General features: G+C 37.2%; 9 protein-coding genes, 1 non-coding gene and 1 pseudogene across 11 annotated transcripts in view; 3 read left to right on the top strand and 8 right to left on the bottom strand.

The window, feature by feature from the left end:
- Positions 1–465: 465 nt before the first annotated feature.
- On the bottom strand, positions 466–1,419 carry LOC148755937 (olfactory receptor 5L1-like). Its single transcript, XM_088789897.1, has one exon. The coding sequence runs from the start codon at positions 1,417–1,419 to the stop codon at positions 466–468; it is 954 nt and encodes a 317-aa protein (XP_088646023.1).
- Positions 1,420–7,337: 5,918 nt separating this feature from the next.
- Positions 7,338–8,273, bottom strand: LOC148755936 (olfactory receptor 5L1-like). Its single transcript, XM_088789988.1, has one exon. The coding sequence runs from the start codon at positions 8,271–8,273 to the stop codon at positions 7,338–7,340; it is 936 nt and encodes a 311-aa protein (XP_088646114.1).
- Positions 8,274–18,436: 10,163 nt separating this feature from the next.
- LOC148755935 (olfactory receptor 5D3) lies at positions 18,437–22,197 on the bottom strand. The gene is made up of 2 exons (XM_088789987.1): positions 22,169–22,197; positions 18,437–19,379 (listed from the first exon to the last, which is right to left on the bottom strand). The coding sequence occupies exons 1-2, from the start codon at positions 22,195–22,197 to the stop codon at positions 18,437–18,439; spliced, it is 972 nt and encodes a 323-aa protein (XP_088646113.1).
- A 3,775-nt stretch (positions 22,198–25,972) lies between these two features.
- On the bottom strand, positions 25,973–26,908 carry LOC148755934 (olfactory receptor 4P4-like; annotated as a pseudogene).
- A 10,771-nt stretch (positions 26,909–37,679) lies between these two features.
- On the top strand, positions 37,680–38,642 carry LOC148755933 (olfactory receptor 4S2). Its single transcript, XM_088789896.1, has one exon. It carries the CDS (start codon positions 37,695–37,697, stop codon positions 38,640–38,642), a length of 948 nt encoding a protein of 315 aa, XP_088646022.1. The 5' UTR covers positions 37,680–37,694.
- Positions 38,643–42,639: 3,997 nt separating this feature from the next.
- Positions 42,640–42,769, bottom strand: LOC148755932 (small nucleolar RNA SNORA18). Its single transcript, XR_016018800.1, has one exon. It is a non-coding gene; the product is annotated as a small nucleolar RNA SNORA18 (small nucleolar RNA).
- A 2,343-nt stretch (positions 42,770–45,112) lies between these two features.
- On the bottom strand, positions 45,113–46,042 carry LOC148755931 (olfactory receptor 4C16-like). Its single transcript, XM_088789986.1, has one exon. It carries the CDS (start codon positions 46,040–46,042, stop codon positions 45,113–45,115), a length of 930 nt encoding a protein of 309 aa, XP_088646112.1.
- A 9,238-nt stretch (positions 46,043–55,280) lies between these two features.
- On the bottom strand, positions 55,281–56,255 carry LOC148755930 (olfactory receptor 4C15-like). The gene has a single exon (XM_088789985.1). It carries the CDS (start codon positions 56,253–56,255, stop codon positions 55,281–55,283), a length of 975 nt encoding a protein of 324 aa, XP_088646111.1.
- Positions 56,256–62,693: 6,438 nt separating this feature from the next.
- Positions 62,694–63,599, bottom strand: LOC148755929 (olfactory receptor 4C3D-like). Its single transcript, XM_088789895.1, has one exon. The coding sequence runs from the start codon at positions 63,597–63,599 to the stop codon at positions 62,694–62,696; it is 906 nt and encodes a 301-aa protein (XP_088646021.1).
- A 2,041-nt stretch (positions 63,600–65,640) lies between these two features.
- LOC148755928 (olfactory receptor 4C5-like) lies at positions 65,641–66,625 on the top strand. Its single transcript, XM_088789984.1, is given in 2 exon segments — positions 65,641–65,910; positions 65,913–66,625. Coding segments are annotated over 2 exon segments (936 nt in total). The 5' UTR covers positions 65,641–65,687.
- Positions 66,626–71,306: 4,681 nt separating this feature from the next.
- LOC148755927 (olfactory receptor 4C45-like) overlaps positions 71,307–72,089 on the top strand; it is a 1,343-nt gene continuing 560 nt past the window's right edge. Inside the window, exons 1-2 of one of the 2 annotated variants that reach the window (XM_088789982.1) lie at positions 71,307–71,320; positions 71,734–72,089. The exon at positions 71,734–72,089 is cut by the window's right edge and continues 560 nt beyond it. In XM_088789982.1, coding sequence (XP_088646108.1) covers positions 71,307–71,320; positions 71,734–72,089 — 370 coding nt within the window. Of the gene's footprint in view, positions 71,321–71,728 lie in introns of those variants that run through there. The other variant, XM_088789983.1, reaches the window with a different exon arrangement.

Raw genomic sequence — 72,089 nt, 5'->3', positions numbered from 1 at the left:
AAAGGTAATACCCCAAAATACACAAACGTATAGAAAATTCACTCTAAACTTTCATGAGAAAACAGACTATGAGACAAATGTATACTCATTCCATGTAAAAAAAAAAAATGAAGGCACTTTAACAAGAATGGTTGCATTCATTAAGGATAATGAAAAGACATGTTTCTTTATGTGCACTTTATTAGAAATATATTTATGCTATCTCAAACCAAACAATAGAGTCTAACAAAGCATTCCAAAAACGCATTCCAAGCAATTAGAGATTGGAGAACAACAGCAAAGGGAGAAAATGCATATGAAGCAGCCCATACAAAGGAAATCGATTAATAATACAGGCACATGGAAAACAAAAGGAGCATGCAGAGTTCCTCCTGCATGTAAAATCCTTCCCTATTTTACTTTCTTTCACATCCCCTCTTTAAAGTACAACAAACCCCTTTAAAGTCCACTGATGAAACCCTGACTCTAGCTAAAAAAAGAGCTTCTCAAAAAGTAATTGGAGCCCACCACATTACTGAGAGCTTCTTTCACGTCCTTGTTCCTCAGGCTGTAGATCAGGGGGTTCAACATGGGAATCACTATAGTGTAGAACACCGAGGCCACTTTGTCAGTATCCACACTGTTGCCAGAACCAGGCCGGCAATAAGTGGAAAGGACTGTTCCCTGGAGGACAACGACGGCTGTGAGGTGGGAGGCACAGGTGGAAAAGGCTTTGTGCCTTCCCTCTGCAGAGCGCATCCTCAGGATGGTGATGACAATAAACAAGTAGGAGGTGAGGATGATCACGCTGGTGATGGCCTCATTGAACGTGGCCACAATGTACAGCAGGAGTTCATTCATAGTGACATCAGAGCAAGCAAGAGATAAGAGCGGGGGCAGATCACAAAAGAAGTGGTTAATCACATTGGATCTATAGGATGGGATTTCAAGAGCTAAACACAAGTGAGTCAGAAAACACACAGTCCCACACAGGTAGCAGCCAGACACCAGCACCACATGGAGTTTCTGGGACATGGAGACCATGTAGAGCAGTGGGTTACAGATGGCCACAAAGCGGTCATAGGCCATCACAGCCAGCAGGAATATGTCAGTGATTGCAAATGTGCAAAACAAGTAGAATTGCACCATGCATCCATGGAAGGAGATGGTTCTTTCCTTGTTTAAGATATTGCACAGCATCTTTGGCACGATAGTCGTGGAGTAGCAAAAATCCACAAAGGACAGGTGGCTGAGGAAAAAGTACATGGGAGTGTGAAGTCTAGAGCTGACCCGAATCAGTGCAATCATGCCCAGGTTGACCAGAAACGTGACTCCATAGATGAGAAGGAAGAGGAGGGAGAGAAAGACTCTCAGCTCAGGGACATCTGACAACCCAAGAAGAATGAATTCTGTCACAATGGTACAGTTCTCCTGCCCCATTTCCACCACATGTCAGGTTTGGAAAACCAAATAAGTTTTGTGTTTCTTCTGAAATGGGAATAACAGAGAAGACAGACATTTATATTAAGAAAATATAACACTGATGTCAAGCACAGTGTATTTGGTATATAATTGTCAAATAATTCTAAATGTTCCGTGTCTCAGTGGATCCCACTGAGCAAATTTAAAGTATCAACAAAAAACTACATGATTCCCAACTATTATCCTCCACAATAATTGAGTTGATCAATTAAATTAGGTGTTTTGATGGACTTTAAAATAGAAGCAGTGATGTATTTTTAAAGCCACATGCGATCAACTCCTGCTCCCTGAAAAATTTAGTAGGTTCTGTTGAAGTAGGATTATAGCTACCGTGACCTTATATACCACACATTATTATTATTTTTTATGTCAGTCTATCAGTAGTCTAAATTTGCAAAGGTATGAAGTCCCGTACAAGTCCCTTGTTAGGGAGTGTGACAATTTCTTTGAGATGAGTGGATCATGAGTACTTTCTAAATTTGGATTATGCCCAATAAAAAAGAGATTAGAATATGTACTGAAATCCATCATCATTTTTACATGTCAAATTTTAAAAAATCATTTAATTAATCATAATGATAGTGATCAATGTCCATAGAGACACAGAAAGATATAACAACTCTTGTATAAATTTTTCTGGAAAAAAATTAGGTAACATATATCGAAAGCCTTAACCCTGACAACAATAAAACTGTCTTATATTTTTTATGGGAGATTTTTATTCTTAGTAAGCTGTCATAAGAAATGTATAATTACACTGACAAATTGTGAAATACAATATCCAAAGTTACATTGCAGCATTGTTTATTATATTCACAATGGATAAATTGATTTTTGAAAACAGAGCAATTCTTAAACTACGGCACAACATATTTAGGCAGAAAGCTATATTTAAAATGATGAGGAGATGGTAATTAAAAAAAATACCTACTACACTTGCTGTATATACATAGATTTAAATAAAATGTACATTTGAGATATGAATACATAAGGTACAAATATCGTACTCGTATGTTATACTTTGATTTGGCTACAACCCTACAAAGAATATCCTTTACCCACATTGAAAAAGAGGTAAGTGAAAACTTTCCAGCTTCTCTCAAATACTTGCTTGGGGGAATTGGTTACATTGAATATTCCATATAATGGAATCGACCATTCAGCATGTCCTTAAACAAAAGGTATATGAAAGGTGAGAGACTTTAACTCTGCCCTCCTCCTGGAAAGCAGGAAGAATATACCCATGACGTCATACACATATATGTGATGAAAACTAAATGAAGAGACTCTGGACTGGAGCATAACCTGGCATTTTCTCCAGATCGTGAATTATTTTTTGAAGAAGTGAAATCCGTCCTGAAGTCATGGTGTTCTTATTACCTGACAAAAAAACACCTGATTTATTTGCCCACTTAAAATTAAACCAGGAATGTATACTTGGAAAATTGTCTTCCTAATGATACAGGCTGAAAATAAGAAATTAGCTTATGGTAAGCCCAAAACCAAGAGCAAGGGGAATGGCAGAGGAGGGTAAAGGGGCTCTAACATAGAGTGACGGGAGGAGAACTGACTCTGGGTGGTGAATATACAACGCAATATATAGATGACAGATTATAGAAATGTATGCTTGAAACCTGTATAATTTTGCTAACCAATGTCACCCCAAGAAATTCAATTAAAATTTTTTTAAAGTCTCCAGACATTGTCAAATGTTCCGGTTGGGGTGGGGTGGGGTGGGGGTGCATAGTGAACAGCTGTTGAGAACTATTCCTTATTTCCTTGATTCTCATATTTCTTCTGTAGATTTTCATATTTCTTCTGTTTGACTTAAAACTAATGTACAAATTAAATACCATGTTTCCTTATATCCCAATGATGTTATTACATGGGTTCAACAATATTTATTATTTTGAGTCAGGGAAATGTGGTATGTAAAATTTTCTTCCTTATAATTTCCTCCCAGATATTTTTTGTTTTTGCCCATGTGAGCCAGAAGATTTCCCCCCCATGGTCTGAAATCTTATTCTGAGCTGTTTCTATTTAGCAGGTTTCTCCAGAAGGTTCATTTTTCTTCCTTTCCATTCAAATTTATTTAAATACCTGCTTATTCTCCTTTGCGCAACTCTTTCAAAAATTCACAAAAGCAGAGAGATATATACTGAAAACTGTCAGCGTCCTTTTTTCTCCCACTCCCAGGAAACAGTTGCGGGGACACTGCTATGGAGGAGCTCAGTAGCCAGGCCCTCTATTCAAAATTCTGTAGAAAGTGCACACTTCCTGTTCCAGATAATTAATGTTCTCAGTGGCTCAGAATTTCCCCCAAATCATTTTTCCCATGAAAAATGGAATCTAGGGCACTTTCTAAATACCTTTCATACAAAGAATATCCCTATTTTCTCAGATCTGCTAGTAGAAAAGACAGACCTGCTAGTAGAAAAGGCAGCCCCCTTCTGCCTCTGGAGAACGCGTTTGAGGGACATGCTGAGACTCGTATATCTCCTTCCACTCCCTGTGGGACGAGCATTTCCTTTTACCCACCCGAGTAAAAGGAAATAGCTTCCTTTTACCTGAGGCCTCAAAACAAGCAATTAAAATTAATTATTGTATTCTGGAGTAATTCTGGTTCATTGGGAACCCTGCAGAAAAACAACAGCAGCTTTAGAAACTAAATTATATGAAAGTTATTTAAATGACTTCTTCTCTATGCGTCATCATTGCCATTCTCCAAAAATTTTTGTATAGCAAAAGTTATCTTTATTTACTCAACAAATACCTCTTTGTTAGCACATTGTTTTATTTAATTAAAATTATTATTGTAAGTTGATTGAGGTTAATTAACAAAAAATGTATATATTTAAGGTGTACAACACTAAGTTCTGATATACATATACATTGTGAAATAATCACCACAATCAAGCTAATTGACATATCCATTATTTCACATAGTTAACCTTTTTCCTTTTTTTAAGGGTGAGAAAACTTAAGTTTTATCCTCTTAGCAAAATTCAAGCATGCAATATAATGTTTTTAACTATAGTGACATGGTTGTACATTTTATCTTAAAAATTTATGCATCTTCCTTAACTGAACTTTGTACCCAAAGAAGACCAGCATTTCTCCATTTTCCCCTCCTCCAGGCCCTGGAAAGCACGTCTACTTCCTGCTTCCATGAGTCTGTCTGACTGTTTTGATTACACATTCAATGACATCATGCAGTACTGGTCTTCCATCAACAAATATTTCTTAAGTTTCTACCATGTCCTGGTCCCTGTGAGGCATAACCGCTCTCTGATAACACTAATCACACTAAGGAAGTGGGAAGACCTGCCTCAGGTCCCTCAGCTATTTCACTGTGATCCTGCCAATGGTATTAGGCAGAGAGCACCCCATCATATACACTGTCCCCCAACATCAAGGGTAATGGCTGCTCCCTTCAGTTAATAATCCTTGAATTCAATCATCTATGGAAGTACACTTTGGTTGTTTCCATGTCTTGGCCACCACAAATAAAGCTGCAATGAACATCAGAGCACATATATCTTTATGGATAAATGTTTTCAGATTTTTTGGGGAGACAGCCAGGAGAGGGATTGCTGGGTCATGCGGTAATTCTATTCTTAGTTTTTTGGGGAACCTCCACACTGCCTTCAATAGCTGCTGCACAAATCTGCATTTCCCACCAACAGTGCATGAGGGTTCCTTTTTCTCCACAACCTCGCCAATACTTGTTTTTATTTGTCTTGTTGATGATAGACATTTTAACTGGTGTGAAATGATATCTTACTGTGGTTATTTGCATTTCTCAAATGATTACTGATGTTCAGCATCTTTTCATATGTCTATTGGCCATCTGTATATATACACAATGGAATACTATTCTACCACAAGAAAAGATGAAATAGTGCCATTTGTGACAACATGGATGGATCCTGAGATTATTATGCTCAGCGAAATAAGTCAGACAGAAAAAGCAGAGAACCATATGATTTCACTGACATGTGGGATATAAAACTGAAAGAAACAAAAAACAAGACAAAGAAGCAAAAACTGATAGACATAGACTATGGTTTAGTGGTTATAAGAGGGCAAAGGGGGAGGGTGTTGGTAGAAGAGGATAATGGGGGTCAATTATATGGTGATGGAAGGAGAACTGACTCTGGGTGGTGAACACACAATGTGATATATAGATGATGTATTACAGAATTGGACACTTGAAACCTATATAACTTTACTAACCATTGTTACCCCAATCAACTTTAATTAAAAAATAATAATAATCCTTAAGTTAACACCCAGTATCCTCTTTGCACTCTGAGAGTCTTCCACACCTAACATTCCAGGTATTAAATTCCACTGAGGATTTCTTTCCTAAGTGGCCCTGACTGATACAACACTCAAGACCCCGTGGGGCAATTTTGAGCCAATCACAGATGTTGAAGGTCAACACAGTGCTCTAAGTTCATTTATTAAGCCCAACATGTATACCATTTATTTACCAGTATTTGTACATACAATCATCTAATAAAAAGAAAAAGAAACTAACTTATAATATGCCTGTGACAGTGAAAGAGAAAAGGGTAAATGACCCCAGGCCTCAAAGACTTCATTTCACACACACTAGCTGAGTAACTTCCTCGTCCCAGTGAGTAAACATATGTTGTCAAAAATTAGTATGAGTATAATGTTGAGAGGTTGTCAGTATTACTCAGTGTTTAAAACTGAGGAAACTGAGGAATGAAGAAGTTTAAAGTACTTCTTGAATAAAAAAATCAGGGTCAAGTCACCACTCACGGTTTTCATAAACTGAAGCTTAGTGCTAATATTGTTATAGTAATAAGGAGAGAAGCTCCATTGAAGAATGAATGTAACACGGAAACTGGCATAAACATGATGAAAGTACAAACAAATTATCAGTGGTGCATATTAATCTAACTTCAGTGAGGGAATGTGGTTCAGGCACATAGAGAAAGGGAGAAAAAAATGTCATTTCATCAAGAGTAAAAACACAACAAAGAAATTAAACAGAGGCTAGAAATCCACTAATAAGTCACAGAAAGAATATGATAGACACAAATTATAATATAACCATGATAACAAGAAGTAATAGATAAAGTGAGAAAAAAGGACTACGTCAGAAATGCTGCCTCTCTTACCACTGGCTATGAAATGTATGCATACACTTAATATACACATAACACGCAAGCACCCAGAGACAGAGACAGAGCGACACAAGGGACAGAGCTAATTAAGTGCCACAAAGTGGCCTATGCTCTTTGCATGTGACACGTAATTTAATTTTCATGAGATTTCTGTGAAAGAATTACTATTAATGTCTACATTTTTCAGATCAGACAGTATCTGAAGTTCTAAAAACCCTGGACACTGCAATGATGACAAAAAATAATAAAGGAAGCAAGAAACAAACAAGATGAAGAATAAATGTATACATACATACATTTGAAAGATGTGAATCTCTTTTTGTGTATAAACTGGCACAGACGTGTTCTTCACTGTAAAGTAACAGGAATTCAACTTTGAAATGAATCATAGTTTCCACAATGGATAAGAAAGTGTGATTCTCGTGAGCTCTTCATTAAGCTTAGGAAGGTTTTACCTTAAAAAAATGTGTATGTCTTAACAGTCCATTACCCACACCCATGTAAAACATTTCAGATGAATAAAGGCGAAGAGCTGGGCTTCAAATTTGAAATACAATCAAACTTACCCTTCTCAATTGCAAAGGCACAAAGATAAGTGAATCAAAACGACTCAGTCATAAAACTCTACCACCTGGCTTTTCCCTCCACTCCAAGCCTGCAGCCTGCCCTCCACCAGCCTCCACATTGGGACTATGAGTTCTGCAAACAAAATATTCTCTAGGAAAATATTTTGGAGCCCAACACTTTTCTGAGAGCTTCTTTCACGTCCTTGTTCCTCAGGCTGTAGATCAGGGGGTTCAACATGGGAATCACCACGGTGTAGAACACTGAGGCCATTTGGTCAGTATCCACACTGTTGCCAGAACCAGGTCGGCAATAAGTGAAAAGGATTGTCCCATGGAAGACAACGATCGCTGTGAGGTGGGAGGCACAGGTGGAAAAGGCTTTGTGCCTTCCCTCTGCAGAGCGCATTCTCAGGATGGTGATGACAATAAAAAAGTAGGAGGTGAGAATGATCACAGTGGTAATGACCTCGCCGAACGTGGCCACAATGTACAGCAGCAGTTCATTCATAGTGACATCAGAGCAGGCAAGAGATAAGAGCGGGGGCAGATCACAAAAGAAATGGTTTATCTCATGGGCTCTATAGGATGGGATTTCAAGAGCTAAACACAAGTGAGTGAGAGAACACACAGTCCCACACAGGTAGCAGCCAGACACCAGCACCATACAGAGTTTCTGGGACATGGAGACCATGTAGAGCAGTGGGTTACAGATGGCCACAAAGCGGTCATAGGCCATCACAGCCAGTAAGAAGACCTCAGTTACCACACATGTACAAAACAAGTAGAATTGCACCATGCATCCCAGAAAGGAGATGTTTTTTTCCTTGTTTAAGATATTGTACAGCATCTTTGGCACGATAGTCGTGGAGCAGCAAAAATCCACAAAGGACAGGTGGCTGAGGAAAAAGTACATGGGAGTGTGAAGTCTAGAGCTGACCTGAATCAGTGCAATCATGCCCAGGTTGGCCAGAAACGTGACTCCATAGATGAGAAGGAAGAGCAGGAAGAGAAAGACTCTCAGCTCAAGGGCATTTTTTAATCCAAGAAGAACAAACTCTGTCACGGTGCTACAGTTCTCCTTGTCCATGTCCCTATTTAATTGCAGTTGGAGGAGAATATTAACACTGACGCTCCATTATATTATCCCCAATTCAGTTTTGACTGTCTCCTAAAAAAGACATGAGAATAAGTAGAAGAGTTATTTTTTTCAGAAAATAGGACATTGCACTTTTGAAGTTTGGGAAAAGTCCAAACATTGAAGCATAAAAATACATAGAGCTCCCGTTTAATTCAGATCACACAAAAGCATTCACATGTATAATATCCTATGTGATTCCCTAAGCTAACACAATTTTGAGCCTTGAAGGAATTTTTAGAAAGACATCAAATATTATTTAATTAGCCATATTGTTTTATGAAATTCAAATCCCATTTTTCTTGCTGACTTTTTAGTCAGTACTGGAAATAATGGGATCCCAGGAAATAGAGCTTTAAAATATATAGTTCCCTTTATTGTTTTCCACTGAAATAATGAGAAGTATGTTTATTTAAGATTGCTAATCCTCAAGTATTTGTTTTTTATCAACTTTTTAGATGGACAAATTCACTTTTATGCATTTTTCTATAAAATTAGTATCATGATTTTGTTAATTAGCTATTTAGTGTCAGTCATTATTCAGTGAATTAGTACTCTTGGTTTCAAATTTCCTGTAACAAGGACTGTGAATCTTATCATGACCTATTTGACAAATGACTTCACTGCTTTAAATCTATTTGAAAAACTAATAAAATATGAAATTTTAACAAAAATGAATATGAAATTTTAACAAAAATGTTTGCTGCCACATTGCAGCATTACTTTTAAGAGCAAAACTTAGAAATAAAGTATCAAACAAGAAGGAAATGGTCCAAGTTATCGTACATGTACAATATGGAAAACTACACAGCTATTAAAATGATCTCTTTGAAGAACTTTTAATAACCTGAAAAATGACTATGATAAAATGGCAAGTGAAAAAATAGTCAGCCAGATTGCACAGATACGATATTATATATGTATATGTAAGTTGAATTGTATGTTTAATCCCTATATCACACATGAAACATAAATATTCTATCTGACCACTTATTTTAAAAAAAAAAGCAATGCAGAAACTTTCCTGAATTCTCACAGAACATCAGTATTATGGGAAGAGGGGTGTTATTTTTTAGTAAGGGAGGGAAACATTCAAGGCCTTTGACATAGAGAAAATGCCAACAGAGGGTGAGGGCACCCTCACTTATTCTCTCCCTCGTGACCTTTGGCAGATTTATCATGACTGTACCAAGTGGTTATTCCTGACAGAAAGATATTATGGACTGAAACCCAACACAGCCAAGTATTCTCCTCGTTCTTCAAATGATTTCAAAGAGGCGAAGGATACGGGCATTAAGAAATCCCAGCTTCAAAACGATTACTCCAATAATATGGTTTTCTGTCTTCAACACCCAGTAAAAGTGAGTTATTTGTCTTTCTGGGAGTTCAAAGTAGTTCATAATTTTGAAGAGTCTTTTTCTGTTTTCAAGTCTAAAGATTTAACTCAGGCTGCTGATTACTTACAGAGCAGTCGTTCATAACCAGGAGTGATTTTGATTCCCATGGGACATGTGGCAATGTCTGGAGACATTTTGTTGTCACAATAGAGAGGGGTGTACTGACATCTAGTAGATAGTGACTAGGGGTGCTGCTAAACACACTGCAATGCACATGACAGCTGCCCCTCCCCATACCTCCCATGCAAATACCCAAATGTTATCTGGCCCAAAATGTCAACAGTACCAAGGTTGACAAAGCTGCTCCAGAGAGACACTTCAAAGTGTTTTGCACAAGGCCAAAATAATTCCTCTCCTTTCTCCTTCAGAGGTGGTTCATAAGTTCATGTCTCTCCATGAGCTGTCCCAAGGGCACCTTACTGCCACTCTCAGTATCAGAGTGACCATCGGGAGAATCTCCTGCAATCTTTACCAGGGTCTGTGGATGGAGATAGTGAGAGAGAGTGGGAAGAGGGAAGGAGGGAGAAATCAAGCATTCTCCCCAATTTGTTTACACTCTTCCCTTTCACACTGAAAACTGTCATGATATTTTCGGTTCCACAGATTAAATTGTTCCCATGTCCCACTGAGATTGTCTCTCTATACACAAAGAGAAAACAGTTTCCTAAAGGAGTGCTCAAAACATGATATTTCTTAAAACACTCTTTTTAGAAATGGCTAAATACATATTTTTGAAAATATGTCTAATATTACTGCTCACTTTACAATTCTTCCTTGTCTTACATGTGGCTATATAAATTACCCAAGGAGGAGAGAGAGAGAGAGAGAGAGAGAGAGAGAGAGAGAGAGAGAGAGAGAGAGAGAGAGAGAGAGAGAATCCATATCCCAGAACACTTCATTCATGTTCATTCCCCCCAAAAAACCAGAGTGGAGTCCAACCAACCAACCGGTGGAACAGACATTGCCTCCCCTGCTTCTGAGGATGAGATGATGGAAAACGTTATGGGCTTTATGTGTTTTACATGTGTGTATCTCTGGGGCCCATGTTTCTTAAGCCTCCCAAAGCAATCATTGATCTCTGTGGGACAAGATATCAAGAAAACAGTACCATCTTGGGACTCCAACAGTTAATGACTTCTGTGAGTCATAAACAGGAGGAAACTATCCCAACTTGGTACATATTATTATAATCCAACGATAACTTCGGAGCTCATGATGAATTACAGAGCATTTTATGCTGCACCCAAGCATTGCTCTGTGAGCCAGAGATCACAGTGACATTATGGCATCTATGAACGGGTCTTACAGACTTAGCATGTCTTACATTCAAATGCTCCTTCCTGAAGGGCACAGGGTGTGCAAGCGCACCAGAGTTCTGCCAAATACCAGAAGGGGTGGGGGTAATCAATATTCTTCCTGAGAATAAAAACTGCTCACGTTTACTGACCACTTCCTATGTGCTAGGTAGTGTCTGAACACAATGATTTAGACATTTCATCTTTATAAAAATACTCACGAGGTCAGTGGGTATGCACCTTTACAAATTAATTGACTGAGGCTTAGAGGAGAGTAACTTGCCCAAGTCACATGGAATAATTGATACAATGAGGCCATGTGCTGCTTTTTGGTCTGTGCCACCCATCTGTGTGAGGAAGAGCAGAGCTATGGAACGGAGCCGGGATGGCATACTTCCTACTCAATTCCAGAGGCCTCAGGAATCTCTCAGGTCTGCTCCTTCTCTGACTATATAACTTCTCCCTAAACCGATAGTGTTCAAACCACTATCCGTGGTGTGTGCCTTGGGATATACCAAACATTTAAAAAAAATCCGTGCTTATAATTAGTTACAGGTAATCAATTTCTAAATTCTCAACAAACTATGAAAGTTTTCCTGAAATTGATTCACCTGATAATTTCCCAAGTTTGAGCAGTGTTTTTGGGTTGCAACGAGAAATCAAAAATATGTTAAATTTTCTAAACTCATCCACTGTTGGTGGGAATGTAAATTGGTACAGCCACTATGGAAAACAGTATGGAGGTGCCTCAAAGAATTATGAATAGAATTACCATATGACTCAGAAATTCCTCTGCTGGGTATCTACTCCAAAAAATCTGAAAACATTGATCCATAAAGATACACAAGGTCTGAAAATTATGTTTGCAATTTTGTTGCAAATATGTTGCTAACCATTTTTGATATCAGAGGGAGTATTCATTACAAATTTGTACCAATTGGACAAGAAGTTAACCAAGTTTATTATTTGGAAGTTCTGAAAAGGCTGCATGAAAAAGTTAGACAACCTGAACTTTTTGCCAACAATTCAAGACTCTTGCATCACAACAATGCACCAGCTCCCACAGCACTGTCTGTGAGGGAGTTTTTAGCCAGTAAACAAATAACAGTATTGGAACACCCTCCCTACTCACCTGATCTGGCCCCAGTGATTTCTGTCTTTACCCAAAGATAAAAGAAATATTGAAAGATAGACATTTTGATGACATTCAGGACATCAAGTGTAGGTAAAATGACAACAGTGCCGATGGCCATCCCAGAAAAAGTTTCAGAATTGCTTTCAAGGGTAGGTTAGGCGCTTACATCTGTGCATAGCTTCCCAAGGGAGTGCTTCGAAGGTGACCATAGTGATATTCAGCAATGAAGTATGTAGCACTTTTTCTAGGAAGAGTCCATGAACTTACTTGTCAGACATCGTATGTACTCCAATGTTCACTGCAACATTATTTATGGTGGAAGACATCGAAACAACCAAAGTGTCCCTCAATAGATGATTGGATAAAGAAGATGTGCATATATACAAAAATGGAATACTACTCTGCCATAAGAAAAGATAAAACATTGCCATTTGTGACAACATGAATGGATCTTGAGATTATTATGCTAAGTGAAATAAGGCAGGCACAAAAAGTTGAGAACCATATAACTTCACTCATGGGAGGGTTAAAACTGAGGGCAACAAAAGAACAAGACAAACAAATAAATAAACAAAAACTCATAGACACAGGTTTAGTGGTTACCAGAGGGTAAGGGCTGAGGGGAGATGGTAGAATAGGGTAAAGGGGGTCAAATATATGGAGATGGAAGGACAATTGAATCTATGTGGTAAACACATAATGCAATACACAGATTATATACTATGGAATTGTACACTTGAAACCTATATAGTTTTATTGGCCATTGTCATCACAATAAATTTTAATAGAAAAGAAAAAAGTTCTAAACTTTTTTACTTGCATTGTTTTAATGACGGTCTCTAAGTAGAAGAATAACAGATATACTTAATTGTTATATAAGACTTGGGAAAGTCTTTGTGGTATGGTAACCTTCTCAGAAATTAAGCAAGTGATGGTTCTAATGATTCCATAACAAACAGCTCCAAAACATATTAGTTCAAAACAGCAAGTACTTATTTCATGGGTCACTATTGCATGAGTCAGGTGCTTTTGCTGCTCTGTTCCTGTCATGGCTGATTTTGGCCTGGTTTGCTTATGTGAAGGATATCAGCTTGGCAGGTTGGATGATCTAAGATGGCTTCAAGTTCAAGTACGGCGGTTGGCTAGATGCCAGCTCATGTGCTGGGGGTGTGGACTATGTTTCTTATTATCCAATATGCTAGTCTGTGCTTGTTCACATGGCAGCTTTTCTAAGAGATTTTGTAAATTCCAAGAGATTGTAGAAAAGCCACAAGGCCTCTCAGAGGCATGAAACTGACACAATGTCACTTCAGCTACCTTCTGTTAGTCCAAGCTAGTCACAAAAGCTGCCTACATTCCAGGAGGGGAAAAACTGATTCCACCATTTGACCAGAGGAGGCGCAAAAGGGGCATGGATCCTGGGAGGACTGGAGAATTTGGACCATGATGTAATCCACCACACTGGGTAACAAAGCCTTTACAAAGATGTAATTTCCAAAATTTTGGCCTTCCACAAAATTGGAAGCAATCTAATTTTTTTTAATGCATTTTAAAAAAAACAACAACAAAAAACTGATGAAAGATCAATGTGAGAAACTGGTACATAACCTGAACGGAGGTCAAAGAGTTGAGGGACGTTACTATTACAGCACAAGCTGATAAAGTTTTTATTCCCATTTACCTTTAATGTGACCTGATATTCTCAGTATTCTCAACTGAAACCTATATGGTTCTGATCCACCACAATAAATTGAGGTGAACAATTAAATTAGGTGTTTAAAATAGATCCAGTGATGTATTTTAAAGCCACATGAGATCAACTCCTGTTCCCTGAAAAGTGTAGTAAGTTCTGCTCAAGTACAATAAGACCTATTGTGATCCTATATGGCATATTTTTTTTAAGTTAGTCTATCAGTAGCCTAAATTCGCAACATACGAGGTCCTATACTATCCCCTTGTTGGGGAGTATGTCAAACTTCCTTGAGATGAGTGGCTCATGAGTGCTCTCTAAATTTGGAATTATGCCAAACGAAGAAAGCAATTTAAATATATAGTGAAATCCATCATTATTTTTACATGTCAAATTAACACAGTAATACCGATCAATGTCAATAGTACCTCAGTAAGATATAGCTCTTGTATAAATTTTTCTGGAAAGCAATTAGGAAACATATCAAAGGCTTAACCATGACAATAGCAAAAGTCTGATATCATGTATGAGAGATTTCATTCTTAGTAAGCTGTCTCAAGAAATGTTTAATTACATTGACAAATTGTGAATACTATATCCAACACTACCTTGAAGCATTTTTCAATGTGGGTAAAAGATTTATCTTTGTAGTCACACCTCAACATATACATTTTATTTAAATCTACATATATACACCAAGTGTACTAGGCATTTTTTTTAAATAACCATCTCCACATCATTTTCAATAATGTAACTTTCTGCCTTAGATATTATGTACCGTAGTTTAACATATTTTCTCAAATCTGGAAATCAACCTTCTAGTAGAAAAGGCAGCCCCCTTCTGCCTCTGGAGAATGGACTTGAGAGAGACACTGAGATTCTTATATCTACTTGATTCCTGTGCCGCAAGGGCCCAAGAGGAAATAGCTTCCTTCTTTGTAAAGCCTCAAAACAAGCAATTAAAATTAATTATTGTTTCTTGGTGTGATTCTAGTTTCTTAAAAACCCTGTAGAAAATAAGAGCAGCGTTGGAAACATTTTATATGCAAGTTAATCAAAAGTTTAAATGACTTCTCCCATGCACAATGATTTTCCCATAGTCTCCAAAAATTTTTGTATAACAAGTCATAGCAAAGTTATCTTTATTTATTCAATAGATATACCTCTTTTACAGCATATTGTTTTATTCTTTTCAAATTATTTCTTGTAGATTTATTTTGGTTTAATAATCAAACAAAAACTGTATTTATTTAAGTTGTACAACTTGATGCTCTGGTATACGTATACATTGTACATTCCAGGGAATCCCTCCATTGTTTGAGAAGCTGGAATAGTGCAGAGAAAATATAGCACTACAGTGTGAGAGAGAAAAAAAGGCTGCAGTTGGAGAGAAAAATAAAATATTCTACCAACACCTACTGGAAAACAAAAGAAAAACATTTTTCTATCAACCTGTTGCAGAACCCACTCCTATAGATGTCTAGGAAGAAAAATAATAAATCATTAATTGCCATGAATAACCAAGGTAACAAGACAGCTCAGGAAGAAAATGAAAAGTCTCCAGAAAATGAACTTAAAGACATGGAAATATGTGACTTAAATGACAGAGAATTCAAGATTGCAGTTCTTAAAAAAACTCAACAAGATGCAAAAAAAACACAGACGGTCAGTGTAATGAACTCAGAAACACAATCAAAGAACAAAATGAACAACTTACCAAACAGATCAAAATTTAAAAAAATGAACCAAATAGAATTTCTGGAGATTAAGAACTCAATAAAAGAAATGAGTGAAATAGCCAGTTTAGGTAGTAGAGTTGACCAGATGGAGGAAAGAATCAGTGACATCAAAGATAGAAATCTGGAAATGACATGGATGGAAAAAGAAAGAGACTTGAGACTTAAAAGAAACAAAAGAACTATACAAGAACTTTCTGACTCCAATAGAAAAAGCAATATAAGAATAATGGGTATACCAGAAGGAGAAGAAAGAGAGAAGGGATCAGAGAGTTTATTCAAACAAATAGACGACAAGAATTTCCCAAACTTGTGGAAAGAACTGGATTATCGAAGCCAAGAGGCAAATAGAACACCTAATTACCACAACACAATAGGCCTTCTCCAAGGCACATTGTATTGAATCTGTCAAAAATCAACGACAAAGAAAGAATCCTCAAGGCAGCCAGGGAAAGAAGACGGTAACTTATAAAGGAAAGCCCATTAGATTATCATCAGATTTTTCAGCAGAAACTCTACAAACCACGAGGCAGTGGAATCAAATATTCAAACTACTGAAAGAGAAATTATGAGACAAGAAAAATATATCCAGCAAAGATATCCTTTACATATGAAGGAGAAATAAAGACTTTTCCAGACATACAGAAGCTGAGGGAATGTTCTAACACACAACCTGCACTACAAGAAATACTGAAGGAGGCTATTCGACCAGCATAACTAGAGATAATTTGTGACAACCAAAACATAAAAGGGGGAAGAGCTAAGGCCTGAACTAGAATATGGGAATGGAGAAAGTAAGTATGCTGAAAAAAAATGGAATACTCTAAATATGAAACTTTCTTTTACATAAACTTAATGGTCACCACTCAACAAAAAATCCGGAACTGAAATATATAACACAATAAAAGAAGAAGCAGAGGGAAAAATCATAGAATACCACCACACAGAAATAACAGACAACAACAAAAAGCAAAGAAACAATGGAGACACAGTCTTACCAGAAAACCAAAGATAAAATGATAGGAAATCCTCACATATCAATAATCACCCTAAATGTAAATGGACTGAACTCACCAATAAAAAAAGTCACAGAATAGCAGATTGGATCAAAGAACTACACCCAACTATATGTTGCATCCAAGAGACGCATCTCAGCTACAAGGACAAACACAGATTCAAAGTGAAAGGGTAGAAATTGACACTCCAAGCAAATGTATCCAGAGAAAATCAGGTGTATGCATACTGTATCAGATGATATCAGATGGAACAGACTTCAGGATAAAACAGGTAACAAGAGAAAAAGATGGATATTTCATAATGATAAAGGGCACTATACAACAAGAAGACGTAACAGTCATCAATATTTATGCCCCCAATCAGGGAACACTGAAATATACCAAGCATCTACTAACAGAACTAAAGGGAGAAATTGACCAAAATGCAATTATAGTAGGGTACCTAAATACATCATTGACAGCTACGGATAGATGATCCACACAGAAAATAAATAAAGACATAGCAGCCCTAAATGACACATTAGATGAAATGGACATAATTGGCATTTATAGAGCACTTCACCCTAGAACATCAGACTATACATTCGCTTCTAGTGTACATGGAACATTCTGAAGGATAGATCATATATTGGGACATAAAACTAGCATCAGCAAATTTAAGAAGATTGAAATCAAGCCAAGCACATTCTCTGATCACAAGGCTTAGAAATTAGACATGAACTGCAAAAAGAAAGCTGGAAAAACCACAAATATGTGGAGATTAAACAACATACTTTTACAGAATGACCGGGTCAAAGAAGAAATAAGAGGAGATATCAAAAGATACATAGAAACAAATGTGAATGAAAATACATCTTATCAAAATTTTTGGGATGCAGCCAAAGCAGTTTATGAGGGAAATTTATATCATTACAGGCCTATCTCAAGAAACAAGAAAAATCCCAGATAAATAACATCATGTTACACCTTAAAGAACTAGAAAAAGAAGAACAAATGAAATCCAAGGCCAGCAGAAGAAAGAAAATAATAAAAAACAGAGTGGAACTAAATGCAATAGAGAACAAAAAGACAATAGAAAAAATTAATGTAACAAAAAATAATTGGTTCAGTATTAGAAAGTTCAAAAAAATGTTGCTGTCATTAAAATACTAGAGTTAAAATAAAGAAAAGGTAGCTTGATGAAATTTAACATACACCATAAAACAAAACATAAAAGAAAATACAAATAAAGAAGATAACTTTGCTAATTTGGGGAAAAGGGAATCTACAAAAACCTATAGCAAACAACATTTTAAATATAAAATGTCTGATGCTTTCCTTGTGAAATCAGGAAGTCAAGAATGCCCACCTTTCGTGTTTGCTCAACATTACACTGGAGTTCCTAGCTAGTTAACCAAAGCAAGCAGAACAATTAAAAAAAATAATATTGGAAACAACTAAATATTAAAATGTTTATTCAAAGATTACATAATATGCATGTTGAATATCTAAATTAATTTATAAATTAATTATAAAATTACTACATTGAAGCTGTAATGCTTCAGATCATCTCAAAAACCCACAATCCACATGACGTAAATTGAACTGAAAGTTGAACTGGACAATCACTTGGCCGTGTATTCTAACACAGAAACCTTTACATACCAATTTCTGAATCAAAAACTTAGTTTAAGTAGTCTGAGCTTTCATCCTTAACATTATTTGTAATTTTAAACTTATCTTACTAAACATTAGTGGGAACAGATATTGGACTATACATTTCAAGGTTACCATAGAGTCACGTCCCGATTTACTATTGACTAACTCTTACGAGACTCTCAAAGAGAAATAACATTTCTACTTAGTTTTACATTTTATCACAGAGCAATTTAGTATTGATTAACTTCCTGACCATCTCCTTCACATCTTTGTTCCTGAGGCTGTAGATCAGTGGGTTCAGCATGGGAATCACCACTGTGTAAAACACAGACGCCACCTTGACCATGAGCCATGAACTTTTGGAGTTCGGAACACAGTAGAGAAAAAGGATGGTCCCATGGAAGATGGTAATGGCGGTCAGGTGGGAGGCACAGGTGGAGAAGGCTTTGTGGCGCCCCCCAGTGGAAGGCATCTTCATGACAGTGATAAAAATAAAAACATAGGAGGTAAGAATGATCATCAGGCTGCTTATTTCATTGAATGTGGCAGAGACTAAAATGATCTTCTGGCTCATGTAGGGGTCAGAGCAGGACACAGCAACAACAGCAGCATGCTCACAGACAAAGTTATTTATGACATTCTTTCCTCTGAAGGATAATTTCAGGAGAAAGTAGGTAAGGGTCAGAGAACAGGCTATTCCCCAAGAATACGATGCACCCACCAACAGGGAAGACAGCTTCGGAGACACGACAACAGTGTAGAGCAGAGGGTTACACACCGCCACAAACCGGTCATACGCCATCACTGCCAACAGGAATGTTTCCGTCACCACAAATATGCAGGCCAAGAAGAACTGCATGATGCATCCCGTGAAGGAGATGGTTCTGTCTTCCACCACCAAGTTTTCTAACAGTTTGGGTGTAACTACTGTAGAGTAACAGAAATCAACGAAGGACAAGTGGCTGAGGAAAAAGTACATGGGGGTGTGGAGTCTGGGGTTGATTTTGATAACCGTGATCATACCCAGGTTCCCCAGCACAGTGACCGTGTAGACGGTCAGGAATACCAGGAATAGGGGCACCTGGACCTCGGGGTACTCTGAGAAGCCCAAGAGCATGAAAGTGACTTCACCACTCTGATTGTCACGGATCCTATGGACAAAAATTGGAAAGCTCATTCAGAGAAATGAGAAGCAAAGCTGTATAAGGCAGGTTAAAATGAGCAGATGTTGAGAGACTTGGTGATTATTCATAGTGTTATGGAAAATACTTTTGATTGCTACATTATTTCAAAAGCTAGACTTTACTAATGTCACAATTAGAGAGTGAACATGAAATTTGTGCAGATGGAATAATGAAAGGCAGTTGAGAGAGGAAGAACAAAAATCAAGTGGGCCCTGTTATATTTTCAGTGATCAGAATCACTGCCCTCAGAGGCAACGGGCTTCACGAGAAGGGCCAGTCTAGCTTTTTTACTTAAATCGGAGTTTATTTAAACTGCTTGTCTCAGAGGAAATACTGTCATAAATTTCTATAATTTCTTCCCTGCCTAACCAGTTTAACTGAGAGAACTTAGAACTTAAAAGAAAATTATATAACCCAGAAAAATGATTAAGATTTTTGCTGGTGTTTTTATTTTTATTTTTTTTATTTTACTGTTGTTGTGATAGCTATTTCTGAATTTCCTTTTCCAGAGAACTTCTTACACCTGGTCACACATTTCTCTCCCAATATTATAGATATTTCCAGCAGAAGAATAACGTATTTGATCAGCTACTCTTACCTAATTAAACATCTGTTACCCTTTTTTTGTGTGTATTTTAATATCAGGTATTTAGAGAGATTTTTGGTAGATATAAACTTGATTGTAATATGTCCAGACTATTTTTATTGTGCTGGAGAATTTTTTACCGTTTCCCATCTGATGGTCAGCTTAGTCTCCCTCAGACACTTTAAATATCGGACACAGCTCCTGAGGTATTACAGAGAGGTTTTTATTTGGTTAGAGATTTTCTTGCATTGTATTGGTTTCAACAGACATGAAGATAATCTTCCCAGTGCCCTATTTGCTTCCAATAATTTTACCATTTACCACCACTTGACTCATTCCTTGTGGTCATAGTCACACTCTTAACTGTGCCTTTATTGAGAATTATAAGCCCTCAATAATACCAAATTTATTCACATCTGTAATATACCGTGTTTCCCCAAAAATAAGGACTAGCTGGACTGTCAGCTCTCATGCATCGTTTGGAGAAGAAATTAATATAAGACCCGGCATTATACATGTGATATTATGTTAATTACATTATATTAAAGACCCAGTCTTATATTAAAATAAGACCAGGTCTTACATTAATTTTTGCTGCAAAAGATGCATTAGAAATGATGATCTGGTGAGGTCTTATTTTTGGGGAAACACGGTAATGCGTATTTTACTTTTTCTTTTTTTTTTTTAAGTCATTTACCGTTTTATCATTGTCTGTTCCACAGTAAAATAATTCACAAAACCCAAGATGCCACACTAAGACAGAATTGGTACTCCATAACATTTACTGAATAAATGAATATGTGATAATGTGAATGAGTAAACTCTGGACATATAATATACACGCATTTGGGTAAAAGCTTAAAATAATACTCAAGAAGTTAGACGTCCTATGGTTAAATCAGGGTCATTCTGTAAACTCACAATGCACTGAGATAAAACTTGAGTCCTTCAAAACAAGTAGCCATAGTAAAAACCCATGGGACCTATGCTTCCTGAACTAGCATAAAATAACGACACTTAGGGAGGAAAATGGATTCTTTGGATTCTTTTTTTAAATGTCCTTTGTTCCTCCATAATGCCTCGACTGCTTTTTTGTGCCATTATAATCAATTATTCTCAAAGCCACTTCCTGACTGCTTACTGAAACCTAAAATGGCACTAGGCATAAAGGGAAAGCCATTCCACGTAGAATTCTGTTAAATTCCATGTCTTATTAGGAGCTGAAATGAAACACCGTGTCTAGTTTTCACTCAGTTGCTATGATTCTGTGATCACTTAAAGTTTCCTGCATAATGATATCGTTCACATCTCCTCGCACCTCTTCTTCAATGATTCCTTTGATTTCATACTTGTGGTTTGATCTTCCACCACATTTATTATTATGTCCTGAAGGTACTGTATTTTTCAACTTCACAAAGAACTCAATGAATGCAAATTTTGTAACTGAGCACACTTTTTCGCTCTTTTTTCAGAATCTATGTTCATTCCCTATGGTTGTTGGAACAAAGTCTGAGCAGCCCAGGATTGAAAGGGAAATCATTGCCACCAAAGGTAAATATAATTTCTGATATATATTCATCTCATTCTCACCCACATATCTCTTCCACGTGTGTAGCTTTTCACTCTACTTCCAGCCCTCTATATTTACACCACCAGACTTGGGGCCAAAGTTCACAGTCCCCATTCAGGCCCAGGAAATGTCAACCATGTTCAGGTGACTAAGATCACAAGGTGCCCTGTACACTCCTTCCCTCCTTTCCAGGGACATCTTTCTCATTGCATAGCCACGATGTGCTCAGCACCGTAAGGGGCTTTTCAGAAACTATAAAATTATAAAATATGGGCCTCATCCTCAAAACGTTTTTCCTTCTGAGAATTACCCTGAGGAATAATATACATAATTACAAATGATATATTACAACATATAATTCTTGTTTGTTCTTAAAATTAAAGTTTGTGTATATAAAGAGAAGGATAAGAATATTGTGATTAACAAACACTGAAACTTTCCTCGTGATGTAGTTCAGTGAATATCCAAATACTTCTAGTTGGTTGAACTAAGCAGGTATTCTGGTCATTAGATTTAGACATGTGTTTGCCACCTACAAAGATTATTGGAACACATTAGTTTCCTGCTAACAAGAAATAAAATAAGATTGAGTCAACTCACCTGAGGGCAGAAGAATTTGACTGACTCATTTACTAAAGCTTTTTTTGCGAAGATTAACGAACTACAGGAAAGATCCTGCTGAAAATTTAAATTTTAAATATATATGCAAACCTGAAAAACTAGTAACAGCAGTCTATAGCATATAGTAATGAGTACTTAAAGGAAATAACTTTTTCCTCTAATCTACTATAATAAACTTAGAGATGACAGAGAGAAAGGCAAGCCATAAAGCTGAATCCTAACACCAAACCGTGTCACACATATATGCCAGCAAGACCTTAGGGACATTAGCCCTGGAGAATATCACTGAAGTATTGCGCTGGAGGCCACAAACAGAGCAATTAGATGAAGTAATGCCTCATGTGATATTTGGTTGTATATAATTTCTTCTAAAGATTGGGGAATAATTTCATCATTAACTTTAATCTATCATCAATCTTTTTAAAATGTTAAAACAGGTTAATATATATTGTTTTTAAATACTTGAAAATACGGAAATGTACAGAAGAAAAATCAGCTACTGGATATCAACCCAGTGAGAACTGCTCTTAATCTTTAGTATCTATTATTTAAGAAGCGGCCATATCTTAATATATAAACATTTCCATCTCAGTTACTTGATTTAATAGTACAGGTGTCAGTAAACTTTTACTGTAAGGAGCCATATAGCAAATATTTTAGGCTCTGTGGGCCATATAGTCTCAATCCCAACTATTCACTTCTGCATGTTGTAGCATGAATGCAGCCACGGGCAATACATATATCAATGAACATGGCTCTGTTCCAATAAAATTTTATTTATAAAAACATAGATTTGATTTGTGGCATATAGTTTGTGAACCCAAGCAACAGAAATGTATTTCTTGATTGTGCAATGTCCAAAATTATTTGCAGATCAGCAGGCAGATGTCCTTTGAGTAGTAATACAGGAAGCTGGCTCATAATAATATGATTATTGCAATGTAATTATAACACAGTAGGAGAAACAATAATCTGCTTTAAAACATGTTGGAGAGAGACAACCAAGATCGTACAGTAGGTAAACACTATGTTTAACTTCTCTCACAACCACATCCAAATTACAACTGATCTACAAATACAAAACATCCATTATTGAGAATCACCTAAAATCAAGCTGAACTGAAGCCTTTCAACTAAGAACTTGCAGAAGAAGCCACCTCCAGACTGGAAGGAAGTGACATCATAGGAATGGCAGCAGTGAGGTGGTCTTCTTGAGTTCTCCTCCTGAACTTACCACAAACTGAACATCTATAACCCATCAAAGGACTCTCTGCTCATCACAGAGAACAGCTAAGAGACTCCTAGGAGGATTCCTTGAAGGTGGGCAAACTGGGCAAGCAGGAGAAGAGAGAAGGGAGCCGAGTGGAGACAAGGCCTACATCTGCAGCTGCAGAGACACAGGGGTTCCCAGGAGAGACCAGAGACCACAAGAGCCAGGAGGTGGGCTCTTTCCCTCCATCCCACAGCTGATCTGTCCTGCCAAGAGAGCAGCATATCCAGTGTTTGAGGCAGTAACCTCAGCTGAGACCTTCAGCTGGGCCCTAGGTCTGGACAAAAGAAGTAAACGCCATACCAGGGTCCCTCCCCCCATTCTCCCAATCTTACCCCCACCCTTCCAGAGACTCAAACTGGTCCATGAACTGAGGAGTAGTGTCAGATTATAGAGGAGCAGGAGCACTCAGGATCTGGGAGGACCCAGTTTGCAGCTGCTGTGACCCAGGGAAGAGGCTGGGAAGAGTTGACACTGCTGGGCTGGGAGAGAGAAGACTCCTCCATCCCCAGCCTGTACCCTTTCTGCCTGCCTAGGGCAGGGCAATTACTACAGCGGAGACACTCCCAGGGGTCAGCAGCAGGTAGCAGAGGCAGCTAGGGCTTTCAGAAGCTCAGAAGTTTCGCACCACACACACACACACCCACCCATGGAAGAATTTTCCTCAGTATTGCAACTTAGGCGCTCATCTATTTGTGGTCTTATTCTCAACCAAAGTACATACTAATTAGTAAGTTTTTTTCATGTGGTGCAGTATAAAATCCCTCCACAAAAATCATAGCAGTCTGAATTTGTCTTTCCTTTACAAGTAAAACAAAAAGGATTTCCACTAGATGGCAGTGTGATACCATAATTTAAATCAAGACACTGACATCTCAGCGTATTAAATGTTTTAAAGAGAGTAACAGAGAGACAAATGGAAAACAAAATGTTTTGGTCATAGTTTGAATATACTTTGAATTTTCTTTCATTCCACAGCCTTTTCTTTCAGAGATAAGGGAACAAATGTTCAAAGATAGTAAATTATTTGACCACATTCAAGCATCAATTCACCTTTAATTTTTATCTTCGTTTTCCTTTTCATTAATATTGAGCTAGAAGTAATGTATAGAAGTGTGGGCTATTGGTCACTTACACAATCCCACATTTTGGGGATTAAAGAGTACTAACAGTTTATTTCAATTCATTTACAATAAGTGCACAAAAAAGAGGGAGATTAATAATAAGGAGAGAAATAAGTATAAAAATAATAGCCTTTCCAAAAAAGCAAATCTCCCTGAAAACAAAATACACAAGCAAAACAAACTAAATGGCGAAAAGCCATTTATCTATTTATATGACAAACATGTAAGTGTCATATATACATATATGTATATGTATGCATGTATAGATGTAACATATCATATAAGGCATAAAATATCACAGAATTGAAACAGAACATATTGATCACATTAATAGATTTGACGATAAACTTAATCAAACTCATCAACAAAGAGATTCGGCAAAGTTAAAATTAAAGAATAAGTTAGTGATTTCATCACTAATCTGAGAAAGGCAAATAAAAACTACAATGAGCTATCACCTCACACCAGTTAAGCACACTCTAGATCAAGTGATTTCAGTACAAGGATTTACATTTATTTTTACCATCCCACTGGCTCCAAGTACTAGTAAGTGAAGATTCTACAACGCCATAGTTCTCAGACATTTCAAAGTAGCCAGACATCTTACTCTTCTGATACAATCCCATGTAATGTCTATTATTTCTATATAATTATAAGTACACCCCCTCTTTTATACTCAAGTGCAGCTCAGTTTGGACAATAAATTATATGGCTACCCTATTTATTATCAATACTACCACTTTGTTACTACAGAAAGAGGATTTTTTTCTGGCAAATTTTTCTAAAATTTTGTATAAAATTTCTGATTTTAACATGATTTTATTAAAATCAATAGAAAAACTTCCAATTTTCATAACATTATTTATTACATATTTTTATTGTTTAGACTCCACAGAGACAACTTTTGCTTTTTAAATTACTGTGATGAATGTAGACAGTCAGGAATTGTGTGAAAAACACGATTTTAAATTTCTGATACTCCTTTTTGATGAGAACACAGAGAGGATGACAAGGTTATATGGACCCTCTAGGTCTAGGAGGATCAATATGAGTGTAGCTTATGTACATTTGGAGACTTATTCATGGAACCGGACAACAGGTAGATTAAAAGATGAACTCTAGTTAGAAACTTATATGTAAAATCTAAAGGGAAAATATCAAAAAGTATAACAGAACTTGAACAAGGAAATGATGTCTCAAATTATTAGAGGAAGCTGTACATAAGAAACACAGATCAAAAAAGAAAGTATGTTAAAGTAAATTATAATATTAATGAACTGACACCACTGTCTATGATTATTTTTATTATAGCAAAGTTCCTGGTTTAGTAAACTTAAGTCAAGCAAATGCCATTTGAATAGGGTATGCAATGAGGAGGGAAAGTGACTTTCAGTTGATTTGCCTTCCAATCAAAAATGGTTTCTGGCACCATACTTTCCTCAAAGCATTCTTCATCTCCATGTTTCTGAGAGTATAGATGAGAGGGTTGAACAAGGGAGCAATGATGGTGTAGAAAAGAGCAAACACCTTATGTTCTGGAAAAGTTGTGGCTGGTCTAATATAAATAAAGAAGACAGGCACAAAAAACAGGACCACAACTGTGAGGTGAGAACTGCAAGTGGAAAGAGCTTTGGTACGGCTCTCTGCAGGGTAAGCCCTGATGGTGTAAAATATCATAAAATAAGACACCATCAAAATCACAAAAATCACCAGAGCAATCAGACCTGAATTAACAGTTACCAAGATACCAATTCTGTATGTGTCGGTGCAAGCCAACTTCAGCAAAGGATACACATCGCAGAAGTAATGATTTACCTCATAGGACCACAGAATGGTAAAAAGATGGTGAGAAGACACAGACCAGCAGAGTGTATAAATCCCCCAGTACAACAAGCTATGAATATCGTGTTACCCTTTTGCTTGTTCATGATGACAACATAGTGCAAGGGCCTGCAGATGGCCACATAGCGGTCATAGGCCATCCCCGTGAGGATAAAGATCTCTATGCCACAAGGAAGTGAAGGATGAAAAGCTGTGTCATGCAGTTATTGTAGGAAATGGTCTTCCTTTTTTCCAGTAAATCAGTCATTAGTTTGGGCATCACTGTTGATGTGTAGCAAAGGTCGGCGAGTGAAAGGTAATTAAGGAAGAAATACATGGGTTGGTCAATTAGCAGACTGCATGTGATAGAAATCATTATGAGCAAATTTCCCATCCAAATAGCAATGTAGCAAAGTAAAAATAACACAAAACAAAGGATGCAATGTCCTTGTTTTGAGACAGTCCCAAGAGAATAAACACAGTGACATTACTCCTATTTTCCATGGTCCAGGGCAGTAAAAATGCATTAATAGTTCTCTGAAAAGACATAATGCATATGTCAATGTCAGAAATGTTCATAAAGAATATTGATGATAATACTAACATCGTGAAGTTATGTTTAAAGGACATAATTTCCCAAATTAATATTCAATTTTAATAATTCTTTTTTTCTACATAGTCTCACGATGATTTCTATGTTGGTCTTTCAGGACATTATATTCAATCTCGACATTAATAAAAATGAATGCACTCAATCAATCAAAAGATGAAACAGTGCCATTTGCGACAGCATGGATGGATCTTGAGATTGTTATGCTAAGTGAAATAAGTCAAACAGAAAATGTCGAGAACCATATGATTTCACTGATATGTGCGATATAAAACTGAAAGCAACAAAGCAACAAGACAAACAAATAAAGAAACAAAAACTCACAGACATACACAATAGTTTAGTGGTTACCGGAGGGTAAGGGGAGAGGGGGGTGGTAGATGAAGGTAAACAGGACCAACCGTGTGGTGATGGAAGGAGAACTGATTCTGAGTGTTGAACACATAATATGACATTTAGAAACCTACCTAATTTTACTAACCATTGTCACCCCAATAAATTTTAATTAAAAAACATATTTTTAAATTATTGTAAGCTGCCAAATATTTTCCAATTCTAAAGGAATATACAACTAAGTCTTGGAAAGGACATTAGTCTGGATCCTTTCAAACTCAGATTTGTTAAAGACACGAGTGTAAGTCATAAAAAGTTTTTGTTCAATGATATAGAAGTGAATGTAAAACTTAACAGTTGTCACTAGTGGAATTCATACTATCTCAAAATAATTTTACAATGATATAGAAAATATTTAAAGATTTATAATATGATACATCAATATTTACATAGTGGAAAGTTAAAACTTTCTGCAAGAGGTCCCAGCAATTGGTCTGAATAATTTTTTGATTGCTTGTTTACTCGTTTCTTAGTGATTTGTGACAGTACAATGCTGATATTTTATAATAGAAGTATAACATTTCTATAGGGATGTCAATAAAAATCATATACTTAAATGAGCCACAGAATAAAGCAATAGTTAAGGAGCAGATGGCAGTTATACCTTAAAGGTTTTGCTTTTGCTCTTGACTCAGTGTATCATATTCTGCAAGTCAATTTTTTCTTAGCGGTTTGAATCAGAGTATGAATTTCTTTTCTATATTTGACCAATTTATGCCCTTTTCCAAACCCATAAAGAATCTTGACACTGCATAATTCATAGAAAAAGTTTATGAGAAGTATGTAGGAAAAGGTTTTTGTGAAGACAAACTGGGTATAGACCCAAGTTCTATACTTATTATACCAGTATGTGAATCAGGGTAGCAATAACTTTATTTCTTTGAATTCAAGTTATCTCATTTGTGAAATGAGGAAACCTTCCAGGACTTTGTCACAAAAGGGTCATGAAATTCAAACAAATCAATAAATGGCATTGATTTTTAACCACAGAAGTATTCATTGCTGATTTTCTCTTAATGTCAGTGTTACCAAATCAGTAATCTAAAGTTGTCAATAAAAGTCCACTAAATATGACTCCCATATAGAAAATGCAATTTTATTTTATTTTTATTTTCTTTAAGGAGGGCGCAGCTCACAGTGGCCCATGCAGGGAAACAACCAGCAACTTCGGTGTTATCAGCACCACGCTCTAACCAACTGAGCTAACTGGCCACCCCAGAGAATGCAATTTTAAAATCATAAAATTATTTTGAACAAGAAGGAAACTTTGAGATCTATTTGTCAAACCTTCTAGTTCTAAATAGAGGTATTTTAATTAAAAGTACACAGAAAATATATAGAATAATAAGGGTAATTTGAATTTATTTATTAATTATATTAAACCAATAGGACGTGATGTGTTAAAATGAAGGCAATTCAGTAGGGATTGACCATAGTTTCTACTAATTTAGCTTGAGTCTCAGTCCTGATGAAAAAAATAATGCAAAACTGGTAACCACATGATCCAATTCTCTTTACTATAAATTTTGACCCCAAGTTCTATCAGTAATACTCATCACACTTTCTTAAAATTTGTGATATATCTCTGTCCTAATCTTGTAGCAATATTATCTCATCAGTTGATTTTTAAATTCTCTCCTTATTACTCTCTTTTACAGATTAATTGTGTCACCTTCCAAATAAAACATTCCATTGCAAAAGAGCTTTAAAGCAAATGAAATTTATCTCTATGGTGCAATTTTAAGATTTAGTATTAGCTTCTAGAGAAGCCACTGAAATGTCAGGTTTTATACCTCCAATTATACCATATAACTATGTCCTTACTTATAAATAAATAGACTATTTTAAAAATATTTAAAATACTGGTGTTAGAATTTACTCTTAAAGTAATTGCTTGTTCATTTGAATGGGCATAAACAAAACCATTATTTTAATCATGTACATGGAAATAACACCCACCTGAGTTGTTTTCCCTTCCTCCTCCTCCAAAATGAAACAAAAGAATTTTGATTCATACATTAAATTAAGCCACTGAAGAAGCTAAGATTGTTAGAATACTCAGGCAAAGCCAATCATTCTGTCTTCATTTGACACAAAATTAATTTTCCTGAGAATTACATGTGGTTAGATCTTCTAACCAAACAATTTTACTAAATATATGTTTGAATCTCCAATTTTCTCCATTCTTGAGACCACAGATAATGCTTTATTTTCCTTCTGTTCAATCTCCTCTTTTTCATTTCAGCTTCCCCATACACCTGTGGTTCACCATGTATGAACTACCACCTACGTTTCTAGCTTCTCAATTTTAGAGTGTGAGAAGATCTCTACTTTCTATTCTTGACTCAGTCATCAATTTTAACTGTGAACTCCTAACTTTATATCTTTTAACACTTTATCTAAAATATAGAGAAATAATTTCTCTCCTAAGTAAATCACAGTTATAAATTTCAAATTTAAAAATGTATGAAGATATTTAAAAAAATAAAATGCTATGCAAATGAGTATGGTATTTAATTAATAATAATAATACTTTAGAGAGGTGAAAATTAGTTGAGGCTTTTCTGATAAAGTATATGTAGAACACCTAACTGGAATTTAGCAAACCAGAAGGTGAAAGCAGAGTTTTCTGAGTCTATGTAGAGTCAAAGCAACACAATAAATTTATGTTAAAAATCCCACTTTTTCACAGTTACCTAATTATTTCATGGAAAACCAGATAACCTCTAAAGTTATTGCCTTTGAACCATTTCAGCCATTCTAATTTTGATATGCAAACGACAAAGAGATAACTAATTTAGCCAAACTCTCTAAGTCTAAAAATATAATGGGTCATACTCAAACAAAAATGTGTAAACTCAGTCTGTTTGTTTGGAATAACCTTCCCAAATCATAAGCTCACCAACTGGATTTCTTTTAAATCCAAGTTATCAGAAATGCATGCTGGTAGGATAAAACCTAGATTACACATAGTATGCAAGCCTCAATTACTTTTGCTTGTGATTTAGGAATTTCAGTCATTAGACACTCCTCCTGGGCCCCAATGACTGAATTCCCCTGAACTTTTACTCAGAGAATTTTGTGATGAAGACAAATTTGAGATGCTTTTGCTTTAAAGACCTTATCCTTTCTATGACCCCTATAAACTGACTGAGGAGTAAAGAAGAGACCTACTCCTTACGGTAGCCAGTGGCCTTCATCTCTTCTCCTAAAATGTCTTTATTGCATTCTCTGAGAGAATTTAAAAGAGTTTTAGTCTATTTACAAGTATTAGGTAGATTTCACAAAAAGTACTAACGTGATAATGTTTAATAGTATTTTGCACGGATTTAGAAAAATTTTCAAAAAATTATTTGAAATGGAAAAGTTGCAGTTTATCATGTTTTAATTCCTCCAAGGCCTTATAGCATTTCTGTACGTCTTTCTTTCTTCCTTTTCTCTTGCCACAACCAAATCCAAAGATTGAGCTGCCTTCCATGTGCTGTGTGAGCAAAATAAATCCTAACAAATGCATATTTTTTGCTATGGATCGTATATGAAGTGTTCTCACTTAATCTTCACAAGGATCCGACGGGATGGACACATGGTACTTATTTTACCCATGAGGAAACTCTGTAACAAATGAGATAGATATATACTTAGCCTAAGGTACCAGAACGGCTGATATTACCAATAACGGTCAGGAGGATAACTCATTCTAGGGGAAGGGAAGGAGTGAGGACATGAAGGGACATATCTTTGATTTTGTAGGTGATGGCAGTGTTCTATTTCTTGATTCATGGGCAGATTACAATGGTATTTCCATTTCAGCATTCTCTCTCTCTCTCTCTCTCTCTCTCTCTCTCTCTCTCTCTCTTCCCTTCCTTCTCTTCCGCCCACCATAAAAAAGACCATGTGAGTACACAGTGACAGGGTGGCCACCTATAAGCCAAAGAGAGAGGCCTCACTAGAAACCAGCCTTGCTGGCACTTTGATCTTGTACTTTCAGTCTCCAACACTTCTTATCTCTTGTCTTTTTGATGACAGTCATGCTTACAGGCCTGAGGTATTATCTCATTACAGTTTTGATTTGTATTTCCCTAATGATTAGTGATTTCGAGCACCTTTCATGTACCTTTGTTGGTCATTTGAATGTCTTTAGAAAAATGTCTGTTCAGTATCTTAGTCTATTTTGAATTAGGTTATTTGCTTTTTGATGCTGAGTTCTTTATATATTTTGGATATTAACCCCTTATCAAGTAGATGGTTTGCAAATACTCTCTCATTCAATAAGTTGACTTTTCATTCTGTTGATTGTCTTTTGTTGTGCCAAAGCCTTTGGTTTCATATAGCCCTATTTGTTGATTTTTGCTTTTGTTGCTTGTGCCTTTGATGTCATGTCCAAAAACTTATTGCTAAGACTGATGCCAAGGAGTTTTTCCCTTTTACTACTAGGAACTTCATGGTTTCAGGTCTTACATTTAAGTCATAAATACATTCTGAGTTAATTTTTGTGAGTGGTGTAAAATAAGGGTCCATTTTATTCTTCTGCACATGTTTATCCAGCATCTTTCTTTCCCCCATTAAATAGTCCTGAATCCTTTGTCAACTATTAGTTGACCATATGTTTCAGGTTTTATTTCTAGGCCCTTCATTCTGCTCCATTGAGTTATGTGTCTATTTTTAAGCCAGCCCCATAGTTTTGGTTTTGTGATTCCAAACTACTCACATTTGAATTAAATTTTGTGGTTATAAGCCACTAATTTTTGGCTTAGTGCTGTTTGTCAGTACACAGCAATAGGTAATTTATATAACCACTCAGTTCACACAAGGCAGACAGTGGAAGATAAACTGTGGAATTTCAGGAGACTGTCACAGGGTGGAGTTCTTAGGAGTCCTGTGTCTAGGGGATACAGAGACTTCCTGAACAGCAGTGACAAAAAGTTTTCTATTCACATCTCTTACCACTAGGAAAGAGACACAACACATGATGGGAAATAAGATATTGTACGTAAGGGTGCTACTCCAAATCATTTATTATGTGATGGTTGAAACTGCTAGTCTTCAGTAGGATTCACTGACAAGGGCAAAGCAAGGAAGAGTCAAATCCCTTTGAGGTGGAGGTGAGTGTCGCCTAAGCAGTTATGCAACTGAGAGCAACTGAGGGAGATCAAGCCCAGCTGACTGGAGGAGCAAGTTGATGAGTGTCAGTTATCGCTCTGAGAACAGCTGCCACAGTAGGAAACACAGCTTGCTTTTCTAACCTACTGTAAGACTTCTCAGGAAACTAGAAATGGCCGCTGCCTTTTTCTTTTTTTTTTTTAAGGAGGGCGCAGTTCACAATGGCCCATACAGGAGGATCAAACTGGCAACCTTGGTGTTATTAGCACCATGCTTTAACCAACTGAGATAACCGGCCACCCCGCCACTGCCTTGAAGAAGTTCACTTGTACCTCTGATCTCCTTTCCTTTCATGGAAAAAGGTAATGTATTTCATTCTCCAATAAGACCCCATATCATTAGAAAATACAATCTTGAGATTATCATGCTAAATGAAATAAGTCAGACAGAAAAGGTTGAGAATGCTATGATTTCATTCATATGCGGGATTAAAACTGAAAGCAACAAATGAACAGGACAAACAAACAAACAAAACCTCATAGACACAGACAACAGTTTAGTGGTTACCGAGGGTAAGGGGTGAGGGGCGAGGGGTATGGTGGAAGAGGGAAAAGGGGTTCAAATATATGGTGATGGAAAGAGAATTAACTTGGGGTAGTGAACACAAAATACAATATATAGATGATATATTCTACAATTGTACACTTGAAACCTATATAATTTTATTAACCAATGTCACCCCAATATATTTAATTTTAAAAAGAAAATACAAATACATATAAGTTGTGAACTAGACTGGACTTCATTACATGTCACCCAGGTTTCTGTACTTGCCTTGCTTATAGCCAGACCTGCCCTAGCAATGGCCTGCACTTCACCATGATACAAAGAGAACACAGATGAAGACATGGGAACTATTCTCCATCTTTAGGTCAAGCAGGGGCCTGGCTTGATAGGACCTTGGCTCACACCCATGTGGGCACTTCTGGAATCCTTCCCCCAGAGATTCTCTCTTGTTGCTGAGGTGGCAGGTACTGTGTGACATGACTGTAACCTAGATATGTCCAATGGCTTTCCCTTCAAGCTGGCCTCCTGCTATGAATGCCCTGATACTAATTTGGACTCTGTCGTCTCCTTCCTGTAACTACAGGAAGGATCCAGTGACATGGCCAGAAACTGCAGAGAAAATGGCCCACTGGGAGGTGAACTTTGGCCAGTGGGATAGACAGGGGAATAGATGGATACAGTTTCCCCTCTTCTTAGCTATTTACAGATTGTTTGGAAAAGAAATACATAGTTTCTCTTAAAAAGTCCAGTGAGATCAAGAAATCAGCTGTGCTTACTACCATGTGGTAGGCAGCTCATATGTTCCCTCTAACAGTTTCAACAAGTAAGAGTATGGCATTCGGATATTGTATGAAAAAGGAAGAAGGAGATAATATGAAGGTAGGAAGGAAAAAGAAAGAACAGCAAGAATGAAGAGAAAGGGCGCAGTAGGAATAGGAAATGAATAAGAAAGAATATTGGTGGTCAAGAGTCAACCTTAAAGGTTAACAAACAGACAGTAAAAGAATAAAAGCCTACACCACTCTTCACCCCAGGTATCGGCTGGAAGTGAACTTGCCACCTATGTCTCCAGAAATCAGCAGAGATTGAATTAAAGAAAAGCAGGGAACTCCAAGAACATTATTGAATCCACTATTTTCCAATAAAATGGAACTTTCAAAAGAGTAGGACGATTAAAATTCAAGAGAGTAATACCCCAAAAAGAGATATTTTAATATATTATACTAAATATCTTATAATTTTATGTATGTTTAAGCATATTAATTCAATGAACAAAATAGCAATCATAAAACAATTCTGTTTACCAAAATGCTTTGGATTAGTGTTATGGTCCTAAATGTAAGAATTCATTCTGTTTCCAATATAGCAAATGAAGAAAAATTTTAAATATTTTTTAACAAATTGAAAGGGCATCTGGAAATTAAAACTCATTGTTAGTTCCCTGATGTGGTTCTGCTTAAGGAGGGAAACTAGTGGAAAGGCTATCCCCAAGGTCATTAACATTTTGCATCATTCTCTTTGAAGAGACGTTATAAGAAATAGAGAAAAGACCATTTGTTGCCAAAGATACTGTGAAATGGCAAACTCAGTAGGTGAGAGACAGAACCTGAATAATGAAGACTTGATTTGTACCCGCCTTTGAATTTTTAGGATCGGCAGTTCTCTAGTAGTAATTATTCTCAGAGCATCATTCTTACTTTATTTTGGACAGCGGTACTCAAATTATGTCAGGAGAGAGGAAAATAAAGCAAAACCCAATCCCTTTACAAGACTGGTGAGCTTATTTTTTTCTTCTAAAACTAATAGAAAAAGTGTGTAAAAAGGGGAATTCAATCAAAATGTTGCATTTTGAAAACCTGTAATGTAATTGCAAGACCCTGTTCTCAGAAATAAGGGGAGAATAAAATTATTAGGATGATAAGATAACAATGTGTATCTAGACATGTCTGAGATAGCGTAGCATGACTGTGAATAAGAAATAGGAATACTTTCAAAGGAACTTGAGACACTATCATGTTTGAAATGCTCAGAAAGTGGAGGAAGGAATTCTTTGAGATGGGTCTTGATTCAAGGAGAAGGAAAAATTCTTCTAGAAGCTTATGGTGTGGACAACGGAGGCACAGTTCCCAGGCTTGTGTTTAAATACTAGTTTCTTCTTGATGAAAACCAAGCAACACAATTCACAGTTGTCAAAAACTGCTATGATTTGAGCTCTCTTAAATTGAGGGGTTCTCGCTGGAAAAGTCTTTTTTTTCTTCTTTTTTTTAAATTCAGAAGGAAAAACCAAAGGAGAATGAGCGTGTAAAAGCAGGGGGATGTGCTTGAGTCTGCATTTGAATTGTTATTATTGCACTTATCACTATTATTATTATCACTACTTTGTACTGTATAAGAGACGGTACACCTATAATGACTTTCTGTCAACTCTATTATATGGACCTGAGGAAACACAGCCCCACAGTTTCCCAAAGCTAGACGTGCCAGGCACAATATTGCTGCAAAAGGAGAGCTGAGAGCACAGAGTTCAGTAGGTGTTACAAGCACAGAACTTGCCAGAGCTTGAAGGAATGTGGTCTCAGCTGGACAAAATTCCTAATTAATACCTAGACACTGTGTAATCTTATTCGAACTTATAACTAAAAGAATCGTTTACATCTGTGACTTGGTTTGATGGATAACTTGTACACCCTTTTAATCAAAACTATTTCACATACCCCTTTCCACACATAGTGACCTCACTAGAGTGCCTGAAATTTCACCACTGAAGATTCAACCATTTAAATTAAACATTTTTCTCTTCCTAAACCCATTTAAGGTATCTTTCAATGATGACCTCTTCCAGAAATGTTTAATTCATCCTAAGATGTAGACCTAATTTAAACTAGCATAAAACTTGAAAGATTTAAAATGATGCATGAAGAAACAGTGAGATGAAGGGTAGAATCCTTCCTTTTTGTCTGTCTTTTTCTTTTTTCTTTTTTTAATTGTATTTTTAACTTTTTGCCATTCCACTTCATTTGGGCAAGTTAAATGATTTTATTGTTTAAAAAATAAACCTAATCCTTTTAAATGTTGATTATTTTTTATATCTGAAAAGAAAAATCTTTGCTTATAAGTATATATCACCAAAGTGGAATTAATTTTAGGGTTTTTATTTTTTTGAGAAATACCTGTGCCTTCTCTTGATATTTTGAGACTTTCAGACTATTTTGAGGTAGGAGTACTTCTTTAGTGAAAATAGAAAAGCTCTAAAAATTGTGCGGTTTTTTTGTTTGTTTTTTTTTTATTAAATTTATTGGGGTGACAATTGTTAGTACACCTGAAGTCTTTTTCTTTTTTTTAAGTTATCAGACAAATGTCTAGAATACAAAAGCAAAGTATTTCCTGGGGAATCCTCAAACGCTGAGTTTGAAGATGGAGAAATTACCAGCAACTTCACTTCCCCTCCTTTCAAATCAATCAGGTTTCAATGTGTCCCCAGAGGTTTTTTTTATGGCTTTGTCTTATCTCTGCCTTCTTACCAGGGTTTTAAGGCTATTCCAGGCCAACAGAATCTACTTAATTTCATGGTAGAAATAATTGTTAAAATGATAGATGACAGTGAAGTTAAAACCTCCTCATTTCACAAATGGGAGAACAGAAGCCCCATGAAGCTAAATGACGTATCTGGAGTTGTAGCACCATTATCTCAGAACCCGGTTCATATAATGTTGGCCCTCTTTCTACTACAGCGCACCACCTCTTGACTATAAGAACTTCCTATCAGCTAGGGGACCATAAATTCATGTACACAAAGATCAGAGTTTCAGAAGAAGAACCTGCAGAGTTCACCCAGGTCCAACTATTTGAATACTCTTGGCAATATTTAGGAGGGAAAATGTGAGTAGATGTTTTTCTGTGCCAAAAGTAAAAAGGAACTTTTCCAAATATATTAATGTTACAATATCCCCAAACACAGTTGTTTCAAAATTAGTCTCAGTGCCTTATACAAAATAAGAACTAAGTAAATTTTTAGAAACAGATAAAGAAACCTTACTAAAAAGTGAGGGAGGTAAGACTCTTGATTAGATATATGACTAAGAGGATTATACTTTATCTCTCTGGACTTTGTCCCCTCATTGGAAGTGAATGAATGAGCTATCATATTGACTTAAGATGGTCAGAATATGTGCACTTCAATTGCTTTAAGAGTGTATGCCCCCTTACCCTCTGGCAACCACTAAACTATTGTCTGTGTCTATGAGTTTCTGTTTCTCATTAAGGGGGGCGGGTGGTGGGGGGTGGGAGATGAGGGTAAGGGGGATCGAATATATGGTGATGGAAGGAGAACTGACTCTGGGTGATGAACACACAATGGGATTTATAGATGATGTAATACAGAATTGTACACCTGAAATCTATGTAATTTTACTAACAATTGTCACCCCAATAAATTTAATAAAATAAAATTAAAAAAAAAAAAAAGAGTGCATGCCAACCAACAGTAAGTACTTGTTTTTTCTATTTTCAGCTACTGTGATTATCCATGTGTTTTGAGTTAGAAATAAATGTTGGTCTTTGTTATGTTTTCCTTTCAGATAATTTAATTGTCTTGAGAACTTGGCCCGCTAGACAAATTCCATGGAAAACATAAACAATGTAACAGAATTTGTTTTCTGGGGTCTTTCTGAGAACCTAGAGGTTGAAGAAGTGTGTTTCGTGGTGTTCTCTTTCTTCTACACAGTCATTCTCCTGGGAAACCTGCTCATCATGCTGACCGTGTACACGGGCAACCTTTTCAAGTCTCCTATGTATTTCTTTCTCAACTACCTGTCTTTTGTGGACATTTGTTACTCTTCAGTCACAGCTCCTAAGATGATTGTTGACCTGTTAGCCAAAAGCAAAACAATCTCCTACGAGGGGTGCATGTTGCAACTCTTTGGGGTGCATTTCTTTGGCTGCACTGAGATTTTCATCCTTACTGTAATGGCCTATGATCGTTATGTGGCTATCTGTAGACCTCTACACTATATGACCATCATGGACCGGGACAAATGCAATAAAATGCTGCTGGGGACCTGGGTAGGTGGGTTCTTACACTCCATTATCCAGGTCGCTTTGGTTGTCCAACTACCCTTTTGTGGACCCAATGAGATCGATCACTACTTCTGTGATGTCCACCCTGTGCTGAAACTTGCCTGCACAGATACATATGTTGTTGGTGTTGTGGTGACAGCCAACAGTGGTACCATCGCTCTGGGGAGCTTTGTTATCTTGCTAATCTCCTATACTGTCATCCTAGTGACCCTGAGAAAACAGTCACCAGACGGCAGGCGCAAAGCTCTCTCCACCTGTGGCTCCCACATCGCTGTGGTCATCATCTTTTTTGGTCCCTGTACTTTCATGTACATGCGCCCTGACACTACCTTTTCAGAAGACAAGATGGTGGCTGTATTTTATACCATTATCACCCCCATGTTAAATCCCCTGATTTATACAATGAGAAATGCAGAAGTAAAGACTGCAATGAAGAAACTGTGGGTCAGGAAGGTTTTCTCTGAGAAGCTAGTGATAAATAATAGGAAGTAACAATTTAAACTGCATAATCTCAAATGTTCTCATCTGTGCAATGAAGACAATACCAACAACTTCACAGGTTTCATGGGAGGAACAAATGGGAGAATAACACATTCTACAGGAGCAAGGTATTGTTTTTCATCACCATCATTAGTTTATTTGTTCTAATATTTCAGAATGAGATCATGTTCTGAAATATCTAGGGCAGAAAAATCTTATTAATCTCAGAAGCTCAGCATGATCATAGTCAGCACCATTATTTTCTCCTCCCTATTTTTGCCTTTTTGCCATTTCCTTCCAAGAATGAGAGTCCTGTGAAGTGCTTAAGGCTGTATTCTAGTGTTTAGAACTGTGACTGGTAGATATCACGTACTCGCTGTGTATATGTTGTATGAACAAAAGAATAACAGCGATCAGAACTAAAGCATTTTGATAAAAGTCCTCCAAAACAGAGTGAAAATTAAACCCAGTTAAGTTACAATGGAAGGGGAAGTGTGTGCAGAATGTGAAAGAGACAAAACAAAGGCTTAAAAAACAAAGCACTTGTTCTCATCCTCTGGTCTTGGGGAAAAAAAGCTTTTCCTTTCTCTAGGACTCATTTTTTTTGACCCAAACAATAAGGAAATTGAAAAAAATTGCCTCCAATTTCTCCCTTTTAATGGTAACATCCCATTAATATGCTTCTGCTAACGCTAATATTATAGTTTGTAGCCTGCTATCCCTATTAATGTAAAGCAATTAACAGGAAAAACTAAAGAAATTGAATGAAAATAAACCCATCTGTGGTGAATAGGTGACTGGGACTCAATCAACAGAGTGAATAGAATTTGCTAAAATGCATGGTTGGGAACCATATTTTCTCCAAAGTTTGAATCAAGCAGCTCTGCTGAATACAGGGAGCCATTTGTCACCACTTCCTTGACTAACCTAACCTGATTGCCAGCTGTGCATTCCAGAAAGACTCATTCTGAACAAACAAACATGCCTTTCTAGTGTGAACTGATGTTTGCCCTGGTGATACTCCTTCATTTCATATGATCTGAGCTTTATTTTTCTATAGCAAATGAACATGGCACTGAGTACCTCTCTGCAATTATCCCACTGTCTTTTCCACAAATCTGATTATTCAAGTTACTGCCAAGTTATTGTGAGTGTGTGTGTGAGTGTGTGAACTTTATGTTAAGAACTGTACATAGTGCTTTAAACATTATCTCTGTTGTTGATAAAGTCACAAAATTAAAGAAAGGAAAGATCAAAAGACAGCAAGACATCTGGATTAGAAGTTATAATTAAGAAATCCTTGCCCTGGAACCATACAAATACGTTCATTGGCCCAGCTTGGACCTATACTCATTGGGTCTCCATGGGCCTGCATTTGCTCAATTTTAAAATAATGACATCAGTGCTTCTCAAACTTGGCTGGTCATTGGAATGATCTTGAGAGATTTTTGAACAGATAATATATTCTAAGAGTTTGTATTTGAAGAGTTTCCAATCTAGCAAACCAGGGATAAGGGGTATATAACATCTGTCTTTGTAGCAAGGTCCTCTGGTAATTTTTATAGCCAATGGCACATGTGGGAACTTCAATTTGGAAACACTGGGACTAAATAACACTTGATGTTCTTAGAGCACAAGAAGCCTATGAGTCAATAAAATACCAAAGCCCTACCTTTGGATATATACCCCCATCTGTTCTGCTAACCAACACAAAGGGAGCTAAACTTGAACTGAATTTAGAAAACTGGGAAACAAATAAATGTAATCCACTTGATAATCTTTTTCTCCACAATACTCTCCTTTATGTCTTTGCACTGAAGTCTTGACTATCCAGGAATTTTAGTGATATTAGAGGTCAGAAGTCCCTAAGAAGGTAGAAGCTGACAGGTTCATGACTCTCAAAGACCAAGCGGAAGATATGAAAAAGTATCCAAGTTTCCACCAGTGACTTTATAAACTTATTCTGATTCACAAAAGTTCCTCAGACTCTATCCCAGTCACAGGAACTCAGAGAACCTCTTGTTTCTTTGTAAAAAGATGACCAAGAATCATGAGAAGTGAGACTCTTCCCAGTTTCAGTGCAGCGAAGTCTGGTTAACAACATCATTTTAATTCACAGATGCATGATCACAACATTGGCTGCCAGCTTTGTAGTTTTAAAACCTTGTTACAAGATGGAAGATGTGTTCACCACCCAGGGTCAGTTCTTCTTCCATCACCATACATGTGATCCCATTTAAGCTCACCTACCACCCCACCCCCCACTTACCCTCTGACACAATGTGATATATAGATGATGTATTACACAACTGTACACCTGAAACCTACCGTGTTTCCCCGAAACTAAGACCGGGTCTTATATTAATTTTTGCTCCAAAAGACGCTTTAGGGCTTTTTGTTCAGGGGATGTCATCCTGAAAAATGATGCTAGGGGTTATTTTCTGGTTAGGTCTTACTTTTGGGGAAACACTGTATGTACTTTTAGTAACCATTGTCACCCCAATTAACTTTAATTACAAAAAAAAAAAAGATGGAAGATGTGACTTTGCTTAGAGCAGGGGTGTCCAAACTTTTTCCAACGTTTTTTACGAAGGGCCATATGCGGTAAAATACACAAACAGCTGGGTCACTCACTCGAGGTGAAGTATGTATTGCCTCACCTTGTTTATTTAAGTAAACTAAATATATTTTTGGAATTTGCTGCAGGCCAATTAAAAACGGATTGCAGACTGCAGTTGGCCCATGGGCCACAGTTTGGACACCCCTGCCTTAGAGCCTTCACTGAAGAAAATAAATGGCAACCCTTCTCATTTTCTGGATGAATAAATTAGTTTACTTCATAGTGGAAAAAATAAAAATATGTCTCTCTGTATTTTCTAATGGTTGTATTTCTGTCCCCTGGTGCAGCATAAACATGTTGAACATGTTTCCATGCACTGCTCAATTAAATATGTAAAGATAGTTGTCACGTGCCTCCATAGGTCATCCTTTTTCTCATTTAAACATATCCAGGAGATTAAAACATTTATCACATGTCCAAGTCTCCCTTCTTTTCTCACTCTTATAGTACCCGAGTGGCAATGACTCATTTTGACCATATTCTGATATATCCAGTATTCACATGGTGACAAGCTATGTTTTGTTTTGGCTTTGTTTTGTGTTGTTTGAGGTATAATGCAACCTCACCATTTCATTGAGATCTTCAAAATAGTCTTTATTCTACATTTTTAGTATAAAAAATCCACAAGTTAAGTGTACCACAAGGTAGAGAGAGACATACAACACTGAACTTCCATAATAGTCAATGGTACAGTGAAACATCACAAGTATAGAATACAAAATTGCAGTGTCAGCAAAGACTAAGATACCACCTTCTACTTTATATGAGAAAAATCAGAGCTACATGAAGTACATCGGAACCCACTGTTAGGTCTGAAATGAAGCTCAGTCAAGCCCAACCTAGACCAGCTGAAGCCCAGCTTACCCAAAGACGCATGCATAGGAATTAAATGCTTATTGTATAGGCCATGGATTTTGCAGTGGTCTTCTCCACGGCATTATTAAGCTGGCTGATCAGTGAATGGAAGTATACCATTCTGTAATGCATGTAGACAAGTATCTAAGAACACTTGTAATAAATAGGTTTCTAAAGTAATATCTTTCTGAAGATGTATGCTAGAAAAACAGACATTAAAATAAATAAATGCATGTCATATTGCTATGACATGACAGTTGTCATGTCGGTCAGTTCTCAATTCTTCTAGTTGGTGTTTTTTTAATCTTCACTGGAATATGGACACACTGATTTACATACTTTAAAAAATCCCCAACTAGAAAATTTGGGATCTAATTTCTTCACACAATTTATATTAGGAGCTTTTATTTATGAATTAAATTCAAAATCATATTCACTCCTAAGCTACCATACCCAAGAACAGTACAGATTTTTAACATAGTGCCTATACCCAAGATAAAAAATTGACTCCTAGGTCTTTCATACTTTTAGTAGCTCTGCCTTGTAGTTCATTCCACAGATTTAACAAATAGTTCTGTGAGTAAAGCCATCAACAGAGTTCCTCAATGAGGCATTTCCAATGATTTGAGTCTACAGAAAAAGCCCTATCGGGACAGACCTCAACTCCAGACATATTTTGCCACACCTTCAAGATCCATTTTCATGGTCAAATGCTCCCCTGGCTCACATTTGTCCACAGTAGGCACGTCCTGCAATTCCTTCATGTGTATCATTTCTTCCTAGAACAAGATTGAACTTTCCTGCGACTTGCCCTGGTTACGTGTTTGGAAGTGATAAGGATTAAAAGAAAGCTCATGAGGAGAACAAATATCATTGCATGACAACTTCTTCAAAGGAGGGGATGGCATGGTGTCTAGGCTAAGGAGGACTGTTCTTTCCTCTCTTCCAAGGGAGAGGAACCATGAGAATGCAAGATGTGTGACTTCATGGTTCTCACTCTTCCCCACACAAATGGGTCAATTTTAGATCTCAGAGTCCTACTCTTTCCCTATCAGAACATTGACTTCAACAAAAACAATCCTGGTGTGTTTGCACCTTCAGTCATCTGTGCAGATCTATCATCTTTATTATAAAATTCGGGACCAGAATAAGATCATAATCTCTGTCTGAAGGAGATGTGGCCACATTAGCCATGGGATCTCTATATTAAAACATGTCCATAAGACATATTAGATAGAGTGCATCTGCGGAGGCACCTATATTGGATCCAGTAGGCACTGCTTTTCATATTTTCTTCTATTGAAAGAGAAGAAAACAACTAAAACTTTGCCCGCTGGATTCTACTACTGTGCAAACCTTGCAAGGGCAGAATCAAACTGTAGCAGCCGTGATCAATGATAAACTGTTTGATATGGATTAAACTTGAAATTTACAGGATTGGAAAAAAAGAGTGATGTGTATATGTCACTAAAGTTCACTGTGGAATTCACAGGTTTCCATTCCTACACAGAGACATAGATTACCGTTTCTCAGGCTAAAGAAATTTTAAAGTTCCTTGTAAAATAAATTGAATTAAATCTAGTCATCTTAATATAATTTAGTAATTTATAAATAGAAATAAAATTGACATCAGAGCATAAGGGGGGAGGGGGTCGTAGATGAGGGTAAAGGGGATCAAATATATGGTGATGGAAGGGGAACTGACTATGGGTGGTAAACACATATAGATGATGTATTACAGAAGTGTACACCTGAAACATATGTAACTTTACTAACCATTATCACCCCAATAAACTTTAATTAAAAAAAGAAATAGAAGTGCCAAATATGTGTGTATACATATATATATATAGACTTTGTGTACAAATAAGTAAACAAATCAAAATCAGAAACTTTCTTAGTGATAATGTAATTAGAGACTGTGGTACTGACAGATGGTGACAAAAGGTAGTATCCAGCTCAATTTCATTAATATATTATTCATCCAAATATCTCAGTCTCTCTCAAGTTACTCTCCATTCTGGATTGTTTCAAAACTCACTAAAATAATTCATAGCTGTTATGTAACTCTGTTTCAAAGCTTAAAAATTATCTGGCTTATAATATTTTTGTTGAATTAGTTATTATTTTTAAATTCCCTACCATCAACTATTGTACTTTTATTTCTAGCCCACATAAATATATCTACCTTAATTTGGGCCACCTATGCCATAATCATAACTCAATATTATAGATAAGTTATTCTAATTGGTATGATTCAAAAAAACATAATACTTCCCAAAATTTGAAGGAATAATTTTAGGAGAAAAAGGGAATTTTTACAAAAAGAATATTGAATATGACCACAATAGTCAAAAACCTTCCTAGGATAAAAAAAAAGACACCCTCAAAAGGGTGAATTTTCTCACTGTGTTCTGTCACTGTTCTAGAAGCATCTAGGTAAACATGGAAATAATTCAAAATGTAATCCCAAGAAATAGAAGGGAGATTACCTAGATTATGTAAATTGATCCTTAAACTATAAAGATCCTACTATTATTGAATCTGGTGCCTTTTCCTGAGTCAGGAAGAACAACCAACTTGAAGGTCCATGGTCAGACATTATGAAAATATAGTGTCTAATAAATAAATCATTAGGAAGGAAAAACTGCCAGGCTGTGGATATAAGCATGCAGAAGTGTAACTATAAACAGAGAACACCAGATGTCAACATGAAGAAGGGCAGTGAAAACACCAGATTAAAACCACAGTGACACTAGGCAGGCAAGAGAGGCAGAGACGCAGCGGTGGTTTTACTTGGTTGTTTGTACCTCGTGCTATATCTTCTTCTACTTAAAAATGACTCGACACTACCTAGTGAATGTGTTCACACTGCCTATTTTCCGGAAGAAACTAATTCTGATGCCCAAGTTAGGATTGTGTTACCTGCACAATAAGAAGATAATATTCTCTATGGACTTCTTCTAAATCAATCAAACTCTGAAGAAATATTGAAAACGTCCATTCATCATGTGCCATCTGAAATCAAGTTCTTGCTCCATAGCTTCCTCATGGCATTTTTCACTTCTGCGTTCCTCAGGGTATAAATCAGAGGGTTGAGCAAAGGTGTTCCAAGGGTATAAAACACAGCTATCATCTTATCCATGGAGAAAGTGGTTGCGGGGCGTGTGTATATAAATATACAAGGACCAAAGAACAAGACGACCACGGTGACGTGGGAGATGCACGTGGAGAGGGCTTTTCTCCTTCCTTCAGCACTGTGGTTTCTCAGAGAATGCAAGATGATAATATAGGACAACATCAGCATGACAAAACTCACTGTACAAATGGCCCCACTGTTGGACACCAGGAGTAGATTGATCACATAGGTGTCTGTACAAGCAAGTTGCAACAACGGCTGCAAGTCACATAAATAGTGATCGATTACATTGGGACCACAGAAAGGTAAACTTAAGGCCAGAAAAATCTGAGCTAAAGAATGTACACAGGACCCCACCCAGGCCACCGCCACCAACACACCACAGACCCGCCGACTCATGATGGTCATGTAGTGAAGGGGCTTACAGATGGCCACATAGCGGTCAAGGGCCATGAGAATCAGGATGAAGGTCTCCAGGCAGCCAAAGAAATGGAATGAAAAAACCTGGACTATGCACTCACTGAAAGAGATAGTGGTGTTCTTGAAAAGGGCGTCCACAATCATTCTCGGGGCTATGGAAGTAGAGAAGCAGGTATCAGATAAGGATAAATGGAAAAGGAAGAAGTACATTGGACTTCCAAGTGTCTGGCTGGTCTTGATAGTAGTAATAATCAGAAAGTTACCCAACAACGTTCCCAAATAGAAAAACAAGAAAGTGACAAACACTATTTTTTTCCTAAGAGGATCCTGCGTCAACCCAAGCAGAATGAACTCAGTCACATTATTATTCAGCTGCATGATTTCATGAATGAGGAGAAGGGGTGAGTGTGAAATTGTTTATCTGCAAAACATAAAGGAATTAATTAACGGTGTGATATGTGATTTTATGAAACATTTTCAAGAAAAATAAGTATTCCTCATCATGGACATTTCAGCTGTGTTTTCTTAATAATTCATCTCAACTCTTTTGTTTTTCTGGCCTGTTTGAATTTTTGAAATTAAATTAATTGAGGTGACATTGGTTAATAAAATTATATACGTTTCAAGAGTACAATTCTACAATACATCATCTGTATATTGCATTGTGTGTTCACCACTCAAAGTCAAATCTCCTTCAATCACCATATATTTGACCCCCTTTACCTTCTTCTACCATCCCCTCCCCCCTTACCTTCTGGTAACCACTAAACTGTAGTCTGTGTCTATGAGTTTTTATTTGTCTTTTTTATTTGTTGCTTTCAGTTTTATATCTCACACATGAGTGAAATCATATGGTTCTCAACTTTTTCCATCTGAGTCTTTTCACTTAGCATGATAATCTCAAGATCCATCCATGTCGCAAATGTCAGTATTTCATCTTTTCTTGTGTTAGAGTAATATTACATTGTGTATATGTACCAATCATCTTTATCCAATAATCTCTCAAAGGACAGTTTGGTTGTTTCCGCATGTTGGCCGCCATGAATAGTGCTGCAATGAACAGTGGGGTACATATGTCTTTCCAAATAAATGTTTTCATAGGATCCTTCGGAGTTACAAATAAGCTTGTCAATGTTATACTTTCCTACAGCCACTCTTCAAATACAAGTCTCCTTGGGCAACCTTCGGTGATTACTTTGTGATAAAAGAAATTCTCTTTCCCGCCTCTACACGCTCCCTTTGTAGCTTTTCTTATAATGTTACATACTATACTTTTCAATTATATGTGAAGCTTCCTTTAGCTTCCTTTCTGGAATAAGAGTCTTTGAAAACTACATATTGTCAGCATTTTATTCTCATTAGTCCCAAACCCAATGCCTTGTACAATGTGGGGGCTTAAGAGTGTTTTTAAATTGAACTTTCTCTGTTATCTCTTAAAATATATTTAGCTGATTGTTTTAGTACTATTCTGATTATAAAACACATTCACATCATTAATCTACTGGGGTCTCCTATCTATTATGTATGGTAGATTGACAAACATGCTCCCAATTTATAAATCCAAAAAAGAAAAAAACCCCAAAAACCTGAGATCACTTTTAAATATCATAGTAAATCATCACCACAAACTTGAGTAGAAGATGTACTCTGAGTAGCATCACATGACCATGGAAGACTTTGGGACTTGACACCCACAGAAATGATTATTAAGCATTTGGCATTTTTACATGAGTCCTTACCCTTTACAACAATGCAAGGAGAGCCGTGACATTTTCCATATCCTCCTGATACCGATGCCCATCTCACTGCATGACCACATGTCCCCGTTTCCCAGAGCTGTGCTAATACCTTTCATCATTGGGTTCTCAAAGGAATTTGTCACAAAAATGGGTAACAATGATCTGAAGACAATAAAACGCACTAGTAAAATAGCACATCTTCTAAGTTCTGTACTTACCTCAACGTTTCAAACAAGCTTAGCCAACTTTAGAAAGCCTGAATGTGTCAAAACGATAATAAACAGACAATGTGTTGGGTTGGAGGTAATGGAGAAGCGCTGAGAGAAAAGCAGATGGGAGAAGGGAGAGAACACGTGCGGTGGACTGCAGAGTGTTAGGCAGATCTTCCCATTCTGAAAATCAGTTTTACTGCAGCAGCCACAGTGAGAATCGTTGCTTTCCTTAAGGACTGTCTGTGAAAATACCCAACCCTCCCTGGTTCAGTTACACTGAACTTCTATTGTTGGGAGAATCCCTACACTCACGCTACATAATAGAAAATTTACCACTCTCTGAGGGAAAGTTCACAGATTATACTCAAAAACCCAATATAAGAATGATACAAACTCCCTCCCACATATGTGACACATTATCTTTCACCTTCATTATACAGTTTATAGAAATGTACACTTGAAACCTATGTAATTTTACTAACCATTGTCACCCCTAATAAATTTAATAAAAAAGCCTCCAGATTATATTTCCTCTGAACTTCCATCACAAGTAGTTATTCAGATTTTAAATATCAGATGTTTGTCAACTCCAGATTATATTCTTATGGCATCATTTTAGAAATTTGCAAAGAGTAAAAATTCTAGACTGTGATATACAACATTCTATTTAAAACTGTCACTTGGAGGTGTTAAAGGTGGCATTCTCCAGAAGCTATGTCAGAGTCACTACCTCTATTAATCTTTGCTCTAATTTCTGACCAGGCATAATCTCATCTAACTTTTAATACCCATAATGAGGACTTATCTTGCTCAGCTACTGTACATGGAAAGCACCTGTCAACTTTTCTACACGGTCATTTCAAGAAACTTCAATAAACCTTAGAACATGGAATGCATTTTTCTCACCACACAGTGATGGTTTTTCACATGCCTCATATTCATAAAATATATTTTGAGTCCAAAAGATTGTTTTATTCCAAATCTTATTTTCATTCCATTTATTTACCATATTAACAGTAAAGTTTTTAAAACATTATTCTTTTTTTCTGTTCCTTTCTCAGAGGAAGCAGGATCAATATAGTCATCTGACATATGGAAATGTGTTTTTAAATTATGTTGGATTATTCTGTAATGATACCTCTTCTGAGTACAAAGAGGTAAGTAACCTGTCACTTACCTGTTAGAACACTCTAAATTAGTGTCAGGTATTTCCATCCCCTTTTCAAAGCAGCCTTCCATAAAATACTGGGGGAAAAAATCCCTTTCTGCATTCCCAGTGGAATATTTTAAGACATAATGACATAAGATATTAGCATCCTAATTCCCAAACGTTTCCCGTCCTTTGCTAATCAGAAACATCCTAGATGTTGTAGTAAATTTAACTTTGGGTTTATCCTTTTAGCCTACAGAAGAATTAAGTTAATCCTTCTCATACTCAGTAACGAAACACAAACAAAGATTGGGAGGTACACGGTGCCTCAGGATGTCCAAAGATATCATGGAATAAGAGAAAAATACAAAGAGATGACAGACTAGATGATAGAGAACAGAAAAACAAAACAAACAAACAAACAAACAAAAAACAAAGCAGTCTTTGGTAAAAGGGGAATTGAATCGCCAAGAAACTACTCTGTTTCTTGTGCACCTAGTGTCCTAAATAGCCCCTCCATGCATTGGGAGACAAAAAGTTTTCGGGGTCTTATATTTTATTTGCAAGTACAATCCAGGGAAAGCAGTAAGAGGCCTAAAACCAGAGGTTCAATTCTTAGCTGATTTATCTGTATTGTATTTGGAGTAAAAATGTTTGAACACTATAATAGACGAGTGTCCTATGAAGGGAACAGAGTTCCTCTGAAGAAGAAAGACTTCCCCTTATTTATTAAATATTATTACAATATGATCTAGGAAGTTAGATTTGAGGTATATGATTATGCTTCTATTAATGAGAAGCGTATTTATAGAAACATTTCCATGTACTCCTACATACCTATATTAACTAAAGGTGACTTGCAGAGGGCAGGAGAGGCATGATAATAAAGGATTTTGGAGTATTGCGTGATGTCATAAAGTTTTTGTTCCCCAGAATTTAGCCTGGGCTCAAAGCCCAGCCAAGGAAAATATGATCTTCTGTTGGTAAAATGATAGCGAGCTGCACCATCTTCACTCCCTTAATGATTTATGACAGAGCTCTGTACGCACATGAACTTCCCGAATCCTGAGTCCTAAGTGGACCTCGTACCTTCCAGTGGGAGACTGTCTGCACGTACTTCAGCCTGTAAGGAAATTCCTTAAAAGTGGACATACTTTATTTTAGCCTACAAGGAAATTCCTTAAAAATGAAGAACTCAAAAAAATGGCCTAATTAAAAATATATTTACCTTCATCCTGTTTCATAATATAAAAACCCAACAGGAAGATGGGAGGGGGGACAGATGAACAGGTGAAGCACAGAGGATTTTTAGGGCAGTGAAAACACTCTATAGGATATCCTGATGATGGATATATTACTGTATATTTGTCCGAACCCATAGAATGTACAGCACCAAGAAAGAACCCCAAGGTAAACGATGGACTTTGGGGGATTATGATGAATCAATCTAGGTTCACTAGTGTAACTATGTACCACTGAGATAGGGGACGTTGGCAGTGGGGACGGCTGTGCACGTGTGGGGCAGGTGGTATATGGGAAACTCTGGACCTTCCTCTCAATTGTGCTGCTAAACTTAAAACTGCTCATAAAATTAAGTCTTTAACTTAAACAATCCAATATCATTTATTAGCTGATGTATAGACTTTTACACACATATGCCAACTGTTTCCTTAAGGTATAACTTCTTAGGGTCATGAGCTATGTTAGGGTAATGATCATGACGTATTCTTTAGTCCAGCCTCAATTACAGATGCTTTGGACTCCAGCCCCTGCCTTTGACTCATGACGCAAGGAAGGAAAAAGTGTATTCCCTGAGGTACAGGGCAAACTGGGGTCAATATCTCCTTCCAACATGGTCTCTTGGTCTCTAACGCTGATGCAATGTCTTAATTATTCAGAATGCTTGGTGCCAAAAGCACTTCAACACTTAACAGGCACTTTGGTTTACTAATTCCCCTGTGATAACTTCTTCTAGCAACGAATGGTTTCTTGGTAAGAAGTTTTGGCAATGAATCCTACTACTGAGCTACTGAAAATGACCCTCCTAGCAGAGCCCAATTCCCTCAACAAAGTAAGAGTCTCTGAAGATATTACCTCAGCCACCTTAATGGTGTCACTGTCTCCAGTGCCCTACTCAGTCATGAACAGTGACGGAGGCCTCTTTCCTTTCTCCCCATCCAGGAGTTCATACCAACTCTCTCTCTTTACACAGAACATCTCCCTGAGATCACTCTCCTCGCCTTTCCTGCCATTCAGACATGGGCACAGTGCCATCTTCACATTCACTCTGCTTTAATCATTATCACAACAGATTTTGGAGGTACCTACGGCTGCCTCCTGTCCATATAATGACTTTCAACAAATTAGGAAAGTGTGTTTCATCCTCAAGACACTTCCATATAACAGAAAACTGTCATATGCATGTACTTTTCAAATGACATTTATTTGTTTTCCATTTGTCAAAACATTGCTGTAATAACTGTATATTCTAGGGCATCTTGATGGAAATGAAGCTTCCTTAGCTGTGGGGCCCCTATGTGGTCATAGTCCTCACACAGTGTGCGACAGCGTTGGATGTCCCCTTTAGGCAGGATCAATTCTTATACAATTCTCTCCCATGTCATGGAAAATTCACATTCCATGGGGAGATGTTTTGGTACCATTAACATTCAGTTGGAATACTGCCATTTGCAACAACATGGATGGATCTTGAAATTATCATGCTAAGTGAAATAAGTCAGAAAAAGTCGAGAACCATATAATTTTACGTATATGTGGCCTATAAAACTGAAAATAACAAACAAACAAGACAAACAAAGAAAAGATCACAGACACAGTTAAGTGCTTACAAGAGGGTAAAGAGGAAGGGGGTGGTAGAAGAGGGTAAAGGGGGTCAAATATATGGTGTTGGAAGAACTGACTTTAGGTGGTGAACACACAATGCAATATATGGATGATGTATAATAGAATTGTACACTTGAAACCTATATAATAATACTAACCAATGCCACCCCCAACACATTCAATAAAAATTTTAAAAATAAATAATATAGAGAAATTAAAAAAAACATTCAGTTGGATACAGTCTCTCGGAGCTACTGTTAACAATGCTTCTGGCTGCAGCAGTGGAAGATGCTCCTACTGGACGGTTCCGTGACTTGACCATCTTCATTTCTGCTGCAGCTCCGAACAAGAGGCAGTAGCGTCATTCAGACAGAGAGCTTCTGTTTCTTTCATGCAACATCACAGTCCTTTCTCAGGCAGGTTCATTAGTTATTATTAGTCAGAACTGTCTTCCAGTCTGACTTCATTTGTGGTTTCCTTCCTTCCTCCCTTCCTTCCTGCCTTCCTCCCTTCCTTCCTGCCTTCCTTCCTTCCTTTCTTCCTTTCCTCCCTCTCTCCTTCCCTTCCTCCTTCCCTCCCTTTTTTTTCTTTCTTTCACCAAATTGCTCATTAATACTAAGTTCTGTGATTCATGGCTACAGAGTTGAATAAGAGAGTCATGACCCCAATTTTCATGGAACTAAAGTCTAAAGACATTCCTTAAAGTTTGTAAATGATATGAGGTCGGCCAATTAAGTTTGCGAACCCGTCCTAGAAAAAGTGTTACACACCTCATTGCTGAATATCACGACGATAACTTTCAAAGTACTCCCCTTCGGAAGCTATGCACTGACACTAGCGCCTAGTCTACCCTTCAAAGCAATTTTGGAACTCTTTTTCTGGAATGGCCATCAGAGCTGCTGTCGTCGTTTTAACCTTGATGTCCTGAATGTCATCAAAATGTCTTCCTTTCAATATTTTCTTTATCTTTGGGTAGAGAAAAAAATCACTGGGGCCAGATCAGGTGAGAAGGGAAGGTGTTCCAACATGGTTATTTGTTTACTGGGTAGAAACTCCCTCACAGGCAGTGCCATGTGAGCTGCTGCATTGTCGTGATGCAAGAGCCATGAATTGTTGGTGAAAAGTTCAGGTTGTTTTCATCTAAGTTTTTCATGCCGCCTTTTCAGCACTTCCAAAGAGTAAACTTTGTTAACTGTTTGTCCAGTTGGTGCAAATTCACAATGAATAATCCCTCTGACATCAAAAACAGTTAGCAACTTCATTGCAACAAGTTTGCGAGCTTAATTGTCAAAACTTTGTATTTCTTAACCCAGTTCTGCTTACTCAAACACTACCATTCTAGCTTCCGCTCTGATACTCGCCTGACCCAGGAGCTAGAGACACGAGGAGGGTGAGAGATCTCTGCAATTCTCCCACAGAACTCCGTGACCCGTTGTCTTCTGCTAGGGTCCTACGGAGCCCCTTAGTCATCCAGCTATTTGAAGTGATTGGTCCCAAAATTACTTGAACACTAACTAGCCCCACTGTGTGTTGACACCTTACTGATGATTCTCTCCAGGATCCTGGGGCTCTTTCTCTGTACAAGAAGGCTGAGAGTTGGGGAACTGAAAATGGCCTCCCTCACCACAGAAATCACAAAAGAATGTTATGAGAGCTGTCTTACATCTTTTGTGAAGTCACTGTTATTTCTTTATTTTTTCCCCTGACCCAATCAAAGACTGATTTTCAGACTTTCTTCAAAGACCCGGTCTTATATTAATTTTTGCTCCAAAAGATGCATTAGAGTTGATGGTCCAGCTAGGTCTTATATTCGGGGAAACATGGTAGATCTTTGCTTTTCAATGGTTACCAGCTGTTGAGGATGGGATAGACTACATCATAACAGCACTTTCCCTCCCAGGAAACTGTGTTACTACCAATCATTCTGGCCTAAGAATTGCCTGCAAGGTATGACATGGTCTGCTAGGTATCTTCAATGAGGAAGAAGTAAAAGGTACAGGGTAAAGATAGAAGGAGATAGGAGACCAAAACTGGGATGGAGAATGCCAGGAATAGATTGCACCATCTGTCGTACTTTGCTGAAGGGTGTAGGGTCACCCAGCAAGGCCAAGTGTCTCAGAGAAACAAAGTCACACCCAACCACTTTGCCTTTTTGTTACAAGTGAACTATAAGATCCCTGAGGAAGGTTTCTGGTGTGTTACTTAAAGTCCTTAAGCCTCAACTTCCCCGTCAATTAAATGGGAACATGAAGCCCTATCTTTAAAAAGTTTCTGTAAATATCAAAACATACAACATATGAAAAGAAAAAATCCCTGGGTCAGAGAAAGTCCAGAGGAAATATTTGTGCTTTTATTAATCCTCTTTGAACATGAGGAATTGAGGATCAAAGAAGTGAACAATTCACCTAAAGTCCGAGAGCTAATAAGTAACAGAACTGAGCCTAGAATCCAAATTTCTTAAGTGAAAGTCTAAATCTCTTTTATCTTAATAAGATATACAATAATGTCATAAGATTTCTTGGCCTAGAAAACAAGAAAAGCCAATGAATGGGTCTCTGTAGATTTGTGGCCATACACAATTTTATTTGGATCAGAAATACTTTGAGAATAAAAGTCAGATCACTGACAGCAAAATTTATTTTTGCAAAGAATGGAAGGAGAAATAGATAATGAAGAATGAGAGAGTGGGTAAAGAACAATGGCTTTATTTTCTATTTGAATTTTTATACACTATATTTAAATTTGATATATAGGAAAAATAACTAGAATATAAAATTTATTTTAAACACTCTGCTCTGTGTTACATCAAAGCATGCATTATAGTTGTCATCAGGGTCTAAGGGCTAATACCAGCAATACGTACATCCTTTGCCAAACTTGACACTTTAGTGTGTGAATGTTAAAGAAAGGTCTAAATATGATTATGGAAAGATACCTCATTTATTCAACAGCTATTGACTAAGCCCATACGTTAATCTATTCTAGACACTAATGATACATCCGTGAACCAAAGAGGAAACAAAAATTCTCTGACTCATAGCTTCCAGTTTAGGAAAGGACACAGACAAAAAATAAAAAAGTATGAAAATTATATAACATATCAGAAAATGATAAGTGCTTTCAATAAAAATAGATACGGAGGAGGTCTGAAAGCCAAGGTGTGAGATGCTATTTTTCAAAGCACAGAGTAGTCATGTGATACAAAAATACCTACAGTGAGAATGCTTGGATCTCTTCCCTTTCTGAGTTCTAAGTTTTTTCTTATCAGTCACTGATATCAAATATCCTAAATATAAATTTCTATTCTCTTGAAATAATTTGAGTAAGTTTCTGTTCTTAATCTCTAAGGTATTTTTGTCTTCCCTCCACAAAGCACGAAATGAATGACAAGAGGTCTGCTAAGTAATTTCTCTTTTCCTTCTTTTTTGATCTTTAGATTCTAAGTAAGCATGAAATTCAACTCTTTAATTTACACATGAAGATACTGAATTGTCAAATCACAGTTGATAAGTCATCTAAGGGTGAAAACATTACTTCCTGACACATATTAATGGTTTTTATATTGCATTCCATTACTTCCTGTCAAATGAGGCCCACCCACAAAAAGTTTTATCTAAAACAATTAAGACATTTTTTACTCTTAAATTTAATTTTTTTCAAAGTTTAATGTTTTATCTTTCATTACAAACCCCCATTATTCTGTCCCACACTTTCCTCATGGCATTTTTCACTTCCTTGTTCCGGAAGGTATAAATCAAAGGATTGAGCAAGGGAGTTAGGATGGTGTAAAATATTGCCACCATTTTGTCAAAGGGCAAAGCAGATGGAGGTCGGGCGTACACAAATATGCATGGGACAAAGAATAAAACCACAACAGCAATGTGAGAGCCGCAGGTGGAGAGAGCTTTCCGCTGCCCTTTAGCACTGTGGGTTCTCAGAGAGAGCAAGATGACACCATAGGAGACAAGCAACAAAGAGAAGATCACGATGCAGATAAACCCACTGTTGGCGACCACCAAAAGGCCCAAGACGTAAGTGTCAGTGCAGGCAAGCTCCAGTAGTGGATACAAGTCACACATGAAGTGATCAATGACATTGGGGCCACAGAAGGGCAGCTGGAAAGTGAAGAGAATTTGGATCACGGAATGCAGGAAGCCCCCTGTCCAGGCCACCCCCATCAGAATGCCGCACAGTCTCCAGTTCATGGTAGAAGAGTAGTGCAGAGGCTTGCAGATGGCCACATAGCGATCATAGGCCATGGCGGTGAGGACAATCACCTCTACCCCAGCAAAGAAGTGCTCAGCAAAGAGCTGGGTCATGCAGCCTTCAAAGGAGATGGTTTTCCTCTCATACAGAGAGTCCACAATCATCTTTGGGGCGATGACGGTGGAGAAGCACGCATCCAGGAAGGACAGGAAAGCCAAGAAGAAGTACATGGGGGAGCCCAGGAGCGCTGGGCTACTGCCTATGGTCACCACAATTAGCAAGTTGCCCCCGACAGTGGCAATGTAGCTGAATAAAAATACAACACATACTATTTTCTGAACATTGGGATTCTGTGAAAGCCCTAGGAGGACAAACTCGGTTACAAAGCTTTGGTTTTGCATGATTTCCAAGGAAAAGTTAAAAGCTAGTACAGTAAGCATGTACAATCTGCAATTATGAGAAAAGACAAATTCACCTCAGAGCAGTTTAAGGTATTATAGTCAAAGACGAGTTGGTGCATCCACATGAAAAATTAACTTATATGCTTCTATCGTAAGTGAGAACACAAAATTAGAAATTTTTGAAGGTGGTCATGAGAGGTCAGGCAGAATGAAGGCGGAGATAAATTACTAAATACGTCAAAATAGCCAGAGCTTTAATATAGGAGAAGGGATGTATCTGCCAACTCTGGTCACGGAGTAGTGGTTTCCTGGAGTGACCTGCTGAGAAGGATTCTGAAGGCACATCCAAGTTCTGAGGTGGGAGGGCTGTAATTAGTCACACCTGCCTTTAGCATGGAATGGGAACATGGATGACCTGGGCGCCATCCCTGATCAGGAAACTGCCTTATCTACAAGTAGAAGAAGAAACAACCCCAGTTTAAGAGGTGCTTGAAAATCACGACAACTTTCCCAATTATTTGTTGTATAGTCTGAATTGACTTGGACCTTTATGATGAATTAATTCATTCCCTATAAAAGAGAAAGATGTATGGGAAAGTGTCTAGCTCTATACCAACACGTAACAAGTATGCATGTATCGAATTGGGGTTTTTTCTTCATTTATCATTTAAAATAAGAACAGAAGTTTCTAAAAAGATAATAATACCTAGTCATCTGTCGTGATGACTAAGTTAAACAATGCAAAGAAAGCGGTTGTTCAGGTCTTAGGGAGTGGGAGACAGTTCACGTCATGTCTCATCCCTATTTTACTGGCCAGCAACTCATGCTTCAAGAGCTGAGGTCAAACAAATAACAGAACCTCTGACTCCAGCACCCAAGTACTCCCACTGGATCAACAGAGAGAGGAGCAAGGGTTCTTCTTTTCAAGCAAGAACTCAAGAGCAGGAGTGGCCTTTCTCCTGTCTCCATCCAGCTACAGAAATTAAAGCCTCCCGATTCCTTTGTTCATGTTTGAATGAGGCCCCTTATAAAGGACACAGAGGAAATGATGCAGAGTCAAGAAGTAATGTCCTGTTATTACAGATACAAATTGGCAACAAGCATGTAAGTAAGGAATAGAAATGGTATACTGAATACAGCCAGAGTGCTGAGATGTTTTAATTATTTACTAGTTATTTATACTACGTGGTCCAATCTGATCAAGTACAACTGGCCATTCATATGACTATTGTACACTAGGGATGTTCATACATAACTGACTTGCTCATCTCACAGGATTATGAGGTCAAATTGGCAAATGTAAAAGTTGCTTATGATAAATGTCCTCACCAATTGTAGTCCCTTAAAGAGTCAGCAGTCTTACCCCCAGAAAACTCTTCCATGAGTCACCCCGATAATTATTCCAACTTTTGAATTTGTTTTCCATAGCAAGACAACAGCTTCCAAGAATGACTGTGTCCGCACCTGTACATATCACAGAAATTTATTCATCAAATGCCATGTGTGTGTACATATGCATATAATCTGTTTGTTAAATAGGTGAATAAAATCAATGAGGCTTAGCATGAAAATTAAAAATAATCTGATTTTGTGAAATCCACTTAGGGCTAAGGAAAACAATTTATAATACTGATAAAACTAAAAATATATACAATTGTGTATACTAGTATCTGTCTTTATGTTTACTTTAAAATAACCATTTCCATAATGTTTCCAGGGTACGAGACGTTCTTAAACAGTGCCTGCAGTATGAACGCCATATCCAGCTACAAGCTTTCACCAAGAAAACAGGAATATAAAGCAAACCCTGTAAGGTCACTGGTTCAGTCACCAACCATTTATTAAAAAGAAAGAATATTAATGTATGATCCAGCAGTGATCAGCTTATCCTATGGCCAAAGGAGGAGAGATAATGAATTGAAATAAGTACATCAGTTCCAATAAACAAACAAACAAAACAGAAACAAACTCATAGCTACAGAGAACAAACTGATGGTTACCAGATGTGAAGGATGTTGGGGGACTGAGTGAAAAAGGTGAAAGGTTTAAGAAGTACAAATTGGCAGTTACAACATAGTCACGGGGACATAAAGTGCAGCATAGGGAATATAGCCAATACTATTGTAATAATTGTGTGGTGTCAGGTGGGTACCAGAATTAATGGAGGAATCACTTCATAAGTTATGTAAATGTCAAACCACTATGCTGTACTCCTGAAACTAGTACAATATTGAATGTTAACTGTAATTGAAAAGTTAAACAAAAAATTAACAAAAAAAGCAAATCAGAGGGGAAAAAAAGAGCATCTGCTCCAGATTAGTACATAGGTTCAAATCCAGGCTCTTCTACTTAATTATATATGTGATGGCAAAGTTACTTAAAATTCTTAAAGACTCGAATTCTACTTCTTTAACTGGGGATAATAACATTGCCTACCGTGTTTCCCCGAAAATAATACCTAGCCGGACCATCAGCTCTAATGTGTCTTTTGGAGCAAAAATTAATATAAGACCCAGTATATATTATATTATATTACATTATATTATATTATATTACATTACATTATATTATATTACATTATATTATACCCAGACTTATATTAAAATAAGGCTGGGTCTTATATTAATTTTGTTCCAAAAGACACATTAGAGCTGATGGTCCGACTAGGTCTTATTTTCAGGGAGACACGGTACGGATAGGGTTTTTGTGAGAATTAAATAAGGCAATAGACATAAAAACAGTTATGCAGTTAGAAGCACAAGAGAATATCACGGTAAGTAGTGAGAATAATCCCCCCAAGACATTGACACACAGCGAAAAATGACAATGTTTTCACCCCTAACTCCTGCTTTCCCATGACCAAGGCTGGTAAGTACTTTTACTCGCCCTTTTACTTATTCACAAATATGAAATATTTTTGGTCACAATGCGGATGTGGTATTGTTTAAATGTGCAAGATGTGTAAATGTCCTTAATAATCCCTGAATAAATTACTGCGGCCCTCAGACGTACACGTGTCCAATGATTTTTCAGGTAGTTTCATTGTACAAAGAAAACCAGATCGGGCGAGGAGGTGCAGAGGAAGACCAAGGCTCCCTATGAATCTAATAATTAATTCTTGGGCTCTCCAATTCCGTTATCTGGGGAGTTCCTAAGAGTAATACCATTTTTTCAATTGAAACGTTCATTAGATATAAGCAAATCACCTCCTCTTTTTTTCAGATAAAAGGCAGTTCCAAAGTTAATGTTAAAACTTTGACAATGGAGAGTACAGTGTCCTCAGAGTTTACCACAGCAAGGCTTATGATTTTAAGTCAGTTCAAAGGTAATTGTCCTAAATGCAATGTGTTATCCTAGAGTGAAACCTAGAACAGAAAAAGGACAGTAATAGAAAAATTGGTGGCATCTGATTAAAATCTGCTGTTTCATTAAGAGTAATATATCAATATTCACTTCATAGTTTTGACAAATACATTCATGGCGATGTAAGAAGATAATACTAGGGAAAACTAAGTGAAGAGTATACAGGAACTCTCTATACTGCCTTGGAAACTTTTCTATTAATCTAAAATTATTCCAAAATAAGAAGTTAATTAAAAATAATATAATAATTGTTCAGTTTCTGCTATCAAAAAGCTGGCAATTACAGCTTGATCACTTAATAGCCATGTGCCATTGAAAAAGTTACTAAGCCTGAGCGTTCTCTCCCATGAAATCTATGTACCAACACTAGTGTGAGCTGCCTGGTCCACGAGAGTCAAATTAAGACAGTTATTATGAACATGCTTTGCAACGAGTAATTCAAAAGGAAGATGTGAAATATTGATATCAGCATTATTTTTCAGCAGTGTCTACACACACAGAGTGAGCTAGAAAATTGAATGAATCCTAAGAATAAAATATGTGTTTTAAAATCATGCTTTTTAAATTACACTAATTCTAAAATCGCAAATAAACTACTTCATTCATGTAATCCTTTTGGAAACATCTTAGCAAGCATTTCCAGAATCATAGACATGTTTGTATTCCTTATACCAGTAACACAAACCTAAAAAAATTTTCTACAAGTGAAATGAGATGGTATACGTTTTATAATGGAAACTTGTGTGACTTTTATTAGAGAAAATTTAGAAATATCTAAAATGTTCAATAATAGGAGAATGTTCAGGTAAATCAGACTGCAAATTAACAGCACATGATGCTATGAATACTAAATAATATCAGGACATGGATGGTGAAGAATTTCTACAGTATGTTAACAAGAAAAAACTAATAACTCCCATTTTTACAGACATTTTAACATAATTAAAAAATATACAAGGGAACATATCAAAATGGCAGACTTTCAATATGTATCTTGATATCATTTTAAGAAGAGTTAACATTCAAAATCAAGTTTAAAACCCATAACATATTTTTCCATAATTTAAACACTTCAGAAAAAGGACATGGGTTTTGAGGATACTTTTATTATCTCCAGTATAATTAATTTGCACAGTGGAACTAACATGCTAACGTAACATAGAATCATATACTAAAAATGTTAAACTATCGTAAACCTTCCAGAAACAGTGGTATCATAGGCCCAGCCCTTCCCACCCTCTATACTCACTTTGATATCAATTCTAAATCCATATAGTCCTACGGCAAGCAGATTATTCTGCTCAGGTTTCTCCTAGAAGATGCCAAGGCCTGTCCTTTCTTGACAGTTGTACAGTGTAATATACTGGAGCTGCCACAGAAATTGCTCAGGGCCCCTCCCAGCCAGGAACTGTAGACTCTGGGCCACCTCTTGGGGCTGTGGCCTTGGGAGTTTTGCCTCCCCACCGTCCCCAGTGCCCACTATTTCCATCCCATCCATTTTGGCATCAAACTTAATTCTAGCGTGAGTCATTCTGAAAATAACAGAAATTCCCGTTTCAACTTTGAAGTCCATATAGTATTTAGAACCACGTGACGAATTAGCGATAAGGTTGTCGTAAGTAGTGTTCTGTAATTACATTTCAAGCAGTAAAGTTTAGATGCATTTCTAGGTACCTACATGTGCACATCAGTCGCATTTGCATGTATTTTTCTAAGTAAATATAGTGATTACAAACTAAAAGAATAGATGAAAAACCCATTCTTAACTACCCTCCTTGTTCTTTAAGTCAACTGTATTTTGATCCAGGATTATTATTTACTTCAGTAATGAAGGATTTTATTTCTTGTCTCTCTAGCTAAGCATGTTCTTTTCCCCGACAACCTGGGAAGTATGTTCTCTTCAGATTTCAGGTCCATTTCTCTCCCCTCCATGTTGCTCTACTGATGTCCCTAAATGTCTCAGCTATTTCTCTTACTATTTCTGGAAATTCAAAAAGAAAAAAAAAACTTTCTGTGTTTCCACCTGTGTCCTTCCTGATGCCTGAACCTTCTCTTTTCTATTGTCCTAGCGATTTAGTCCATTTTAAGAGACAAAGCCACATCCACTAGCACTAAAGCATGTCTGCAATTCAGCCATTTAAATATTCCTGAACAATTCAGACGCAGAAACCTAACGCTATTTATGACATCGAATACACTGAGAGGAAACTAAGTGAACATATTTAAAATCTTTAAGACTGCTGAGAAATTTCTTATCTAGGGACATAAATATGTCACAGACAACTGTGTTTTATCTGAAAGAAAGTAGGACTGAAATTTGGAAGACCTGGATTCAAATTTTTCAGCTGAAAGTCTTAGATGTGTGAACTGAAGCAAGTGAATTAGAAAAAAATCCCTTGTCTTCAATTTGCTTCTATGTAAACTAAGGATAGTAGTATTGGAACTACCAACTTAGTACATAGATACATCACCTACAGATAAATCATACGTACAGGGCAACAGCTTTGGAACCTAACCATAGGCCTTTTTGTTCAGATCAAGTAAAACAATGTTTACCCTTGTCACTTCAAATGGTTCCTCAAGTCTTTGTATTAAAAACAAAACAAAAAAACTTCCTTTATATTCAAGAAAAACTGTGAGCCATAGGACAATTAAGAAAATAAGAACAAGTTAAAAGTAATTTCAAATTTTCTGGCTTATTATTTTTGTGCCAAAAATATTGAGATAGGTTATGAATTATTATTTTTTCCTTTTGTGGGTTGGGGGTCTCTCTTTTTGCTTCAGGTAGATTCATAATACCCCCAAAAAAAACTCATCAGTGATTTTCCCACTCCCCAGCTGTCGCTACCCCATATATCTAAGAATTTTATTCTCTTTTTTGCTCTACCACAAGATAAGGAAAAATAAAAGAAGTTCTGAGACCAAAGTCCTATGAAAAAGCCAATTTCAGCCAAGTAACGTATGTATGAGGAGTTTAATAAAGGATCAGGGAGACACTGGAGAAAAACATACCCTAGAACCATCAAACTATGGATTTATGGCTGTTTTTTCCTTCGTATATCCCGAATATATGTATATCTATATGCATGTATGTATATCATTACGTTCTTGGCATTATGAACAGCCGGTTACTCTCCTCTTCAACAAACTCCTCATGGCATTTTTCACCTCTGTGTTCCTCACTGTGTAAATGATAGGATTAAACATGGGAGTGAGGATTGCAAAGAACACAGTCACCAACTTGTCCACAGGGTAGGTGACCACAGGACGCATGTAGGTGAATATGCAAGGCACAAAAAAGAGTACAACTACGGTAAAGTGGGAGCCACATGTAGAGAGGGCTTTGCGCCGTCCTTCAGTGCCGTGGGACTTCAGGGAGCTCAGGATGACTACGTAGGAGACGAGCAGCATGGAACAAATGAGCAAACACATGGCCCCACTGTTGGCCGCCACTACCATTCCGAGCCTATAGGTGTCGCTGCAGGCAAGTTTCAGCAGTGGGAAGAGATCACACATGAAGTGGTCAATGACATTGGGACCACAGAAGGGCAAGTGGACTATGAAAAGAATCTGTACAGTGGCATGCAGGAGGCGGCAGAGCCCCTGTCGCATGATGGTCATGTAGTGCAGGGGCTTGCAGATGGCCACATAGCGATCGTAGGCCATGACAATGAGGGGGAGGATCTCTGACCCTCCCAGGAAGTGCTCCACAAAGAGCTGAGTTAGGCAGCTACCCCAGGAGATGGGTCTCCTCTGGTACAGCAGGTCGATGATCATTTTGGGGGTGGTGACAGAAGTGTAAGAGGCATCTATGAAAGACAAGTATGTGAGAAAGAAGTACATGGGAGCCAAAAGTGTGGGGCTGAGGGAGATGGTAATGACAATGAGCAGATTGGCCAGCACAGTAAATAGGAAAATGAACAAAAAGACAATGAAGAGAACTTTCTGCAAGTGCGGATTCTGTGTGAGTCCCAAGAGAATAAATTCAGTCACATTGTTGGGAGGCGTGAGGCGATCCATTCAGGACGTATTAATAACACCTTCCTGGGCCTAAGTTACCTACAAAGAGATAAAGAATGATACCTGTGAATCATGAAAGGATTGTAATCTGAACTTCATAGTTCAGACACAGGATAGTCACTGTAACTGGGAAGCATGTCCTTGGCACCCCTGACCCAGTAATTGTTTCAATTCTTTCTCACTTCCTCCATAACGCTTTCCAACTCTTCAGACACCTAGTACCTGTTACCTATAAAACATCTATAGGGCAACATTTCATGTATAATTTACTGAGATCTGGATTGAGATCTGGATTCTCCTGGTTCTAATTCTCAGTGAAGTTGCTAAGTTATTTCGGCTCCCCATGCTGACAAGCCCTCCTCTGTGTCTGTCAGCTTAAAAATTATAACTCTCAGATGTATTTCATAAGCTGTAAAGTGCTGTATACAGTAAGAGTAATTTCCTCTTCCAGAAAAATTTACATTTGGACTCATAGCTCTAACTGCAGAAAGAAAGATGTGGTCGATATATATGTATCATAAGCAGGCAGTTTAGAGAAATGGATAAGTGGTTGGAGACACACCCTCCCTGGTACCTACCATAACACATATATGATCATGTGTGTTTCTCACTGTAATTGTGCAGTACCTGGCATCATGTCTGCAGTGTCTGGCACCTATTGGGTGGTGAATAAATGGTTGGTGAATTGCTACACTTCCTTCATCTCCATGTGTAACACTATGCATGCTTTCCCAGCCCACAAGCCTAGGAATTCCATCATTCTCATGCTGTTTATCATTACTCTCTACTTTATGAGAAACATAAATAAACTTTTGAGAGGAAGCTGCATTCCAGTTAATAGTTTCTGACACATTTTATAGGGTAAATATAAAAATATTAATTGCCTCTAGGAAAGAGTATGTTACTGAGTTATTTTACTTTCATGATAATTACAGTGTTTGTTAATTAATATTTTTTATTCTTCAAAATTCTGTTCCACATACAATTTTAACACAGTCACATGACATAAATTTATAGCTTCAGTAGGCTGGGATTAAAAAAACACACAAGACTATTGGATAGTTCCATACATGAGGATCAATCAAGCAAAGGAAGCCCTGTTTTCAAAGCTTTAAAAACAGAAATTTAATGTGCAGAACAGAAACAGTCTAGAGAACATACTCTGTCCAACAAATTACGATGCTTTTGTTTCCTCCTCATCTTAAAAGAATCTGTTTTGTAGATCCAGAGTGTTTTTCATGATCTTCCTTAGATTGAGTTTTGATTTGCAAAATGACCCTGAAATCTAAACATGACAGCAGTTCTCCAAATAATGAATTCTACAGTTTCAAATCTGGGGAATTTTGTTTTGCATCATGCTGTCTGTTTTATCCTCCTCAGGATATTCTTCTTCCTTCTTGAATGATGATATCCTCAGACAATTCTGTTTCAATGTAGTATAAGCTTACAATCTAACTGTCAGGTATATTTTATTGGAACCTCCAACATTCACTCAGTTCAGTTTTTTCTGCAATGTGACTACATCATTCCTAATTTTAAGTTGAATTCACCTGATGTTTTATATTCACCCTGAAACAAATTAAAAACAACAAGAATAATGAACTCTGAAGCTTAGTTTCATCAGATCAAATGACTAGAGAAGAGATATGTGAGAATAGACCCTCATGAATTCAAGACTCTACTCCTCTTATAGGTCCTTTCTTTAGTCCTGTTTTTCTGTGGGGCAAATAGCAATTGTTGGGAGAACATCCATCCATGTACAATTACAGGAAAGATGTCTGGAATGTCAACAGTCATAAAACCATGTTTATAGATATGATTCAGTGTGTGTGTGAGAGAGACATAGGGACAGGGACAGGGACAGAGATAGAGATAGAGAAAAAAGGGCTATGTGTTCATCATGTGACTAATTATACGGCCCAACTTTAAGTCTTGGGTTTCTCTGCTTGAGGTTTCCACAGTCTTACAGAAAACAATCCTGATAGAAATTACCTGATAGAAATGTACTTGATCAAAATTTATCTGCCACAATTTCAATCCATGTCCTATTCACAGATAAGTCAATTACCTAAACGCCAAAGTGGATTCATGGAGCGAATGAACAACGTGACAGAATTCATCCTGCTTGGCCTGACACAGAACCCAGATGTACAGAAAGTCTTATTTGCTGTGTTCACAGTCATCTACTTTCTCACTGTGGCAGGCAACCTACTCATCATAGTGACAATCACCACCAGCCGAGCCCTGGGCACCCCCATGTATTTCTTTCTTTCTTTCTTGTCCTTCATAGATGGCTGCTGCTCTTCTACCATGGCCCCAAAATGATATTTGACTTACTCACTGAAAAGAAAACTATCTCCTTCAGTGGCTGCATGACTCAGCTCTTTGCCGAACATTTCTTTGGGGGAGTCGAGATCATCCTGCTCACGGTGATGGCCTATGACCGCTACGTGGCCATCTGCCAGCCCCTGCATTACACGATCACAATGAACAGGCAAGTGTGTGGCCTCCTAGTGGCCATGGCCTGGGCTGGGGGATTTCTTCATGCTCTGATTCAAACTCTTTTCATAGTCTGGTTGCCCTTCTGTGGCCCCAATGTCATTGACCATTTCATCTGTGACCTTTTCCCTCTGCTAAAACTCTCCTGCTCTGACACTCACATCTTTGGATTTTTTGTTGCCGCCAACAGTGGACTGATGTGTATGCTCATATTTTCTATTCTTATCACTTCCTACGTCCTCATCCTTTGCTCCCTAAGAACTCACAACACTGAGGGTCAGAGGAAGGCTCTCTCCACTTGTGCGTCTCATGTTACTGTAGTTGTCCTATTCTTCATTCCCTGTATATTTGTGTACCTTCGGCCCATGATCACCTTCCCCATTGATAAAGCAGTGGCTGTATTTTATACTATGGTAACACCCATGTTAAACCCTTTAATCTATACTCTCAAGAACTCAGAGGTGAAAAATGCCATGAGGAAGCTCTGGAGCCAAAGAGTAATCCTGGGTAACAATGCATGTGAATAGAGAAGACAAAAACAAAATCTATACATATTTTAAGAACAAGTGTGACTGATAGTAAGGATAATGGTGTTCATGGCAAAATATGTGAGTTTAAGTACATTTTGCTCCTCTTACCTTCTGGAATTTTTCTTTAATGGTTTCTCTTTCATAAAATATCAGTATTTGATTAAATGATGACTAAAGTTTCTTCCAATTAGAAACTTCTTTTCATTTACAAATTATTGATCAAAGAAACCTATGTAATTTAACCATTGTCACACCAATAAATAAATAAATAAATAAATAAAGAAAGAAAGAAAGAAAGAAAGCAAGAAAGAAAGAAAGAATGAATGAATAAATGAATAAAAAAATGGGCATTGCTAATCAACATGGAAATGGCACAATGTATGGAAAATCTCTGAATTTGTGTGTTCAGTACAATAATTCTCTGTAAACCTTCAAGTATAGGTTATACATATAAAACCAAGAGGCCAAGTAATTAAAATATTTAAGCAAAAAGGCAGCAGCTAAGTATTTTGTTGAAAACGTATAGTTTTAATCCCAACAACTGTAGTCAAAGTAGACTTATTACTGTAAGAGATAAAGATCACCAATAGTGAATGGGTTTTAAGGAATGAGACAGTCATTAAGGCAGGATTCATTCCAAAATTAATGCTTCTGTGTTACACAATTCCAGGGGGCACCATTTACATTGTAATAAGGGCTCTTCCCAGAATAAATTATTTTCTCTGTCTAAAGCCATAGAGGGACATAGAATTCTTCCAGGTACAGCCAGAGAGAAATCTTGCACATGATTTCCCAATCAGAAAACAATTTGTGGAGTATTTTTTTAAATCAAAGACATCTTATATACCATTTTGCCTCCAAACTAGCTTTTATTGGATGGACTTGTGACTTAGCTAAAAGGAACAAAAGTATCTGGTACAAAAGAGAGTTGATGACAGCTGAGTAATCAAGACAGATTGTCTGCATATTCAAATTTCAATAGAAAATTTCAAACCAATTGCAGACCAATGAGATGAGAGGTAATTTAGGATATAGACATACCATGTTTCCCCGAAAATAAGACCTAGCCAGACAATCAGCTCTAATGCATCTTTTGGAGGAAAAATTAATATAAGACCCGGTATTATATTATATTATATTATATTATATTATATATTTATTATTTATTTTATTTTCTATAATGTTTTATTATATTATATTATACCTGATTTTATATTACAGTAAAACAAGACCAGGTCTTATATTAATTTTTGTTCCAAAAGATGCATTAAAGCTGATTGTCCGACTAGGTCTTATTTTTGGGGAAACACATAGTGCCATTCTAAGAGGGAAAGAAAACCCCGATAAAAGAAGGAGGTCAATATATGGGCTACAACTGAAGTTCTGCAAAAGAAATGGAGAAAATCAAAGTATATCAATATGAAAAAGTCAACAAGATACAAAGGAAGGAAGGAAGAAAGGAAAAGAGGGACAAACAACCTGTACGACAGACAGAAAACAATTAAAATGGCAATAGGAAGTCTTTACTTATCAATAATTATTTTAAATGTAAATGGGTTATGCTCCCCAATAACAGGCATAGAGTGGCTAAATGGATTTAAAAAGAAAGATTCAACTGTACAAGAGACTCACTTAAGATTTAAGGACATACATAGGCTCAAAGCGAAGTGATGGAAAAAGATACTGCAGGCAAATGCTAACCAAAATAGAGCAGAGGTGGCTATACCTATGTCACAAAAAATAGACTTTAAGACAAAAACTGTCACAAGAGACAAAGGATAACTTTCTACAATGATAAATAAATAAATAAAAATACTGAGGAAGAGAGACAGACTGTGAGTGAGGTTGGCAACAAACAGAGGAGCAAAATCAACTGTTGAGGACAGAGCTGAGAGCATTGCTTCCTTTTCTGGTTCTGGACTTCAGGAGTGTGTCAATTTGGTTTAAAGGTAAAGGCTAATGATACCAAAGAAAGGTGATGCTTTGCAGGGTTCCAGCCAGCTCTTCATCATCTCAGAAGCTGAGGTGATAAAGTCGGTAATGGAGCTTCCTTTCTATGGTGTTTCTTTTCTCTACATCTGGACGTCTTTATGCATGAGTGCTTGGCTGAGTATGATTTTCTCAATGGCTACTGTGTGAAAACACAGGACTTTGCTGCACTTCCCCCAAGATCCTCTCTCTGTGGAGCAGAGAGAAAGCTGCATTCACCTGAATACATCTTGAGAATCTGTCGTCTAGGTACTCGCTCCAAAGGAAGTTGATACGTCTATCTTTGGTAGATAGGAATCCTGACATCTAAGTCTCCTCAGTAAGTCACTAATAAAAATGGAACAATCTCCCAGGGTATTCTGGCACAGAACCTTGAAGACGAGCATTTCCATTCTCAGGGCAGACATATCACTTAGGACAGTCACATTTTCAGAGAGACATCCAGTCTCTGAACTCTGAGCTATACCTAAAACGAACTATATCCTATGCCAGGCTCACCAATGTCAGAATGAGCAACAAAGCCCCATAACGAAGCTTTCAAACTTCCATTACCCAAGTCCAATCCTAAACTATAGCCAGAGACACATGTCCATCCATAGGTCAACGACATTTCTAAAGCTGGCCTCTAATGAGGTTTGTGGGTACCAAGTGGGAGTACATGCACGACTTTGGCTGATGCTGCAGCGAATCAAATATTTCAACAGACCCAATTACTAATCCTCTGAGGACTTGAGAGTTCAATGCATTACCAAATCCTATACTTCATGAAAGCCTATTTAAACGTCTCTCTAGAGTCAATGAAGAGAAAATTACAAAGAAGGACCTTTAAGTAAGTGACAGAAGCAGAGCCATGTACCGACAAGCTGAAGATTTGTGTGGGAGACACTGCTCCCAAGCTTAGTGGGTTAGAAGGAGGGTTTAAATCGGGAAGAAAAAGAATTCTCTCTACATTTCTCATGGACCTGTTTGGGAAACAAAAATTTAGCAGAATTGAGAAAACAATGTCCAATCAAGTTGATTTGATTCATGTATATGATTTGTAGTTCCATATACTAACTTTTCCTGATTTAAAGAAGTTGTATGGTTCCCATTGTTTTTAATTTCGATTGAATACAGTTCTAAGATATCTGAAAATACATAATTTTTGAAGATGTATTTATACTTGCATTGGAAGCCAAGAAAGTCAGTAGAAATTAAATCCTAGAGCTACTAACATTTCCTAATGCAAACAGCTCATTTTCTGAGTAAATCCAGACTGATAATGGGAACCAAAATAAACTAAAATGTCCAAGATTTGGACAGTTGTCTAGAGAGATAAGAATATCCAGCTTCCCACTTGTCAATTCATGGAGTCTATTTGTGGGTGTGGAGCCTGTGCCACAAAAGGAGGAAAGCAATGGCTGGGCTCGATCTAAACACTGAGAAATCTACAGTCAACTAGATCCAGGTCAGTGATAACCAAACATATTGCCCCAAATTTTAAGCAGATTAACTCAATTTAGCCAACTTATTTTCACTAGAATTGTTTGTGTAGTTAGAGTCTGTGAATTGAAGGTTAATCTTACTGTCTGAAAATGAACTTAGACACAATGATATGAAAAGGTCAATAGAAAACACTATCTGTGATATTGGCAGACCAGACACTGTCGAGAACTATTGAAGTCACAATTACAACACTGTGGTTCACATTTATGTCTCATTAAGTAGCTGATATTGCACTTTCTGTGTAATGCAATTCTTTCCCCTTCTCATGACTTCTTGGTGCCACACTGAATGTAGAATGTGTGGGTTGCATCTATTAAGAATGATTAACCACTCAGTCTCCGACTATAGGAGCCATAGATAGAGAAGAAACAACTCAGGGACGGAGCTTTTCTGAAAAGTAAAGCTATCTTTCCTCACCTTTGTTGAAGCTGAGAGGTCATGATGCTGACTTCTGTGTTCAGAAATATCTGAGGAAAAATATGTGGCTATGATTTGGGCAGTAACTGGAGAAAGAAGAAAGAGCGGGAGGAGGAATAAAATATCTTATGATTTTTTGTAAACAACATGTACTCAATCTTGGAAACCCATGTACAGATCGTTCAAAAAAAAAGAATGTATCTTTCATATGTTCAATATTTCCACCAGTTAGCAATAAAACTTCAAGTTCATATTTCTTGATTAAACTTATGACAAAAGGGTAAATTGCATTATATTAGGTCATCCCAACATTTGTGTTTTCTCAACAGGAAACTCAAGGAAAAGTCATGACTCATTTAATTCCATTTGTAAAATGTAAGTAGGATGACATATCTAATCCAGAGCATTAGTCTATATGTGAAGAAAGACCAACTGCACAGAAAGTTCACTTAAGAAATACTGAGACCTTTTCAGGGAAATGTGCATCTTACACATCCACGTTCAAAGACGTGGAAAGAGTGAGCACGAAAGAATCATGCTGAGCCAGACACAACAACCTAGGCTGTTGAGTGAATGCTTTTCCATGAGCCATTATAAAGACAGTTCCTTGGCATCCTGAAGGGACACACTGCAGCTCTGTCTCTATCTGTGTGTGCTCGTACATTCATTTGGCAGAAAGGAAGAATAACTCACAGAACACATCTGGTGTAGTAAGCCTGGGTACTTTCATGTCTGATGCACAGTTGACTTTTGAAAGAATATTGTGTTCATATACCTATACATGTTCATGCCAGTAGACAAGTATAACTTCAAAACAATTGTTTCTAATTCAATGTGTCCCAAAAAGCTATCTGTGAAACTTTAAGAGCTAGAAAGAAAGTTTGAAAGTCAATGGTAGTCAACATTTATAATTAACACCTTGCTTTTATTGTGGTGTTTGTAAGGAAGTCCCACTTTTAATTATATAACTAAAGAGAAATTTATAAGAGAAATGTAACTAAAGAGAAATTTAAACTTTTTCTATTCTTCTTTGTAACTATCTACAAAACGACAGAGTTGAGTGGAAGGAGCAGTCCAACAATCCCAGAACCAGGACTAAAGAGGTGATGGCATATTGCACTATTGAATTTAAAATATCATCACTCAGAAATACTGTGCTCTTTCCAGATGGATCACATGCTCACAAGCCAAGCTGAATCGACGGGAAAGATGAGCAACGTAACAGAATTCATCCTCCTGGGCCTGACTCAGAATCCAGACCTGCAGAAAGTCTTATTCGCTGTATTTTTAATCACCTACTTGATCACACTGGCAGGTAACCTGCTCATCTCGGTCACCATCTTCATCAGCCCAGCCCTGGGTTCTCCCATGTACTTTTTTCTGTCCTATTTGTCCATTGTAGATGGTTTCTACTCTTCTTCCATTGCACCCAAAATGATCTTTGACTTGATCTCTGAAAAGAACACCATATCTTTCAATGGCTGCATGACTCAGGTCTTTGCTGAACATTTCTTTGCTGGAGCTGAAATCATCTTGTTAGTTGCCATGGCCTATGACCGCTATGTCGCCA

Source organism: Rhinolophus sinicus, chromosome 14 (assembly GCF_057876585.1).
Source record: "Rhinolophus sinicus isolate RSI-liver-muscle chromosome 14, RSI-T2T, whole genome shotgun sequence".
In the NCBI taxonomy this organism is placed as follows: domain Eukaryota; kingdom Metazoa; phylum Chordata; class Mammalia; order Chiroptera; family Rhinolophidae; genus Rhinolophus; species Rhinolophus sinicus.
This window is presented reverse-complemented; position numbering and strand designations above follow the sequence as displayed.

Excerpts from the sequence above, each read along its gene's own strand:
- LOC148755937 (XM_088789897.1), bottom strand. The coding sequence starts at position 1,419 with ATGGGGCAGGAGAACTGTACCATTGTGACAGAATTCATTCTTCTTGGG.
- LOC148755936 (XM_088789988.1), bottom strand. The coding sequence starts at position 8,273 with ATGGACAAGGAGAACTGTAGCACCGTGACAGAGTTTGTTCTTCTTGGA.
- LOC148755935 (XM_088789987.1), bottom strand. The coding sequence starts at position 22,197 with ATGAGTCAGTCAAATTCTTCTGCCCTCAG. Across the intron at positions 19,380-22,168 it reads TCAAATTCTTCTGCCCTCAG|GATCCGTGACAATCAGAGTG; the intron begins GTGAGTTGACTC and ends TTTTGTCCATAG.
- LOC148755933 (XM_088789896.1), top strand. The coding sequence starts at position 37,695 with ATGGAAAACATAAACAATGTAACAGAATTTGTTTTCTGGGGTCTTTCT.
- LOC148755931 (XM_088789986.1), bottom strand. The coding sequence starts at position 46,042 with ATGCAGCTGAATAATAATGTGACTGAGTTCATTCTGCTTGGGTTGACG.
- LOC148755930 (XM_088789985.1), bottom strand. The coding sequence starts at position 56,255 with ATGCTTACTGTACTAGCTTTTAACTTTTCCTTGGAAATCATGCAAAAC.
- LOC148755929 (XM_088789895.1), bottom strand. The coding sequence starts at position 63,599 with ATGGATCGCCTCACGCCTCCCAACAATGTGACTGAATTTATTCTCTTG.